Source organism: Dermacentor variabilis, chromosome 4 (genome assembly GCF_050947875.1).
Source record: "Dermacentor variabilis isolate Ectoservices chromosome 4, ASM5094787v1, whole genome shotgun sequence".
In the NCBI taxonomy this organism is placed as follows: Eukaryota; Metazoa; Arthropoda; class Arachnida; order Ixodida; family Ixodidae; genus Dermacentor; species Dermacentor variabilis.
Window position 1 is genome coordinate 191,140,751 of NC_134571.1, and position 72,089 is coordinate 191,212,839.

The following is a 72,089-nucleotide window of genomic DNA, read 5'->3' on the forward strand; positions in this document are numbered from 1 at the left end:
AATTCAAACTGGTAACTTCTGAAAGCACCACAAATCAATTTAGTGTGGGTGTTGTGACAATGGTATAGTTTTTGCAGCCATTATTCAGGCAAAACAACTCTTAGAACATTAGTTACCGGAAAGAGAACATTGTGAATGCGCAGGTTGTCTGTAAAGAATTTGCCTTTACTAAGGACCCGCTGTATTAGTCATAATCATAGCAACTATACTGAATCACACTTCTATTTAAGAAATAAACTGCATTTTTTACTGCTCCTTTAAGCATCGATGAGCCATTATGGAAGGTTGTGTCTGTGTAGAGACAGGAAACAGCCTTTCTGCAAGCTTCTTTATCTTCCTTAAAATGCACTCTCCACACACTTGCACTCAGTTCTGCTGCGATTAGTACTGCACGAAACCGTTTACAGTGAAGTTTACCTGAGGCGATACCGGTATTTATTGTATGTGTTTGGTCGTGGAAATGGTATACGTGCTTTTTGCATATAGATCCATCCATGTTCATACCAGTGCAAGTCTACTGGCACATAATATGCACCTACAGTGAAACCTACTCATGGCCTGTGGAACAAAGGACATAGAATCATACATTTGTGCAATAATTCAGACAGACATGCTCACTAAATGCAGTGCTACAGCCGGCATGCATGGTATAGTATACTAATACTGATCCACTACTATCACAAAACAATGGTCCTTTCTGACTCTGAAAACGTACAACTATCTACAGACACTGTGCTTGAACCTTGAGAATGATTGAGCAAAATGAGTGGATTGCAATGCATTTTGTTCAGTGGGTGCTTAAGCGGAACAGCTACGCTTCTTTAGGCTTTATCGTAAATTCCTAAAAATAAAGGAGCATAAGGAAATGTCGCTTGTTCTACTGCGCATGTGTAGCGGCAGATGTCATACTTTGCATGAGAATCTCTGATAATGTTTCATTACCAACTTTGCTACACTATAAAGTTGATTAGTCCTGACGCCATTTGATCACTTGAAATGCTTATACTTGCACGAGCTCAGGCAAAAACAGTTGTTTTGCAGTTTACAACGAAGGTGTGGCAGAAAAATATACAGAGGACAAATAAATTTCTTTGTGAATCTTGGTATAATTATTTCGATACTGGTGCTATGTATTGACAAAATTATTTTAATTGTTTCACTGTATTTATTACTTCTTTAAATGATTATCACTTTGTTATTTGTGCAATATTAGAGTGGCATGAAATCAAGCGCTTGAGAACAGCTCATCTGGTTGGAAGATGACACAAGAAAGTCACTGACCACAAAGTCAAAATTTTACTGTGGTCGTCGCCTTTCTTGTGCTTTTGTAGTGACATGTAAAATAGGGATTCAACGTTTCAGGATTGCAGACATAGTAAGTAGACTTAACTAAAGCACCTGCGAAGCCGTTAAGAGCTTGGACATTTGATGTCTGCACCTCAGCTACAGCAGTGCTTACCAAGGTGGCTACTAGCCGTAAGTGGAGGCAGCATTAGCAGAGATAACCAGCTGGCTTGTAGAGGTTTAGAGTACAGCTTACAACAGACGGGTACTAGCTGTGGCCTTGGCTAGCCTTAGCTAGGTCAAGCTGGAAAGTAGACGTCTACTAGCTAGGTGCGTGGTTCCTGGAAACAAACAAAACACAAGACAAAAGAAGAATCTACGACTAAATAACAATTAAATTTGCACAGCACCCGTCTAACTGTCGATATTGGGAGAGGATAGCACCGCGGCTCTCTACGCTGTCGTATGCTTCTACGGAGCGCTTCTTGAGGTACTTGTTGCTCGGTGATGCATGTTTAAGAGGATGACTAAGGGGTCGCTGTCGCACTCTCTGTCTGTAAGGAGAAAACCTATCCTCTTGATCTGAGGTGCTCTTTCGTGCGTCGTACATGCCGTCCATTCTCTGCGCGACGACGCAAGAGTGTGGTGTACTTGCAGGGCCTATGACGATTGCTGGTGCCCATGTCCTCTGTGTGGTATCGTAAACGGTCACCGTAGAGCCACTGCAGATATGTGGTAGATTTCGCGTAATTCTGTTGCAGAATACGCGTTGTTTACGTCGTATTTCGTCCAGTCGTTTTCCGGCAATTTCGGCCGGCTCGGTTTGTGGCTTCAGGTGACAATGTAGTACTGGCAGTTTAGTCCTTCTCTGACGGCTCATGAGTCTTTGTGCGGGTGATTTTAGGCGGTAATCCCTTTGTATATTCCTCCATTCTCGCAAGGCACTGTAGAACTCCAGCGTCGCAAATCGTGACTTCTTGAGCAGTTCTTTTGCTTTTGTATGGTCTCTTCAGTTACGCCGTTGCCACGAGGGTAACGCGGACTGGAAGTAACGTGGACGATGCGCAGCTGCAGAAAATACGCTTTAATAACCACGGATCGCGTGCCAATACGCTTCCTCACCTACCATTATCCAGACATATTCGCTTACCAGGGCATTCTTTCGAAAAACTCAGGGCCACTATACTTGAATCAGGCTTTCATTCCCATCACGATCGCGAAGTCCGGGAGCCTTAACTAATCTATAAGTTCAACACCGTGTCATCTGATATTAACGAAAGCGAAAGCACACTAACCAGCGTGCCCACTAAGCATCCTTGACATTAGCCGTGACTCCTTATGTATGCCATGAGACGGAGCTTTCTTTCAAGAACCCTCTATTATTCTTTCCCTCTTTTTTCGCTGTTATATAAATTTTGTTTCACATAATCTCCATAGTCTGCACACGACACTGTATTCCACTGTACGCATGCCAATAAAAGCCTTGATCATTCATCCTGCTCGCTATGACGACTACTGAGCTGTGCGCTTCACCTGCACCCTGAATGTACTGTAGCGCGGTGCCTTATTATATTCATGTTTCTTTCTATTCTAATATTTTTTATTTTTTGTTGATTCCAAGTGGTTTACATTGTAATATTAGAGAGTTTTAGAATAGGGGCCCCAAACGTTTTGGGGCCCCAAAGAAATAGCGTCGACGCCACTGCGCATGCGCAAGACGCAAACTCCGTTTGGGTTTTGCGTTGGGAACGCTATTTCACCGATTTAGCGGGAGCCCAAATAGCGGCCCCAAAAGCTTTGCGTCGGCAAACATGGCGGCACCCATCGAAGCGACGGCTCTAACCGAGCACAAAACTGGGTTCGATTCGCGGTAACGCGTGAAGTTCGCAAGCTAGGAGAAGTGAGTGCGGTTATCGCTTTCTCTCAACTAGCGTGTGTTATTAAGATTGACTCATTAGACGCCGCTGATCTTGAATTCGATTGTGGATTTTATGGCTCGTAGGCCTAACACGGCTAAGCTTGGCTGGTGAAGGCTAGTAAAATTGGTTTGCTCAAAACTAAGCGCAACTAATTGTTTGCTGCTTACAGAGAATAACCTCTCAATTGTACTTAAACGCGAATACACGCAAGTAAAAATTATCATTCCTATCATAAAATGGTATATTTTATTTAATTATTTCTAATAGTTTTTCTTTGACGCCGTAGTGGCGCTGTCAGCGCAAGACGCTATCCGCAAACGTCAAACCCTATTCTAAAACTCTTCACTCCTACGTACCCCAACGCTAACACCCACAAAGCTCTTTGGGGCCCCAAACTATTGGGGCCCCTATTCTAAAACTCCCTATTGAGTAAACGAACGATTCACTTCTGCACTTTGCGCCACGTGTGTGTGGTATTACTATCGCCAGTGGTATCGCTATATTTATGTTGTTTTTCTCGTTATTATTGCGCACAACTTCATCTCGTGTATCGCGGGTTTATAAGAAAGCCCAAAAGCATGTACATGTTACTTTAACAAAGGCTGGTCCACCAGCCAAAACGTCAGTGAAATGTACTGTGCTAATTCAACGTTCGCCGTAGCCTCTTTCTTCAGTATATATATATATATATATATATATATATATATATATATATATATTGACGAACAGAACTGATACCGAATCGCCGTCCAAGACTGGGGGATATAGTAAAAGCAGCGGAAGAATTCTATACTGACCTGTACAGTACCCAGAGGAGTCAGGATACCTCAATTAGAAACAGTAATGAACAGGATACAGGAACTCCAATAACTAGCGACGAGGTTAGAAGGAACCTGCAAGACATGAAACGAGGAAGAGCGGCAGGCGAAGATGGAATAACAGTCGATTCAGTCAAAGATGGAGCAGACATAATGCTTGAAATACTGGAGGCTCTTTATACGAAGTGTCTATCGACTGCAAGGGTCCTAGAGAACTGTAAGAATGCAAACATTCTATTAATCCACAAAAAGGGAGACGTTAAAGAATTCAAAAATTATAGGCCCATTAGCTTACTCCAAGTATTACATAAAATATTTACCAAAATTATCTCCAATAGAATAAGGGCAACAATGGACTTTAGTCAACCAAGGGAACAGGCTGCCTTCAGGAAGGGATACTCTACAATGGATCGCATCCATGTCATTAATCAGGTTATCGAGAAATCCGCAGAGTACAATAAGCCTCTCTATATGGCTTTCATAGATTGCGAAAAGGCATTTGACTCAGTAGAGATACCAGCAGTCATAGAGGCATTACGTAAGCAAGGAGTGCAGAACGGTTACGTAAATACCTTAGAAAATGTCTACACAGGTTCTGCAGCTACCTTAATTCTACACAAGAAAATCAGGAAGATACATATAAAGAAAGGGGTCAGGCGGGGACATACAATCTCTCCAATGCTATTGACTGCGTGCTTAGAAGTATTCAAGCTATTAAACTAGGGAGGCTTAGGAGTAAAGATCGACGGCGAATATCTCAGCAACCTCTGGTTCGCCGATAACATTGTTCTATGCAGCAACAACGGAGACGAGTTACAACAAACGATTGAGGACCTTAAAAGAGAAGGTGTAAGAGTGGGGTTGGAGATTAATATGCAGAAGACAAAGATAATGATAAATAGCCGTGCAAAGGAACAAGAGTTCAGGATCGCTGGTCGGCCTCTAGAGTCTGTGAAGGAGTACGTTTACCTAGGTCAATAATTCACAGGGAACACTGATCATGAGATGGAAATTCACAGAAGAATGAAAATGGGTTGGATCGCATACGGCAGACATTGCCAGCTCCTGACTGTAAGCTCACCATTACCATTGATAAGGAAGGTGAACAATCAGTGCATTTTACCGGTGCTGCCACATGGGGCAGAGACTTGGAGACTGACAAAGAAGCTTGGGAACAAGTTAAGGACCGCGCAAAGAGCGATGGAACCAAGAATGCTAGGCATAACTTCAAGAGACAGAAAGAGAGCGGTTTGGAATAGAGAGCAAACGGGTATAGACGATATTCTAATTTGCATTAATAGAAAAACATGGAGCTTGGCAGGTCATGTAATGCGCCGAGTATGATAACCGTTGGATCGTTAGGGTTACAGAATGGATACCAAAAGAAAGGACACGCAGTCGAGGACGGCAGAAGACTAGGTGGAGCGATGAAATTAGGAAATTCACGGGCCCTAGTTGGAATTGGTTGGCGCAGGACAGGGGTAATTGGAGATCGCAGGGAGAGGCCTTCGTCCTGCAGTGGACATATAAAATAGGCTGCTGCTGATGGTGATGATGATACACTAACCATAACATTAAAATCATAAAGAGAATTCATACAAAGCCTGTTCGTTTCATTTATTCTAAGTTTAAGCGCACCGATTCAGTGCTGACATATGGGGCAGAGACTTGGAGACTCACAAAGCTCGAGAACAAATCAAGGACTGCACAAAGAGCGATGGAAGGGAGATTGCTAGGAATATAGTTAAGAGACAAAAAGACAGTCGTTTGGATCAGAGAGCAAATGGGTATAGACGATATTCTAATTGACATCAAGAAAAAAATGGAGCTGGGCAGGCCATGTAACGCACAGGCTAAATAACCGTTGGACCATTATGGTTACAGAATGGGTACCAAGAGAAGGGAAACGCAATCGTAGATGACAGAAGAATAGGTGGAGCGATGAAGTTAGGAAATTCGCGGGCGCTAGTTGGAATCGGTTGGCGCAGGACAGGGCTAATTGGAGATCACAGGGAGAGGCATTCGTCCTGCAGTGGACATAAAACTGGCTGATGATGATGATGACGATGACGACGACGATGAAGAAAGAGAGTAGGACGTACGTTGGAATTAGCACTGTATATTTCACTGACGTTTCGGCTGGTGGACCAGCCTTTGTCAAAGCCTACAGGGACGAATGCCCGTAGTGTGGGGCCTCACCAACCCGAGCCACATTACGTTGGAGTTCACACTACACAACATAGAACACCCCGACACGAACACCACGAGGGAGCAATGGGAGGCACTGCTGTCCAGCTCGGCCCTCGACGGCCAGCTCAAGCTGATACAGAGAGCTGAGAAGGTGGCAAGAGCCAGCGAAGCCCTGGACTAGGGGCCCCGACCATTAGCGGTTTTTCTGATTATTCTTTTCATAAAGTTTATCTATCTATCTGTGGGCGCGTCGCAGGGTGTACCATGGCGTGGCACTGCTCGGTACGCGCATCTACGTGGTGGGCGGCTGCACGACGGGTGACACCTACTTGCGCACCGTAGACGGCTTCGACACTGTGACTGGCGATTGGGAGCACTGCGACTCAATGCATGTGGCGCGCGCCTTCCTCTCCGTCGCTGTGCTTGACGGCCACCTGTACGCCATCGGTGGACACACCGGTACGAAGCCAGTGGAATGACATCAGATAAAAAAAACATACGTATTACAAAGTTATTTTCAGGAAGACCATTTCATTGTCGCTTAGTGAAAGAGAATGCGCGCTTGTGCACTTGTCAATATGACAAGCTTCAATTCTTTGTCTTGATGTTCTTTCTCGAGAACTTAGCAAGTTGGCTACCTGGGCTTGTCGACGATTCATAATGGCAGTAAATAGCACGAGAAAACACGCTACTTGCGCCAGACGGGCAGATGCCTCAATGGGAACTTGCGGGAGCACGCTGATGATGTACGAAATGGAAACGAAGACTTCCTTGCTCTGCAGGCTGGCACGTGTGTGTGTGTACTGCACAATTTCAGCGATCCAGAGTGATTCGTGATTGTCAGGATCAGCAAACGCGTGTAATGAGCGAGGCAGCCCAGATGGCTACAGAGAACGATGCATCTGCGTGAGCAAACCATAGGTTGCGTTATCCAGTAAAGAACTCAGATGCTTGGAATGTTGAAGCATGCGCAGCGGGCGTCTGTGATTGTCCAAACTTTCACTCTTTCGTGTTTTGGTTTTCGTTGGTTCTTTTTCTTTCTCGCAGCTAATTGGCTTCGTGTAACTAGTTCCGCGTATGTGTATACTTCCAACTATCATACACCAAGATTTAAAATGTGCACATGCCACGTAGCTGGACGGAACCAACGTAATGTTGTTTCTCGTCGCTTGGACATACTCAGAGTATGTTCACAACTAGTCTGTATTATATAATGAACTTTTCAGTTATTATAATAAGATGAAAAGCGTCAACGAGAAATTTGTAGAGCAACATGAAAAACTTCCCATACAGCTTTCTGTTACTCAATACGTGCTACATAAAAGTGTTTTTCCGAGCGTGAAAAAAAAACCCGCGAATATATGAAAAATTGTCGCGCGACTTGCCGCTCCAGGCTCTTGACATTGTTGCGGCACGACAATATTAATCCAGAGCAGTGAACAGGCAATTACTGGCAATCCCCTTGTTCACGTGAATACGTTCATTATACAGGGATTTGGTGTATCCAGGGACAAAATGAAGCAACGAGGCAATCGAGCAAGCTCACTTAAGTAAAAAGCACCGACGAAATGGATAATACGCTTTGCGAGCGCACTAAAGTGCACCTCAGCACCCCCAAGAAGAGCGCTTCCGATGCGCGAGGTTCTATCAACCTCATGCGGTCCACTTCCCTCAATGTCGGCACAGTGCTGACCCAGCGCATCCACAGCAGATAGTGCGTCCTGTAATGTATAAGGCGTCGGGCGAGGCGGCTCCTCGTCGCAGCAGAAGGTGCTTGTCGTCTCGATAGCGTTTCTCTTGGACACGCTTCTAGCGGGGAATTGTCGCAGGTGACACTTTAAGGCGCTGGCTGCGGAAACCCTGAGTTCCATATATGTCCAAAGTCGAGTTCGTTATGAGGGCGCTGTTTTACATGGGTATCAGTCAGTGAGCAGTGTGCGCTCGATATGGAGCGATATATGATTCGCTTTGTCCGTGTTCTTTGTGTGTGAGTTCGACTGTAGTGTGCCAGTTTTAGGAATGAGATCCCCTTACTTGTTATGATGTCACGCTCATCTCGCTTATGTCACGCTCATCTCGGCACAGGCTACGTGCGCACAGCCAGCGTGGAACGCTACATACCGCATCGAAACCACTGGACGATGGTTGCACCACTGAGGAGAAGGCGAAGTGCTGCGGCGGCTTGTGCTTTCAGGGGCAAGTACCTCGCGGTTACTGATTTCTAACTTCTTGTCAACTGAAATTGAAGTCCCGCACAGCAAACGCTAGCATGTCGCTTACGTTCAGTGAACTTCTGCTTGTTCTAATAGAGGGATGTGATGGACTTCCATTACCTCTATAGCGTATCTTTAGTTCGGAAAAGTAAAGACAGTGAGCTCTCATTAACACGAACTTGGTTAAGCCGAATTCTCTCATATGACGAACAACATAGGAACGTTTGGTTTTTTATAGACTCAATGCAAAAGAATCCGCTTAAGACGAACGGTATCAGAAGTACTCCGGTTAAGACGAACATTCGGAGTGACCACCACCGCTACCGGTCCTGGAGGCTGCAGGGCCTGTGGTGCACGTAACCCATCGACAGAGGCGAAAACAAGAGAAGGAAACAAAAGAAAGTTGCGGTGACGTTTCACTTCGTAAACGTGGGTGACGCACAAGGGTATGGGTGCTACAGCGCACACGAAGCTATCGGACTTCTGTGCGCATCGCAGATCGCATTCACGACAGGGCTCGCGCGGCTGCGGCATATGCAGCATCAGCCGCAGTAGTACGGCCCCTTGTAAACATTCGCTTACTAATTCAACAAACATGGTGTCAGTGCGCACAGGCAAACATGAGCACATGACACTCTATGACTGCGGATCGCTGTCAAAACAATGGCGAGAGAACTCGCGGCAGCAGCAGCGAGCGAACTGACCTTCGTGCTGTCTATCACTTCAGCGCAAACTGAGTGCCGAGAACACAGCGCAAGCAAAGCTGTGAGCCATCACCCCACCTAAACTGTGGCCCCAAAGCAGATCACTTTCAAGATAAACCAGGAGACACACGGATACGGTGCGATTCGGCGTCCGATCCGACGTGCGGCGCTGAATGCTCGAGCATGCCATGCGGCATACGACGATTTGGGCCACACGGTGCGTGCATCCGAACGATCGAGCGGCGCGTAAGTTCCGCCCAGATCCAGCCTCCAGCTGGTACGCTTCGATGACTTGATATCTACATCGAGAAACGCAATATAAACAACTCTGCACAAGACTGCTTCGCTTTACGCGAACACTGTGAATAAAAACTTGGAGGACGCCTAAGCTTCGCCTTCAAGAGTGGAACGCGATAGCGTTATCGCACCCCGTTCGCACCGCACACTCATTCCCTCGGCATGCTCTTGAGTCACACAAAGACGAAACGTGCGCCTGAGCAAGCGGAACGAACCAGAGAACTCGGTGTCTCGGAGAGAGAAACGATCTACGCGAGCCAAACGTCGTGATCGGCACGGACAGCCGGGCCGCGACGCGCCATGAAGGCGGACGCGATCATGGGGCTGACGCCTCGATGGGATCGTCCTCTATCTCGCTTGGGAGCACCACGTAGGCGCACGACTCCTCGCCAGCATCACGCCACACATCGCAGGGGACGCTTTCCCACTAGACGCGCTACGGTGCCGCGACCACGTCATAGGCGTCCCACATCGGACGCTGCACCTAGGTATCGCGCTGTGAAAGGAAAGAGGGGCCGCGTCGCCTAAACACGAGGGTTCCAGTGACGCACGCTGGAAGTTGGAAAAGCAGAGAGCGAGAAAACTTATTAAACGCAAGGGTGTTGGGGCATCCTCGCACCGGTCCCCGCACGGCCCGAATGCGCTCAAACGAGACGAATGGCAGAAGCGGGCGAGTGGCGCGCCGCCTGTCGAGGCAGTGCCGTACATTGCGAGGACGGGGTCTTCTGTGTTTGCCGCAAGATGGCTCTGCGTGTGCGCCAAGCGCAAAATGTAGCGGAAACGTGCTTCTCTACGCGTTTAACTGCGACTTCTGTAATTTACATGCTCATAATTACCGATATACACCGCAGTATAACTTTCTGCGGCAAGTTTCTAAGGCAACACCGCATTCACTAGAGGCGCTTTTGTACCGCTTTGAAACATCGAACTCATGGCTGAGTGGTAGCGTCTCCGTCTTACACTCCGTAGACCCTGGTTCTATTCCGACCTAGCCCATCTTGCAAGGTGTTTTTGTTTATGAATTCCCTTTCGCCATTTTCCGCTCACCGCCGACGACACCGGCTTTTCTGCGACACGAGCTCCTTAGCGCCGTCGCGTTGAAATTACGCCCCAGAACACGTCACGACGGCGAGTTCTCCGCTGACGGCTCCACTAACAGCCAGCGAGAGGGCCGGTAGGCCTAGGTAGGCGGACGCTGTGGCCGACGGCGCTTGCGATCCAGCCCGAGCTCGTCGAAGAGCGCTTATTTTTGCCAGAATGATTAACACTTTCCTCTTAGATCGCCTATAATGAAATACATTTGGTTTACTCGACGTAGTCGTTGCGAAGGGCAAACGTGCAAGCGAAGCGAGCAGCCGCGCTCAGATGGTCGGTGTGTGCTGTCTGCCACCGAAATGCCCTCGTATCGGAGCTCTCTTTCTCGCCACTAGCTTAATATTAGTGCACTAGGCGATGCTTTGCAGTACAGGCACATGTTCGAGATAATTTTACTGAACTGGTAATTATCTCATGTCGGAAACAAACTGCAGCATTCAAAGAAAAAGAAAACACGGCGAGAAACCGCCCGCCGGCGTCGGCTCTGTGGAGAAACGTCGTCACATGCTAGCCGCGCCCTCATTGGCTGCGGCCAAACGACGGTGCGGTTGTTGGACGCGTCGGACGATGAAAATCTGCCCGGTTTGTCGCCCCAATCCGGCTCTTCGGCACGGCAAAACACCTCGATTCCGGCGCGTCGGACGCCAGATCGGACCGTGTGTCTCCCGCTTAAAGCCCACGCGTCCGCGCGCGGCCGAAGTACGACGGCCCCTCTCTCCCTTCCCCCGCGCGAAGGAAGACGGCACGATTCCTCCCCTCCTTCCCCCCTTGCGCACGCGAGATTCAGCCGCCATCGTTGGCTCACCGCAGGTGCAGCGGTGGCGTAGAGGTAGAGTATCCGCATCGCGTGCAAGGGACCGTGGTTTGAATCCGGGTGCCGCGCAATTTTCCACCGGTTAAAAAAAAATTCGCGTGTTGATAAAATAGCACAAACAGGCCTGGAGTGCGGCCTGATATCGGTGGCCAGAACCGGTAACGCACTCCCTCCACCAGAGGATTGGCTACCCTGGAGCAGTACTTGGCCACAACCTCCCATATGAATACAACAATCAAACCCCGGCCCTCAGTCCCCAGCAGCTGTGAAGAAACTGACCACGGCGGCGGTCAGACCTGTGATGCGGCAGAGGGTGCTAAGAATACCTGTGTCCGAACAGGCCGCCATTGGAATCTGAACCTGGCAACGTTTAACGCTAGAACGTTATCTAGTGAGGCGAGTCAAGCAGTGCTAATCGAGGAATTAGAAGGCAGTCATGGGATATAGTAGGGCTCAGTGAAGCTATGAGGAGAAAAAATCACATACAGTGCTAAAAAGCCGACAGCTCCTGTGCTACCGGGGCTTAGGAGTCGAATTCCTGATTAATAAGTATACAGCTGGTAACATTCAGGAATTCTACGACATTAACTAGAGGGTGGCAGGTCTGGTCGTGAAACTTAATAACAGGTAAAAATTGAAGGTCGTAAAGGTCTACGCCACTACATTCACTCACGATGCCCAGGAAGTCGAAAGCTTCTATGAAGGCGTGAAATCGGCGATGGGTAAATTCAAAACAAAATACGCTGTACTGATGGCCGACATCAATGCCAGCGCAGTCAAGAAGCAGGCTGGAGACAAGTCAGTTGAGGAGTATGGCATAGGCTCTAGGAATAACAGGGGAGAGTTATTAGTAGAGTTTGCAGAACAGAATAATATGCAAATAATGAATACCTTCTTCCGCAAGCTGGATAGTCGAAAGTGGACGTGGAGGAGCCCGAACGGCGAGACTACAAATGAAATAGGCTTTATACTCTGAGCTAACCCTGGCATGATATAAGATGTGGACGTGCTCGGCAAGGTGCGCTGCAGAGACCATAGGATGGTAAGACCTCAAATTAGCCTAGACTTCAGGAGGGTACTGAAGAAACTGGTACATAAGAAGCCGATCAGTGAGTTAGCGGTAAGAGGGAAAATGGAGGAATTCCGCATCAAGCTACAGAACAGGTCATTATCATCACCATCAGCCTGGCTACGCCCACCGCAGGGCAAAGGCCTCTCCCATACTCCTCCAACTACTCCGGTCATGTACTAATTGTGGTCATGTCGTCACTGCAAACTTCTTAGTCTCATCTGCCCCTAACCTTCAGCCGCCCCCTGCTACGCTTCCCCTCCCTTGGAATCCAGTCCGTAACCCTTAAGAGGAAACTTTAGCTCGGGCCCAACTCCGACGCGGCCTATTCAAATACATGTAAAACGCAAAAACGTTTTTATGAGATAACCCCTGGACCGATTTTGATGAAATTTGTCGCATTTGAAAGAGAAAGTTAAATTCTAGTGACTGTTGGAAGCGGAATTTAGATTTAGGGCTTGAAATTTCTTAAAACGATTTTCAAATATTTGACCGTTAGAAAAAAATAGAATCGCGAAGTTTACAAATTCATAGCTTTACATCAAGAACTGATATCGCGGTTCTGTAAACGACATTCATTAGATCATTCAAAGCGGACAAATTCAATATGTCGTTTTACATCCTACGTGAATTTGTTACGTTGGTTACAACGGTTTCGCAAAAGCTGTATTTCCCTATGATTAAATTTTTTTATATTCATGTGTAACATATCAATTTTGTCCGCTTTAGATGTACTATTAGATGCAATTCACAGAATTGTATCATCATTTTTAGTGGTTAAGTTACAGAGTTGTAAACATTATAGTTTCGTTTTGTGAAAATTTCCGATTTTCGCCAATTTTCAATAAAAAATTGACAATCTAACTCAAAAATTCGAAACCAACCGTCACTAGATTTTAAGTTTGTCTTTTAAATGCAACAAACCTCGTCAAATTTGGTGCAGTGGTTGCCGAGAAAAACGAATTCTCCTTTTACATGTATTTAGATAGGAGCACTCGAGCTAAAGCTTCCTCTTAATGACCATCGGTTATCATCTCTACTCATTACATGCCCTGCCCCCCCCACCATTTCTTTTTCTTGATTTCAACTAAGATGTCATTAACTTGCGTTTGTTCCCTGACCCCAATCTGCTCTTTTCTTATACCTTAACAGAACAGGTATTCGACCTTAACTCAGGAAGAGGACCTTAATGTTGAAGCAATGAACGACAATCTTATGGGTACCATTAAGGAGCGTGCAATAGAATTCGGTGGTAACTCCTTTAGACAGGATACCAGTAAGCTATGGCAGGAGACGAAAGATCTGATCAAGAAACGCCAATGTATGAAAGCCTCTAACCCTACAGCTAGAACAGAACGGGCAGAACTTTCCAAGTTAATTAACAAGCGTAAGACGACTGACATAAGGAGAATATGGATAGAATTGAACATGTTTTCAGGAACGGAGGAAGCCTGAAAGATGTGAAGAAACTAGTAATAGGCAAGAATCAGATGTATACATTAAGAGACAAAGCCGGCAATATTATTACTAATATGGATGAGATAGCTAAAGTGGCTGAGGAGTTCTATAGAGATTTATACAGTACCAGTGGCACCCACGACGATAATGGAAGAGATAATAGTGTAGTGGAATTTGAAATCCCAGAAGTAACGCCGGAAGAAGTAAAGCCTTGGGAGCTATGCAAAGGGGGAAGACAGCTGAGGAGGATCAGGTAACAGCAGATTTGTTGAAGGATGGTGGGCAGATTGTTCTAGAAAAACTGGCCACCCTTTATACGCAATGTCTCATGACCTCGAGCGTGCCGGAATCTTGCAAGAACGCTAACATAATCCTAATCCATAAAAAAAGGGACGCCAAAGACTTCAAAAATTATAGACCGATCAGCTTACTGTCCTTTGCCTACAAAGTATTCACTAAGGTAATCGTAAATAGAATAAGGAACACCTTAGACTTCTGTCAACCAAAGGACCAGCCAGGATTCCGTAAAGGCTACTCAACAATAGACAATATTCACACTATCAACCAGGTGATAGAGAAATGTGCGGAATATAACCGACCCTTATATATAGCTTTCATTGATTACGAGAAAGCGTTTGATCGAGTCGAAACCTCAGCAGTCAGGGAGGCATTACGGAATCAGGGTGTAGAAGAACCATATGTAAAAATACTGAAAGATATCTATAGCGGCTCCACATCCACCGTAGTCCTCCATAAAGGAACTAACAAAATCATAATAAAGAAAGGCGTCAAGCAGGGAGATACGACCTCTCCAATGCTATTCACAGCGTGTTTACAGGAGGTATTCAAAGAGCTGGATTGGGAAGGATTGGGGATAAGAGTTAATGGAGAATACCTTAGTAACTTGCGATTCGCTGATAATATTGCCTTGCTTAGTAACTCAGGGGACCAATTGCAATGCATACTCACTGACCTAGAGAGGCAAAGCAGAAGGGTGGGTCTAAATAGTAGTCTGCAGAAAACTAAAGTAATGTTTAACAGTCTCGGAAGAAAACAGCAGTTTACGTTAGGTAGCGAGGCCCTGGAAGTGGTAAGGCAATACATGTACTTAGGGCAGGTAGTGACAGCGGATCCGGATAATGAGACTGAAATAATCAGAAGAATAAGAACGGGCGGGGGTGCGTTTGGCAGGCATTCTCAGATCATGAACAGCTGGTTTCCATTATCCCTCATGAGAAAAGTGTATAACCAGCTGTGTCTTACTAGTACTCACGTACGGGCAGAAACCTGGAGGCTTAGGAAAGCGGTTCTACCTAAATTGAGGACGACGCAACGAGCTATGGAAAGAGGAATGATGGGTGTAACGTTAAGGGATAAGAAAAGAGCAAATTGGTCTGAGGGAACAAACTCGAGTTAATGACAGGTTAGTTGAAATCAAGAAAAAGGAATGGGGGGGGGGGCAGGGCATGTAATGAGGAGGGAAGATGGTTATTAAGGGTTACAGACTGGATTCCAAGAGAAGGGAAGCGTAGCAGGGAGCGGCAGAAAATTAGGTGGGTGGATGAGATTAAGAAGTTTGCAGGGACAAAATGGCCACAATTAGTACAGGACCAGGGTAGTTGGAGAAGTATGGGAGAGGCCTTTGCCCTGCAGTGGGCGTAACCAGGCTGACGATGATGATGGCTCACCGTCGCACGCTTTCTCTCACACACATAGCTTTCGGCGCGCAAGGACAATGGTATCACGCGACCAACCCGGTACCTTCCGTATCGCAAACATAATCTCTATCAATTGCTAGAGGAGGCCAACCCAGCGCACCTCTGCCGACCTTCCTTCTCCACGACGCTTTGCCTCATTTCTGATTCCCCACCTCACTCAACGTCACCAAGACTTTCCTGTAGGTGGCATTGCTTTGCCGCGCGCTCCTTCGTACTTTGGCTAGCTCGGAGCCTGCACCGATGACCGGTGACGCAGCAGATGCCTGCTTGAACTCCCTAGTAAACTTTTTCCAGAAGCACGAAGGCACAGAAGGATCTTTAAGGTCAGCAGGTGAGATGACGTCGTTAGTGGCAGCTCACCACTTTGCGCAGAAGCGACACCACTTTGCACAAAATCGACAAACATCCACCACGGACTGGATGAAACCTGTCAAGAGTATCCCCCACTGGAGTACAGTTTTCTATAAAGTTCAGCTAAGAAATGCTTTTATGTCATTTTACCCCCGTGGTAAGTCTACTTCATTGACCGTTTTGAAATAAGATATTTTGATATACCTGGTCATGCTCCCAATTATTCGTCCTAAAGGTAGTCTACGATCCAAAAGGGAAATGTAAGTGCATCAAATAATCGTCTCTCTATCATATTGCGTCGCCTGTTGCATATGGCATAGCAGCAATGAAATTAACTTAAGTCGACGTCATTGTCAGATGCATAATGCATAGTGGTTGAGATTGACGCAAGACTTATCTCCTTACTTTGTGCTTGCGTTTCTGCAAAATACACGCAAGAAATTGAAGCAGTTACAGGACTGTTGTCTGCTTATTTAATGCAATTTGCTTCAAAAGAGGCGTTCAACATTGCGACTGGATACACATACGCTGTTGTGTTAATTGGAAGACAGAAGGGAGCATAGGCCGTGATTGAGAAAAACAGCTTGATTTTCTCAGCCGCCTAATAAATTTAGGCTGAGGGCCATCTATGTCTTCCAACGATGACATTAGCTTATGATACTGCCTTCGTACTTGGAGTGGTTATCTTAAAAAAAATCGGGAATGCTGTTTCGCTGCTTACCCGTTTTGAGAGAGCCTGTGTATTCTCGTGTACCGACATGTAATAATAAAATAAATACATATGAAGTGTTTAATGTCGCCAAGAATGGTGAAGAAATTAGGCTATTTTTCTTTGCGGCAAATTTCCTCGATATGTGCACTTACAGTGGCTATTATGAATTTGTGAGTTACGGGGTCCCTCGTTTCTTCTTTCTGCTGTTTCTTGTGTTGAATGTATTTTTCAGTGTTAACGAACGCGCATGGACACGTGAGTTGGAGCTAAAGTAACCACCAAGAACGAAATTGTTGATATAAGCCCAAGTGAGAAGACACCGTCCCTTATAACGAAATCCTATGTTTCCTGGGCACAAGTCCTTCCTGAAAATCTTTCATTTACTGCTTCGGACACTTCGTAGGAGAATAACGAAATTTTTGGCTGCTTGCGCAGGTTACACCGGTGCAATCTTGATAAGATCGCGTCTGTACTAATTAAAGCGACTTCAATGACTCCTATGCGCTAGTATGTGCTTGATTTTGGCCTGTATCAAGGTGACCGCGCATGCGCTCGTGCAGGAAAGCTTTACGTTAGTGGCGGAAACTCTGGCGGGGACGTGCTCTCCAGCGTGGAGGAGTACACCGCTGAACTTGACTCGTGGGTCCTCGTGATGTCCATGCCTAGTCCACGATCGAACCATCGTATGGTGGTGCATGACGACAGCATCTACGTCATCGGAGGGTACAACGGGCGCCGCCGCCTCGATTTAGGTGCGTCCAGTGTCACAATGCCTGATTTCACTGAGCTATCACGGCCGCAGCGTGATATGAAGCATCCAAGCCAATTTGGAAATGGCCCTCTCGATTCGATTCCAGAAAAGTGGCATGAACCACATATATTATAATCAGAGAGATCTGATGTTGGAATATGCATGGTGCTTCACGTATATAAAACCGAGCACGAAGGTTTTTCGGAGCTGGGAATTCACGATAAGTTCCTCGACACTTCACCACTCAGCCCGATATTTAGCTAAACAATGCGGTGGTCGTATTGGAGTGAATATCTCGATTCGAGGTAGCATGTATTGGCTGCTAAGAAGTTTTGTTACTTCTTTGAAAGTATGCCCTGGAAGTTATTCAGATGGTCATGCCTGTATAGACCTTTTCATCGGGCGAGGAGGATAGGGCGCGCGGAAAGCCCTTCCTCCTCTTTGGCTTGGGCGATCCGGCGCGGCGCTGCCTCAAAGTATTGCTGCCGCCTGCTGCGGAACGATTTCGAGATGTTTTAAATCGTACTTTGTGAAATTTACGCCATGTTCGTTCATATAAGATCGTCAGGGAAGTCTTTCGGTGTATCGGTAACTACAGTAGGCGGAAATATGTCTTGGGGGCGCAAGAATGTGACGTGCTTTATCAGCCGCGGTGTACGCACATTATCAGTCGCGGTGTGTGTACCTGCTGTGAACTATTTTGCTTATATCGCTTTTAATTCAACAAAGAAAACAGGTCTCTTTGTATTACCAGCATTAAATGATAAATTGGCTCACTGTCTGATCGCTTGGCGTAGGGAGTAAAACAAAACATTAGAGCGCATTGTTGCGTTTCGCCTGCGACACGTGGTTTTGCCGGCGCGACGGCGGCGGGGCGGCGGACATTTTGGCCCGATCGTCGTCACCGCAACACTCATCGCCAGGTGTTTCCAGGCGCGTCTGCGGCGATGCGACCGCCTAGGGATTTCGTTCCAGTCATTGTGCCCGAAACAGGCGATGCCAAAGCAGGGATCTCATTCCAGTTATTGGGCCCGAAACAGGCGATGCCAAAGCAGGGATCTCGTTCCAGTCATTGTGCCCGAAACAGGCGATGCCAAAGCAGGGACCATCTTCTCGTTACAGTCATTGTGTCCGACCGGCAGCGCCACGACAGTGTGCTGCGCAGCGCCACGACCAGGTGCTACGAGATCGTGCGCAGCGCCACGACATGGTGCTACGGCATCGCTACGACAGTGTGCGTCACCATTAGCCCATTGTACATTCACGTGCTCGTCTTTTGAGGGGTTCCTTCTTGCCCTCAACTGCGAGAGTATAAAAACAGCTGCCCCCGGACGCCAGGGAGGGCTCCGATTTCTTCAGTTGAGTGAAGTGCTCTCCCGTCTCTCTACTTCGGTCAAACCTGACCACCAACTCTTTGCGATGTTAAAATAAACAAGTTGTTTCGTTGTTACCTGTCGACTCATGCTTTGCCGGGACCTTCGGATGCTTGCAGTTGTACCCCAGGCCGCCAGGCCAACGCTACCCTTGGGGCTTGCGACCCAGGTACAACCACGGGCGTCAGCGCCGAGTTCCCAACAGATCGTACCAGCGGTCCGATCAAAACATCTGGTTGCCAGCGGTGAGATCACCTCCGACTTCAAACAACTGTCTGCCTGCGGTGAGATCGCGACAACGGAGGCCAGCAGCGAAGAGATGCAGTTGACTGTATGCTGAGCAGCTCAACGACGATCCGGGAGCAGTGCAACGAGCCCTGTGTGACGACTGGTTGCCTGCAGCGGAACGACTGCGTGGAATTCCTGCCTGCGAGGTTTGGTGAGTGCGGGACTTTCTTCTTCTGAGCTTTGCCAGGCTTTTTGTTAGTGTTAGAAACAGAGCTGGTAATTGTGGTTGTCGTTGCTGCCGGGTTAGTTGCGGCAAGACAATAGTAAGCAGTAGAGAAAGCAGCATTCAGAGCAGCCATGGATTTGAAGTCGTTGCGCAAACCGAAATTGTTGGAGCTTGCAAGAGAGTTGGGTCTGGATGTCTCAGACAAACTAAGAAAACCTGAACTGCTAAAGGCTATTCTTGAGTTAGAGGCTGAGGATGACGAGCTGTCGGAATGCCTTGAGACTATTGAGGAGAGGTCAAAAAGACAGGAGCGCGAACTTAAAGAGCAAAAAGAGAAACATGAGCGCGAACTTAAAGAGCAAAAAGAGAAATATGAGCGCGAACTTAAAGAGCAAAAAGAGAAACAGGAGCGCGAACTTAAAGAGCAGAAAGAAAAAGAAGAGCGCGAACACGCTTTGGAAATGAAGCGTCTTGAGGTAGAGATGGAACGCGCTCGTAATGGAAGTCAGGCACACGGTGCAGGAGAACGCGTATTGTTCAAAATGACTGACCTGATGCGGCCGTTTAAGCTTGGAGAGGACATTGGTTTGTTCCTGGTTAACTTTGAGCGAACGTGCGAGAAGCAGGGGTTCTCTCGGGAAACGTGGCCACAGCGCTTGCTCACTTTGTTACCCGGCGAGGCGGCCGACGTAGTCGCTCGCTTGGATAGAGAGGAGGCAGAGGATTTCGACAAAGTAAAATCGAGTCTGCTAAAAAAGTACCGGCTGTCTGCGGAGGCGTTCCGTCGGAAGTTTCGGGAGAGTGAGAAAGGCAAGAGTGAGTCATATACAGAGTTTGCCTACAAGCTTATGTCGAACATGCAGGAGTGGCTCAAAGAAGAGAAAGCGTTTGGTGACCACGATAAAGTTCTGCAGTGCTTCGGGCTAGAACAGTTTTATAGTCGGTTACCGGAGAACGTGCGATACTGGGTCTTGGATAGGCCAGACGTGAGTACGGTGGCTAGAGCCGCTGAGCTAGCCGAGGAGTTTGTGACGCGTCGAGCTCGCGGAGCTAAGGACGGTCAAAAGGGTGAATTTGGCTCCAAGTCTGAGAGGCCAAGGTTCACGCCCATGAGATTTAAGGGGGACACGCGTAGTGAGGATGCGAGTGAAAGCAATCCGACCAAACGTAAAGAGACGGCAGCCGAAGCCGAACGCAGAAAGCGGTTCGAGATGAGGCGAGCGGGCGTTTGTTATACGTGCCAGAAGCCGGGTCACTTTTCGGCGCAGTGTCCGGAAACAACACCAAAAGTTGTGTTTTTTTCAATAGGCAGCACGGACGAGAACATGAAGCTTCTCGAGCCTTACATGCGAGACCTCCTCGTGAACGGGAAAGAGTGCCGAGTGCTTCGCGATTCCGCAGCTACGATGGATGTAGTTCACCCATCTTACGTAGAACCCCATATGTTCACGGGCGAGTGCGCGTGGATCAAGCAAGCCGTGGAAGCTCATAGCGTGTGTCTGCCAGTAGCCAAGGTGCTTATTGAAGGACCTTTCGGAGCGCTTGAGACAGAGGCGGCAGTGTCATCTATGCTGCCACCCCAGTACCCGTACCTATTTTCAAACAGGTCCGATCACCTCCTGCGCGAGAAGGGGCTTTTGTTTGGTGAAGCTAGTGTTCAGGCCTTAACCAGATCGAAGGTTCGGGAGCTCGCTGCAAAGGCGGTAGTTGCGGGGCCGACGTTATCAACCAACGAAAAAGGGTCAGAGGCGCAGCAAGCTGATATTCAGAGCACGCCCGAACAGAATAAAATTGAGTCTGTAGCGTTGAAGGCGCCAGATACTGGAGAGCAAAATCCCGATTCGGGAAAGTTAGAAGAGCTATCTACTGATTTGCTCATCGCGCCTACGTCAGACGGACTTGATAGGTTGCTAAAAGTCAGCCGGTCGGCTTTGATAGCCGAGCAAAAGAAGGATGGCAGCCTAGAAAACATTCGCTGCAATGTCAACGAAGGTATCGCCAGGAAAACTGCGCGTTTTGTGGAAAGAGGTGGAGTCCTGTACCGGAAGTATCTAGACCGCCGAGGAGTGGAGTTCGATCAGCTGGTCGTGCCTCAATGCTATCGTCAGGATCTGTTGCGCTTGTCACATGGGGGTTCGTGGTCCGGACACCTAGGAGTTAAGAAAACTAAGGACCGTCTCTTGCAAGAGTACTATTGGCCAGGGTGTTTTCGGGACGCAGACCATTTCGTGAGGACATGTGACACTTGTCAGCGGGTGGGCAAACCAGGGGACAAATCAAGGGCGCCGTTGAAATTGGTACCTATCATAACGGAGCCTTTTAGACGGCTCGTTATTGATACTGTGGGACCTCTGCCGGTAACAGCCACGGGGTACAGACACATTTTGACTGTGATCTGCCCAGCGACAAAGTTCCCTGAAGCAGTGCCGCTTAAAGAACTCAGCTCAGTTGAGATAGTTAATGCACTACTGTCCATATTTGCGCGAGTTGGTTTCCCTGCGGAAATCCAATCAGATCAGGGCACAGTGTTTACTAGCGCTTTGACGACAACTTTTCTCGAAAGGTGTGGGGTAAAGCTGTTACACAGCTCAGTGTACCACCCACAGTCGAATTCCGTTGAGAAGCTCCACTCCGTCATGAAGCGCGTGTTGAGAGCGTTGTGTTTTGAACATCGAACTGACTGGGAGCTGTGTCTGCCTGGGGTGATGTTTGCTTTAAGGACCGCGCCGCATGCGGCTACGGGGTTTTCGCCAGCTGAACTGGTGTACGGTCGCTCGCTTCGATCTCCGCTTCGCATGCTTCGAGAATCATGGGAAGGTAGGGGCGACGACCCAGTCGTGGTGGAGTACGTGCTTAAGCTCCTCGAACGCTTAAGAAGGGCACAGGAGTTGTCAGGTGAAGCAATGACAAAGGCCCAGCAGAGGGCCAAGGTTTATTATGATCGGACAGCCAGGGCCCGTCGTTTTGAGGTTGGCGATGAGGTCATGATATTGCGCACATCGCTAAACAACAAACTAGACGTGCAGTGGGAGGGCCCAGCGCGAATTGTTCAGAAACTGTCGGACGTTAACTACGTGGTAAGTCTGCCAGGAAAGCGGAAAGCACAGCAAGTTTACCACTGTAATCTGCTCAAACCTTATAGACAAAGGGAAGCAGTGGTGTGCATGATGGTAAACGTTCCTGAAGAGCTTCCGGTCGAGCTTCCGGGACTAGGCTCAGTGACGAACAGGGAAGACACCGGTCAAGTCATTAGTGACCTTATCAGTAAAGCACCGCTGTCGCCTGAGCAGAAAACCGAACTACACCAGCTATTACAAGAGTTTCAAGGTCTGTTCTCTGAGAGGCCTGGTAGGACTTCTGTACTTACTCATGATATAGAACTTACCTCCACAGAGCCAGTACGATCCAAGGCGTATCGGGTGTCACCCCGCCAGAGCGATATTATGGAGGCTGAGGTAAAGAAAATGCTACAGCTCGGTGTTATTGAGGCAGGTGAGAGTGATTATACCTCCCCTTTGATTTTAGTTGAGGTACCGGGCAAGGAACCTCGTCCTTGCGTCGACTACCGCAGGCTTAATTCCATCACTAAGGATCAAATTTATCCGATCCCTAACATCGAGGAGCGCCTTGAGAAAGTTAGTAGCGCTCAGTTTATTTCCACCCTAGATCTTGTCAGGGGTTATTGGCAGGTTCCACTTACAGAAGAGGCTAGTAGGTATGCGGCGTTCATTTCACCAATGGGAACATTCCGTCCTAAAGTGTTGAGTTTTGGTTTGAAGAACGCGCCATACTGTTTTTCAAGTCTCATGGATAAAGTGTTGCGGGGACAGCAAGAATTCGCTTTACCGTATCTAGACGACGTAGCGATATTCTCCGCATCCTGGTCTGAGCATATGACACACTTGCGGGCAGTGCTAACCCGCCTGCGCGAAGCAGGCTTGACAGTAAAGGCTCCTAAGTGCCAGTTAGCACAGGCCGAGGTTGTCTACCTCGGTCACGTGATGGGTCAGGGTCGTCGCCGCCCCTCTGAAATAAAAGTGGCCGCTGTGCGAGACTTTCCGCAACCGCGCACAAAGACCGATATTCGGTCGTTCTTAGGTGTCGCCGGCTACTATCAGAGGTACATCCCTAGGTACTCTGATATCGCGGCTCCCCTGACGGATGCTCTAAGAAAGACAGAGCCTCAAACAGTCGTCTGGGACGAGACAAAGGAAAGAGCTTTTAGCGCCCTAAAGAGTGCCCTAACAAGCCAGCCTGTGCTACGATCACCAGACTATACAAAAGGGTTCATTGTTCAGTGCGATGCTAGTGAGCGAGGCATGGGCGTTGTACTGTGCCAACGGGAAAATGGAGAAGTAGAACACCCCGTCCTGTATGCTAGTCGTAAGCTGACCAGTCGTGAGCAGGCGTATAGCGCCACCGAGAAAGAGTGTGCATGTCTCGTGTGGGCCGTTCAGAAATTGTCATGCTATCTAGCCGGCTCGAGGTTTATCATTGAGACAGATCACTGCCCTCTCCAATGGCTGCAGACCATCTCTCCCAAAAATGGCCGCCTCCTGCGCTGGAGCCTCGCTTTACAACAATATTCCTTTGAGGTGCGTTACAAAAAGGGGAGTCTCAACGGTAACGCCGATGGCTTAAGTCGAAGCCCCTAACGTAGGAATCAGCCTCAAAATTGTTTGTTACTGATGTTTTTCTTCCTGAGGCAGGATTTTTTTTAACATATTGCTTTTGTTTAGTGTTTCAAAGTGATGATATGCTTTCTAGTGCAATTTTTCAATTTGTGGACGCGTTCTGAGTGATGCTAGACTACTGTAAGGAACTAGGCAGTGGTATAAAAAGGGGAAAGAGCCTGGCAGGGCTTAGTGAGGGTTGTGCCGTGCTTGCTGACTGAGCGGTTGAGTTTTCAGCGTAGTTCTAACGCTTGCCGGGAACGAGAACAAAAATGTGAACTCTCCCGAAGTCACTTTGCAGTGTCCCGTGCGAACCTGAACGAGAGAACGAGGCCTTCTCTGTGCGCTGCGCTCAAGAAACGTCAAGGGACGCCCGACTTCGGTTATGAGCATCATCGAGCGACATCCCTCCGGACAGCGGATGCAGTCCCCTGTCCATCGGGATCTCCTTTCCCCGGCGGGGCGGTCTGTTGCGTTTCGCCTGCGACACGTGGTTTTGCCGGCGCGACGGCGGCGGGGCGGCGGACATTTTGGCCCGATCGTCGTCACCGCAACACTCATCGCCAGGTGTTTCCAGGCGCGTCTGCGGCGATGCGACCGCCTAGGGATTTCGTTCCAGTCATTGTGCCCGAAACAGGCGATGCCAAAGCAGGGATCTCATTCCAGTTATTGGGCCCGAAACAGGCGATGCCAAAGCAGGGATCTCGTTCCAGTCATTGTGCCCGAAACAGGCGATGCCAAAGCAGGGACCATCTTCTCGTTACAGTCATTGTGTCCGACCGGCAGCGCCACGACAGTGTGCTGCGCAGCGCCACGACAGTGTGCTGCGCAGCGCCACGACAGTGTGCTGCGCAGCGCCACGACCAGGTGCTACGAGATCGTGCGCAGCGCCACGACATGGTGCTACGGCATCGCTACGACAGTGTGCGTCACCATTAGCCCATTGTACATTCACGTGCTCGTCTTTTGAGGGGTTCCTTCTTGCCCTCAACTGCGAGAGTATAAAAACAGCTGCCCCCGGACGCCAGGGAGGGCTCCGATTTCTTCAGTTGAGTGAAGTGCTCTCCCGTCTCTCTACTTCGGTCAAACCTGACCACCAACTCTTTGCGATGTTAAAATAAACAAGTTGTTTCGTTGTTACCTGTCGACTCATGCTTTGCCGGGACCTTCGGATGCTTGCAGTTGTACCCCAGGCCGCCAGGCCAACGCTACCCTTGGGGCTTGCGACCCAGGTACAACCACGGGCGTCAGCGCCGAGTTCCCAACAGATCGTACCAGCGGTCCGATCAAAACAGCATGCTCGTGACCGGCCAACCTACGGCAACCACGAAACATCTAAGCGGTAGGCGCTATCAAATGTTTGTGATGCACCGGCATCGTTCTCGCGCATTTCAAGTCTAGTAGGCTTGAAATTACTATATGCCTACGCTAGCATTCCTGCATGAGGCCGATGGCGCTGCTCAGCACAGCGATCACTGCGGTTGGTGAACCAGCACGATACAAATGTAAGCTGTGCGCTTCGGCATTCGCTTCGGCATTGCCTTTTTGGCCTGCATAAAGCCATAATATATGAGAGGGATCGCATAAAAAGAATGCGATGGCTATTTTTGAAGACAAAATTTCCGTAATACGTGTGAGTGCGTCGTAGAGAACGGAACGAAGACAACCGAAAAAAAAATTCGGTTATGATCCTCTTTCTCGAAAAAGCAAGAGAAAACGGGTTAACGCCGCAATACGACCTCGCATAGTGACGCCGCACAACGTCTGTAGATTCATAACCGCTGATGCCGTGTGCTCGGACCATGTGGTGTATAGAAAAAAAAGATATCTGTAATCCAGCACCTACCACTGCTTAGGACGTTCACGCAGTTCGTAAACAGTCCCTTTGCTGGACAAGCTTAATTCAGACTGTAAGGTATGCTGCCATTCTTGCCAAAACTATTTTATTCACGGGCGGAAACCTCATCCATCGAACCATGTAGTCACGCAATGTAACCTGCATTGAACAGTTGGAACGCTTGTCAAAGTATAACATCACAGCTCCTATCGTAGTAGAACGGTACCCACGCTGTTATGATCATCGGGTATGTTTAATGGCTCCTAAACCGCAGCTTAGAAACAGAGGATAATACTGCAATAAGGTCACATTAGCGAATGGAACATTCTGAAATACACAGTTGATCTCCGAGTCTGATTGTAGGCTCAAATATGCGTGCACACATCGCGCTGCGTGTTCCGTCCAGCTCATGGAGGATGGTCCACCTCAACGCCAGCAGAAACTCCGGCCATGACGCCTTAAACTACTCCAGCAGGTCTCACAGGACCGTTTACCACGTAGAAGGCGCACGTCATACTAAACAGACCGCACGACCGCAAAAACAAACGCTAGAACCTACCGCCGAGCGTATACCTGCCATGCAAAACACCGCTTTCACGCAAGCCAGTTTGGCGCTGCTCATAGGCGGCACCACTGCGTTCACAATATGGCGGCGCCTACGAAAAAACGGTGTATTAGCGGATGTAACCGCCGGTATATTCGTTACAGTGATATTAAATGACGCATAACATTTCCTTAGTGTGCTTATAGTTAGCTAATTAGTTATTAAGCGTTTTTAAAGCGTGTACTGAAATGCCCAACATAATTGTTACTGAGGTCAATTTTACGTAATTTTCCGTTCCTGGCTGTAAATAACGACCATGGACCATGAAATACCGACGTCATTACGTGCTTGATGGCTTCGACTGCTGCCCACTCGTGTTTCCAATGAGCTACGCCTGCATCCAGCTAGAAACAAGCTTTGCGGCCAAATAGGCTTCTACACAACTTCACCATCCTTGCTTAAAATTATAAGCTGCCGCAGACGCCAAGAGTTAGCGATAAGCTGTTCTGCAAAATCAAGACGCCCTGGTGTCCTTGTTCAGCGATCAATATGAAACATGAAGTTGAAAACAGAACTGAGAGCGGTGCAATCGTGTTGTGAAAAGAAAGATGTGAGGTCCGGTTTTCCTACTTAACGTATCAAATAAGAAAGCTTCTCGTCGGACATTGTCGTAATCGAAAAATGCTAGGTAATATCAACTGGTCACTGGGCCCATGGACTTCGCGACATGAGAGAATATCCGCTTAAGAGGAAGACTTTAACTCGGTTGCTCCTATCTAAATACATGTAAAATGAGAATTCGTTTTTCTCGTCAATCACTGCACCAAGTTTGACGACGTTTGTTGCATTCAAAAGAAAGAGGTAAAATCTAGTGACAGTTTGTTTAGAATTCTTTATTTATATTGTTACGTGTAGAAAGATACAGACGGAAGAGGCTATTTACAAGCTATTTACACTGGACTGGAGCCAGAGCGCCAGGCCGACATTTTCTCGCGCCAAGGGCACAGACCCACTTCGTCGTCGTCCTCGCGGCGGCTCGTCTCTCGGGTATCTACCGATAATATCGTAATACTACCCCCCGGCGGCACAAGCGCCGTCACGGTGCTTTTAAATATTCAAGGCACGTGGAGAGTTGTAAGGCTTGAGTCGGGTGACGTGGACAATGTGACTGGTTGTCACACCGGAGGACGTAGTGGGCGTGGCTAGAACAGTTTCATAAGTGACATCGGTCACTTGGCGGAGCACGCGATATGGGCCGGTATAACAGGAAAGCAGTTTCTCACAAAGGCCAACTTTACGCGATGGTGACCAAAGCAACACGAGGGTGCCGGGCGCAAAATGGACATCACGGTGACGGAGGTCGTAGCGTCGCTTCTGTTTGTCTTGAGAGACTTGTAGACGAACGCGCGCAAGTTGACGAGCATGGTCAGCACGGGCGATTGTGTCACGGGCATAAGCGCTAGTTGAAGCTGTGGTGGACGGAAGCACGGTGTCTAGTAGTAGCGTCGGTTCGCGGCCATACAAGAGGTAGAACGGGGAAAAGCCGGCAGTTTCGAGACGGGAAGAGTTGTATGCAAAGGTAATGTAGGGTAGAGCCAGGTCCCAGTCACGGTGGTCGTCTGAAACGTATTTGGATAGCATGTCTGTAAGGGTGCGGTTCAAACGCTCAGTGAGGCCGTTCGTTTGAGGGTGGTAGGAGGTAGTAAATTTATGCTGAATGGAGCAGGCCCGCATGATGTCGTCAAAGACTTTCGCCAAAAACGTACGGCCACGGTCTGTTAGCAATTGACGAGGCGCACCATGCATCAAAATGATATCATGTAGAAGGAAGACCGCAACGTCAGTTGCGCAACTGGTCGGAAGAGCGCGGGTTACGGCGTAGCGGGTCGCGTAGTCAGCCGCGACTGCAACCCACTTGTTTCCTGATGTAGATTCCGGAAATGGGCTGAGAAGGTCTAACAATTGCCGCAAAATCTTGAACAATACGACGAAAGTACGAGCATAGCCCGACAAAACTTTGAACGTCTGCAGCTGTATTCGGAACCGGAAAGTCTCGGAGAGCGCGACTTTTGTCGGGATCAGGCTGTACTGCCGAAGCATCAACGAGGTGGCCCAGAACAGTAATTTGGCGGTGGCCTAAACGACATTTCGACGAGTTAAGTTGCAGCTTCGCCTTTCGAAATACATCAAGTAAAGCTGTTAGACGCTCAAGGTGAGTGTCGAACGTAGGCGAGAAGACGATGACGTCGTCGAGGTAGCAGAGAAACGTGGACCATTTGAAACCACGGAGCAAGGAGTCCATCATACGCTCAAAGGTGGCAGGGGCGTTGCATAATCCAAACGGCATTACTTTAAAATTGGTATAGGCCATCAGGTGTGATGAACGCGGTTTTTTTCTCTGTCCATATCGTCAACAGCAATCTGCCAGTATCCAGAACGAAGATCGGCAGAAGAGAAATAGCTGGAACCGTGGAGGCAGTCAAGGGCCTCGTCTATACGTGGGAGCGGGTAGGCGTCCTTCTTTGTAATGTTGGTCAGACGGCGGTAGTCTACACATAAGCGCCACGTGCCATCCTTCTTCTTAACCAACTCTACAGGTGACGCCCAGGGACTCGAAGAAGGCTCAATGATGTTTTTGTCTAGCATTTTGTTGACTTCGCTTTGAATTACTCGGCGTTCCGACGCAAAAACTCGATACGGTCGTCGGTGAATAGGAGTAGCATCGCCAGTAACAATCCGATGCTTGACCGCGAGCGTCTGGCCTAAAGGGCGATCGCTGAAGTCGAAAATATCTCTGTAGGACGATAATACTTGGTAAAGGTCTTCAGCCTGCGCAGAAGACAGGTCCGTCGCAACCATTTTCTGTATCTTGGGATTGGCGGCCGAGGCTGGCACGATCGGCCTGCTAAGGTCGCAAGAAGCATCGGTTGATAACGCTGCCACGTGATGGTCGCCGAGACAATCAACGTTGGCAAAGCAAATACCTTGCGGTAGAATTTGCTTTGCTAATCCAAAGTTAAAGATAGGTATGCGAGTGCAGTTCGCAGTAATAGTAAGTATACTGTAAGGCACGGTAACGTCATACTGTAGTGGAATGTCGGGCAGAGGAGTGACGAGGTACTCGCCGTCAGGGCCTGGTGGGGAAGACAAGAGTTTAATATAGGCTATTGATTTTGGCGGCAGTCGAATAAAGCCGGTGGGGAGTAGGCGGCACTGGGGTGCGTCAGAAGGTTCTGCGATTATCGGCAACTCAAGGCGAAGGGTACTGGCAGAGCAGTCAATAAGGGCAGAGTGCGCGGAGAGAAAGTCGAGGCCGAGAATTAGGTCGTGGGGGCAATGAGCAATCACGGTGAAGAGGACAGGGGTGTGGCGGCCGGCAATGCTGACTCGTGCCGTACACATGCCGATGATCGGCACAATATCGTCAACTTCTTATTAAAAATTGGAAAAAATCGCAAATTTTCAGGAAACTATACTATCAAGTTTACAACTCTAAATTAGTAACGAAAAATGATATGACAATTACGTCAATTGAATATAATAGTACATCTAAAGCGGACAAAATTAATATGTTGCACTTGAATGTCAGAAAATTTAGTAATACGGAAACACAGCCTTGTACAGAACGTAACGAATTCACATAAGGTACAAATTGACATATTGAATTTGTCCGCTTTGAATGACTTAATGAATGCCGTTTACAGAACCGCGATATCTTTTCTTGCTGCAGAGCTATTAATTTTAAACTTCGTGCATCTATTTTTATTCAAACTTCCGAATTTTTGAAATGTTTTATGCATAATTCAGGCCCTAAATCTAAATTCCGCTCCCAACTGTCACTACAATTTAGCTTTCGCTCTCAAATGCAACACATTTCATTGAAATCGGTCCAGGGGTTATCTAAAAAAAAACTTTGTTTTGCTTTTTCCATGTATTTGAATAGGCTATGTCAGAGTTGGGCTCGAGCTAAAGCTAATGCCGACGATTGCATCCCTCCATACGTTCCACGAGGAGGCATGCAGGAACATAAGAGTACAGTTGTTTGCCCCGAAACGAACTTACTGGATCGCTGAATACAGCTTTGCAAAAAACATGCTCACCAAAGAACGTTTCTAACACGATGAGATGCTAATACTTCGCTTTCGTTCGCGTCGAAAGTACTGCTTGCTACCAGCATCTTTTGCTTCTTGGAGAGGCCGGCTACGTATACATGTAGGCAGCAACGCCAAGCTCTCGAAATTTACCCTTACCGTCTCACCAAACCACAGCGCCAAACCACCTTGCACCGTGCTTCATGTATGGCGGCAGCGGCCGGTCCGGACGAACACCAATGTTGACATCACGAGGCGCCCAACCAATCACAGGCGGAAACGAGGCGTGCGAGCTGCCCGAGTCTGCTGCTGCACTTCTCGTCGAAATAAAACCTGTTTGCGCTTTCTTTCGCTCAATTTCCATGCGATATTCGGATTCGGTGGGTTGAAAACCATTACGTACAGCTCTTCACTGATTTTTTCTGGAAAATTCTTCAGCTTCCCTTTAAAGGGGCACTAAAGGTTAATATTAAGACAGCGTGGACTGTTGAAATACCATCAGAGGAACCTCGAAACGCTTGTTTCTTGCGAAGAAGAGACTTATTTTAAGAGAAAATGCGTTCTGAAGCTTCCGCGTACCTCTAGCTCAGTTCAAATAGCCCGCCCTCCGATCGAGGAGTGGTGACGTCATGGTCTCATAGTGACGTTGCGCCGTTGGTCAGTAAAACGGCGCCCGCAAACAGCACTACGGCTTTTCTGCGCAAAACGCAAACGCGCGGCCAGAAACAGAGCCAAGACCGAGCCGACAGCAGCGCGAAAGCAGAACTATGGTGGCTACCCAGGTAGCACACAAAGTCTTGAAAACGTCGTATTAAGGGATTCAACGTCTGAAAAGGATTTTTGACCAAAATCGACGCATCAAAGACGTTCCAAACAAGATAGCTTAAAAACGAGGGGTGAATACGTTTTGATAACGTTGGAAGCCAGACAGCTTAAAAACGAGGGGTGAATACGTTTTGCAAACGAGTCAAAACGCCACCGCCACGCCACGGCGCGTCAGCCTCTTTAGCGGCTTCTACAATATTCAACAACCTATCAACGCGATCCAACCTTGCGCAAGGTGGCGATACCGTCGTCAAATCATGTGACCAAGGTGGCCACGTGATTCGTGATGCCGGGCAGCCGGGCGAGCCGGGGCATAGTCGCGTCGTCATGGCGTCGTCACGTCACCGCACTCGCATTGCGCTGTGGTGTGTTTGCGGCTGTTCTGAACGTGCTGCCGCTGCCCTTTGCTATGTAAGTGTTGCAGTGTTTTGCTGTCAAGAAAACGATATTCTGTGATCAGTTTGGGTTGTGCGATATGTTTGTGTGGTTTTAATTTGGAAATCAGTAGTGTTTTCAATTGTTATTTGATCAAGGCGACCACGTTATTCGTGAAGCCGGGCATAGTTACGTTATCGCACTCGCATGGCACTATGGTCTGTTTGCGACTGTTCTGAATGTGCTGCCGCTGCCCTTTGTCATGTAAGTGTTGCAGTGCTTTGCTGTCAAGAAGACGACATTCTGTGATTAGTTTGGGTTGTGCGATCTGTTTGAGCCGGGCATAATAACGTTATCGCACTTGCATTGCGCTGTGGTATGATAGCGGCTGTTCTGAATGTGCTGCCGCTGCCCTTTGTCATGTAAGTGTTGCAGGGTTTTGCCGTCAAGAAAACGACGTTCTGTGATTAGTTTGGGCTTGTGCGATCTGTTTGTGTAGATTAATTTGGAAATCAGTAGTGTTTTCAATTGGAGGGCGCGGAGTGGAGGGCACTAATCAGCTCTTCAAGTTCACTGTCATGTTATGTGAGGCGCCTTTTCACTGACGCTGTAATTAAGGCGTTAAGGGCAGTATAAGGACGAAAGTTAGAGGGACGAAATCGTGCCTGTGTGTCCCTAGCGTCGGGGTCGGCCGCTATGCGTGATCCTAACAAGAAAGCATTTTGCAGAATGCAAAGAAAGGCGGCAAAATTTCTGTCTGTGCGCACCTTGCCGATCTCCGCAATAGAGCCATCATCGTGGTATTTTAGTCTCCCGTTTAGCAAGAGTGTTGCAGACAAGGGAACTGGTTCAAACAGGCTTTTTTTTAATGATTCACTACTAGTGCGGTATACCAAAAGGTGAGGTCAAGTGCTCGCCATATTTTCTTCTCTCGCGCTACAGCGCACTGACAGAATTTTGCGTGCACCATACCGTGCTTTTATCGTTTGCGCTTCAGGTTCTCGATTGTGTTTTCGCCCCCTTTACCCACGTGATGGGTATTTCATGGTATTACCGTGTACCACATGTGTCCATATATTGTGTCCAATATATGAAACGGCCAAATCCGATTTTATTTGACGCCTCAAATGGTAGTAATGTATTGAGTCCCTTGTAGCTTTGTGCTTGTTATCAATTTTACTATTTGGCGAATGGATACAGCATGTACGCTGCATAACTCGCTTGTGCATACTGCATACGTGAGTCGAGTATGCCCTTGGTATAAAATAACTTGTATGCTTTAGGTAGTACGATTGTTTGCAGTTTGGGAAATGTGTCGGAATGTACGCTGTGCGCCCTTCGCGCTTTTCGGCGGCCTGCCGAGTTCGTGCGGGTGCCATGTGTGCGCATGGAGTTCGCGAAGCGCTCTCGCAGTTTTTTTTTAATATATATATAGATGTGTTCTGTTCGCGCGCTTCGCACAACAGGGCATGTCGCAGTTCGTTGTCCTTGTGCAACACATTTTCCTAGCGTACGTCTGTGCATTATTTGGTACCGGTTTCACACGGGGCTCTTTTCGCCGCTATCCAGTCCGTTACAAATCGAATTTCTCGGTCGTGATGGCTCCTCTGCGCAAGCTACGAGAGTGAGCCAGTCGCATCGATAATTTCGATCCGGATCGGGCTTGATCGCGATCGAGAGTGGCCGTGTGACACCGGTTTTACACATGGCTCCCACATAGCGAACACTAAGTTCAATGCTACTGAGTGAAGAGCAAGTGCATATATATGCCAGTGGTGGTATGTGGGCAAGTCTTTCTGGTGAAGCCAATACTTGTGCATTCAAAACATTTCAATTACCAGCGTAGTGCATCAATGTGTCTACTTCGACAAAATAGAGCACCAGTGCAGATATCTGAACATACCTGTCCAGGGCAGCAAGTGTGTCTAGATTGAAACCACTACCAGCATGTGCGGCAGTTCTATTTCCAGCAGCGGGACTGCACAATAATCAGTAGGGTGCTCTCAAGCTGTTTATCTATGAAGCTCTGCCTGGACTGTGTGCCAAATATTTTTGGACGTGAAAGTGGGGGTGAATTGGTAAACATCAGTGGAACTGTGCCTGGACTTTGTGGCAAATGTTTTTGGATGTGAAAGTGTGAGTGAACTGGCAAAGAATTTGCTCTGGGCTACATGTGTTAAACGTTTTTCTCATTCAGAGTGCTTTTTTTTTACTTTAGGAGACTGGAGATGTGCGCAAAGTGGGACATGTCAGTGTGCTAATTATTGTATTTGCTGGCTTGCAAATTATTCGTTGCAACTTTGTTTTTGCCAGAGAGGTACAACTTTGCCTCTTGTAAAGGGCTTTTTAGATAAAACACTTACTATTTATTATGACCATTGCTTCCTTTGTTACACAAATGCAGCTTCCAGTGCATTCCAGTTTATTTCCATGTTTATGTAAGTTTCTAATATGAGGCTTGCATATTCATTTCTCACGTTCTGGAGTGGCAAGATGCAGCATTACTGTCTCATCGTTCGCTGTACTACAGTAGTGTTCACTTAATTGTTACACCGAATCCCCCGTTTAAGTATTCTGTACTAATTTCACTTGATTGCTTTTTTGTTGTATGGTTATTTTTTTCTCGCCATTACGTTCTTTGATATATCCTAAAGGCAATATTTCCAATTTTGCATTGTTCCCATTTTTTTTTTATTTCTGTCACAGGATTGTTTTATGATGGTATGCGGTGGTATTTCTTTTTGTGATCTTTTCAAGCTTCTAGATTATTGGTAACATTGCTTGGAGGCAGTTACCATCCAATTCATACTCTTGCATTTTTCAGTCTACTTCTTCCATTCGCTCCGATGTCACTCCTGCATAACTCTAGTCCATCTAATAGCACGCGCACTTTACTATGATAAATTAGACACTTTAGTACACTCCAGGTTTTTCTGTTCATTTTTGTATGTGTACTTGGAATTTTATGTGCTAGTGAATGTTCACTTTCGAGTTCATTACGAATCCTTTCTGCGACTTTTGTCATTGTTGATGTACTTTTACTTCTATTTGCATTTCTCACACAGTTTGTTCGAACCTTGCATAAGCATTACATTTTAATAAAGTGTTTTTGCTTTATCACAATGTTCTCATTTCATGCACTCTTGCCACCTGCCACTCTGGCCACCTGCCAAGACGTGGTCATTTGTTCTTTGCAGGATGTCATTCCCATAGTGGTTGTAAGCATCGTAGCTAACTAAAGGCGGTATTAAGGATTTATTATTCCTAACAGGCTCATTTTCGTGCGACTTGGTAGACGATGCGCCGGCCATGCGGGGAACAGTGCTTGGCACTGCGCCATGGCTCTTACAGTCAACACGGACGCTTCTACTCATCTGGGGCGCGATTGGAGATCGTTGTTCGAAACACCCGATCAGTTTCACCTAACGCGATTGGCCTAGGCCGTGCCAACGGGTGCGGCTGACGACATCTGCGCGGCATAGGCCAGTCGCGTGAGGCGAAACTAAACGCGTGTTTTGAACAACGATGTCTCATCGCGCCCGTCACCCGCGAAAATTAGCTTCAGATGATCGTAAACCTTTCAAGACCGCTTCTAGACCAGCTTTTTGATAACGTCCTAAAAACGTTTAGGAATTGGTTACGAATAGTTTTGGCAAAGGGATTACTTGTGTCTTTCCCAATCCTATTTCTAGACCAGCTTTTCGAATACGTCTTGCAGACCTGTTCTAGATCGTCTCAAGAAAGCAATTAAGCCGGACATTAGCAGAGATATCCGACGTTTTCCCGCCGAAGTTCTCTCATTCGTGTCTTCTTTAACCCGTTTTTATCGTCTTGGATAAACGCTACGAAAACGTTACGTATCTCTTTTGTGCTACCTGGGTAGCGGAAGGGAAAGCGCGCGACGATAAGCTGGTTCTTTATTTTATGACGCCAACTTTGACGCTCGTTGCAATGTACGACCATGACAACGACACATTGCCTCGCGATGCTGCCCGGGCTCGACTTCAGCGATTTAAGCACTGATGAACTTGACCTGCTGTTGAGGGCTCGCGCTGCCGGCGTCGTTGCCTACTAATACGACGGCAACTGTATGTCATGGCTGTACATATTCGCACATTTGTAGCTTTTCCTTCGTGAAAACCAAATGCCGCACTCACCGCCCTGTCTTCGACCTGGAGTCTTTCTTGCGCTTCGGAGAATGCAGGCAAGACCGACGGAACAGCGCTACGGGAAAGCATTGCTTTGAAAGGTTCTACACACGACTTCAGTAAGTCGGCGTTGAACTCGTAATACTCTGGACGAAAGGGCAGCGAGCACACTATGTGATTTTTCGGCTCTTTGCCAACGCGATGTGACAGAGGTACGGCACTTAAACACTTCGAACGGAGGTTCACTCGTTGGCACACAGTGATAAGTAACGTTGGATTCGCCGCTGCAGCTGGCCTTGGCCAAGTTCCGCGGACCGTTCGCGCATACCACGTTATCATGTGGACGTGGACTTCTCGCTGCTTGTTCCAAATCCAAGTTTGGCGAGCCAGCAGAACCAGTGCAGCACGACGCTATAACGAAACACCTGAAACTCCAAAGCGCGCGCGGTGCAGAGTCGAGCGTGCAGAGTCGAGCGAAAACGAAACCTTTCGACCATCCATACTACTGAAGGGTAGCGTCAAAATGTTATTTTTTTCTTAGAATCGAAGAGAAGTAGATAAGTAGCGTTTTCTTCCGTCTTATAGCCTAATGAAATAGGCTATAGCATTTCTTCCGTCTTATAGCCTAATCACCACATTTGTGTGCGTGCGTGCGTGTGTGTGTGTGTGTGTGTGTGTGTGTGTGTGTGTGTGTGTGTGTGTGTGTGTGTGTGTGTGTGTGTGTGTGTGTGTGTGTGTGTGTGTGTGTGTGTGTGTGTGTGTGTGTGTGTGTGTGTGTGTGTGTGTGTGTGTGTTCGCAATTCATTGCATGGTGATCCACGGGTGCCGCTTCCATCACTGCGCAGTGCTGAAAAACGTGGGGAACGTGGTGCGCGAGTGGGAGGATGTGGCTCCGTTGAGCGTCAGCCGCAGCAGCTTCACTGTTGTCGACTTCAGAGGGGAGATATACGTGATCGGCGGCGTCACCGGTGAGTGTTTATCAGGGCTGTTACCGCCGAAGCGCGCTCTACCAACTAATGGGTTATCTGGGAACGGGAGCGTAGCGTGTGCTCTCAGACAAGTTTACGAGAAGGCGACGCCGACGGAATGACGCGTGCTTACACTCTACACTCTAAAAAAAGTTTGCCCCCTTTGGGGTGTATATCTGCCACACAACCATGATCGTCATCTGCCTTGATGCGTTTCCTTTCTTTAACGCTGCTAGTATGGTACTTTCCAGTAACGAACGGCATGTGCGTTATCAGGATGACACAGCATTCCCGACAGGAAAGTAGCGGGCGCGGCGTATTCAAGAAAGGAAACGCATCAAGGCAGATGACGATTATCGTTGTGTGGCAGATATACACCCCGAAGGTTGCAAACATTTTTTTAGTGTATACTCTTAGAAAAATGTACACCCTTTGGGGTTTATCTTGTCCCACAACAATAATCGTCATCCGTCTTGCCCGCGTTTCCTTTCTCTAACGCGGCGAGCCCGGTACTTCCCAGTCACGAACGGCGCCTCGTTACCAGTGTGACGCAGCATTCTCGACAGGAAAGTAGCGAGCGCCGAGTTTTCAGGAAAGGAAACGCAAGCAAGGCAGATGACGATTATTGTTGTGGGACAAATTTACACCCCAAAGGGTGCAACCGTTTTAAGAGTGTAAGAAAAATGTACACCCTTCGAGCCGTATCTTGCCACACAACGATAAACATCATCTGTCTTGTCCGCATTTCCTTTCTTTAACGCTGCGAGCCCGTTACTTCCCAGTAACGAACGGCATGCGCGTTATCAGCATGACATAGCATTGCCGACAGGAAAGTAGCGGGCGCGGCGTTTTCAAGAAAGGAAACGCAAACAAGGCAGATGACGATTATCGTTGTGTGGCAGATATACACCCCAAAGGTTGTAAACTTTTTTTAGAGTGTACAGAGTATATAGAATGTGTACTACTGACAATCTGTAGAAACGACGCTGACCACAGCAGAAAATAAAAATATGTTTCGGCTCTTCTGACGGCAACCTTCTTCACGACATTGTGAACCGAAAACTCCCGTCAGCCGAAAAACGTCTTTGCTTCATTTTCCTCCATGGCATGCGTGTGGTTTCGATGGTCTGCCGACAACACTTTGCTTTCAATGTCTACTACCCTGCTTGACGTCAAGTTCGCAGTGCTAATACCAAATGCGCGCGCGCGTGGTGAAACTGTTCTTCTTACTGGCTTGATATCGTAAGTATACAGGTCCTATACGTGTTTTTGAAACGTCAGTTCAGCATGATTTGTGAGACTTCCTCGTGCGTTTGACACGTTTCACTGAAGTTCCTCTGGTGACTGGTGTACACGTTTTGATGGAACGGAACAAACTTACACCATCGTTATTTCGTGCTGGCTAAGACAAGTTGCAGCGAACTGTAAGATCTTTGCACGAATCTTCAATCATTCACAGAGAAACGTGTATCGGAAATAGCCGAGCATTAGGCTGGTGAAGCGGTCGCCATGCGCCCATACTCGGCTGAGCTGTTAATAACGCGCGCGAACGTCCCCTGCTACGTGGGAACGACGAGGTCTGCGACGAGTAGTTGGATGTCTGCTTGAATTTGTTGCATTTCTGCCAACTCCTCTTTGAAGATTTCTTGTCGGTCTATCCGTAGAAGCATTAGTGGACAATTTTAGTGGAAAGGAAGAGCAAAAATATAAGTACCCCCACCACACACGCACACACACAAACACACCCACAGCCACTGCGTTTGGCTGCCAAGAACGCAAATGATTATCGACAGTTCCATAGCGAAATGACTTGTACAACTTCATAGTCAGGCACGGAGAGTATCTTAGTATATCATCAGTAATATTGATTTTTGTTCATTAGAGAGATTGCGGCTTGACACCAGAACTGGACTGGCCTTTCGGTTCCGAACAGCGGAGCACTGATTTGAAATATGCACTTCGATAAAGCCTTTTGCACAGACTGGCAGCGCTGGAAGTTATCCGCTTTTCATTACATTTAAAACGTCTTACGACCAAAATGCACAGTTATGCTCGCAGAAGTGGCACACCGGCTGCAAGGAGAAGCAGTTGGCTCGTTCAAAGAAGGTGTAAACTATAAGGAGATATCTTTACATTGACTGCAAAACGCGTTCTGTTTGGCGTTTAAGCGCAAGATTATGGTGCGTGAAGCTGCGTGTGTCATGTGGCGTCCATCACTGCGCGCCTCTGTAAACGCAGACGGTGGTTTGACGGCTGTGGTGGAGCAGTACTCGTCCGTGTCCAATACGTGGCGCTCCCTGGTGGCTCCGCTCGGCCAGCCGCTCGGCGCTATGGACGCGTGCGTGGTGGTGGGACTGGCCGCCGCACGGAGGCTGTCTGGCCGCTAACGAATGCTCTGGTGTGTAGGTCGCCGCGCTGACTTTCCGGCTCCGTTGCGCTTTCTCGCACGCGGCAGTCAGTGCACGAAGGGCAAAGAAAAAAGCAAAGCAAGAAACACCATCCATATTAATAAAGAAAACACTCAAGTTTCTATATGTGTAGGCTACCTATACAGCGTCTCTAAAAATTTGTCCGTGTGTACGTGCGCGGATGACTTGGAAGCTGTAGGCAATGCCTGCTTTTGTTATGTTTAAAGCCTAGATTAGCAGAGGCCTTGGGCATTGATTTTCTTCTATTTACAAAAAGTCCCTGTACGTCTCCGTTGCTTTCGTGTCAGTTTGATGGGGAACACTACAATGATAAAGTCGAGCCTCATTCTTAGTTTTAGAATAAAACAAATTATGCATCACTTGGCATTCACGTTCGGGCCTTACTGATTCTGTGAGAAAGGTCCCTCCAAATGCACTATTATGACTATACGTACATGTGTGTGCTCACGTAGATGTAGTTAGTTGTCGCAAGTTACGTGCTCTTAAATAAAACGCCACGAAAACCTAATCTGCTTTTTTACCGACAAGTCCGTGGATGCATGGCAATATTTTATGACGTCAGCATGTCACCACATATACTCAGGCCAAGAAGCAGGTAGCGCTCTCAAAACAAGTTCGCATTAACAATACGTGTATACTTAACCCAAATTGCCCACGTTTGGCTAATCAATGGTAGTGGTTGCCTTTATTTCGTTGTTCCCATTGGCAATGAGAGCTACAAGTATATAGTCCCAGTATCGCCCGAAAGGCGAAGCATTGGTTCCGATAACAAATTATTAGACAGCTATGCTTAGTTAGTAGCCTTATCAGCTGCATAACCACTGGGAAAAATATGCTTCCTAACTAAATTAATAAGCACGCTGTCACCCGCGCACAGGCAAACACGCATACATCTCACTCGATGGCCGCGGACACTCGCTCAGAAGGCTGGCGTGATGAGCGGCAGCTGCGGCGAGCGAATTCCCTTTTGCGCTTCCTCTCGTTTGAACGCAAACAAGGCGCGCGAGAACACAGCGCACACAAAGCCATCAGGTATCTTAAGTCGGCTATTTTTCGAGCCCATCGCAGATTACTTACAAGATAGGGCGCGCGCGGCCGCGCTCTGCCACCGCTGTCGGAGTAGAAGAGATGCGCACCAACTTGCCCCCTTCTGCACCCCCTCCTAGCGCGCACACATTTCACCGCTGCCCCTCTTTGCGACCGTGAGAAGACGACGCTCACCCTCCCCACCATTCTCCCTTGCGGGCGCGAGAAGTCGCCACCGCATCGTCACCATCCTTCTCGGCTCACCATCGCGAGCTTTACCTCACACCTACAGCATACGGCGCGCAGTCGCGATGTTATCGCACTCGAACATCATACGGGATATCAAGGCGACGGCGGAAATTCACCTGGACTGTCCATATAATTGCTATCGCAATAATAATTTCAGATTAGAGAAAGTAGGTGAGTGCAACCTTACAATTTCGCCTGAAGGCCTGACGATGCGAGGAGGAAAGACATGGTGACGGTGGGCAGCAGCCAGCGAGGCGTACAGCAAGATAGGCCATTACGAGTATTGTATTCTGGTGGTGTTTCTCAAACTGCAAAATACGAACTCAAGGAATTATTTCGAGAGCTCAAGGCAAGCCAGAGAATGTCACTCTGAAGACGTTACATTGAGGATCAGTGTGCGAGGTCTGTGACTGACTTTTGAGACGTCCTCAATGTGCGAAATTGTGCTGCATACATTGATGTTCACCAAATGTAAAACCCATAGTATATTTGGCGTCTAATTGGATGGCCAAGTTTTGCTTCCTTCATATTTAACTGGATCTGCATCCTCCTTTTCGCAATGGACGTAACGCATATTAACTTAGTCCAATAAGTATGTGAACGTTTGTAATCGGACAACACCTTTTCGTGCCAGCAATCTGAAAACACACTTTATTCTTGCAGGCTATCAAGACGTGAGGTGGCGTCAAGATAACCGAGCTTCGCCTACAGCTGGCTTCGGTGGTGCATAGTCAGCAACGCTTCACTTGGTGCCTCTCTAAGTTGAAGAACATAACAAACCTGTAATACAGGAAGAGCGGATAGAAAAATCGTCACCATTCTACGGACTTGCTCAAGCGTATTTTTCGATTAGTTGGAAGCTCCTTTCTTGTTTGTGGGGATGAGCTCACATGCTTCTATAACGTTCTTCCATAATGAACTTCACCCAACAAAAGCCAATCCGTAATCTTGTGAAGCGTTGGCTTCATCGCTGATGCGCGCAGCATACATAGGCGTACTTATCCGGGTGGGTAGGGGTGAGTGCTTGCCTCTCCCCCCCCCCCCCCCCCCCCCACTGTCAGAAGTGGAGCGGCAAAGTGTGCCATTTGCTTCCTCACTTTTGAAGGCGGGCGCTTTTGGCTGCACGCTGGAAAATGTAACAGCAGCTGATGACAAACTGTCTTTTTGAATGCATTAAGCCCGTAAGTAATGCTTTTATTTGTTACGCGTCCAGTGTTTGGGCAGCGAGGATTGTCTTTCGTGCCTCGCCGCGAATAGCTGCAGCGGATGACGAACACAGTCCACCATACACGCTCGCATTGTAGAGAAGGCTGGCGCTGAGCAGTTCCCACCACAACAAATTGCACGGCGTACTTCTTCCAACATGACCGGTTTTTTGGACCGCCTAATCATGTTTGGAAACATAAAGTGAGCGTGCTATGCTATGTTTAACGTAAGGGCGAAGGATTGTAAAGTATCACAATCGGCCGCGCACTGCGACGGCTTGTCTTGAAGGGACACTAAAGCCAAATAATAAGTCATGGTAAAGCGATAGATTAATGCTCGAGAACGTCTAAGGCGTCAATATTGTCGCGAACAGAGATTTAATCGAGAAATCCAGGTAAATGCAGGATACGATTAGCGACTCCCCCGCGACTTCTAGATTTTTCGGATAGCTTCACTCCAATTTCCCTATCTCAGCTAAATGGGACTCCAATATGCTTGCCGAATACAGCACCTGGTTTCCTGACGGAGTCAGAAATGTGATGCTAAAATGATTGTTACAGGAGTCGTTTAACGCTCTTTTAGACCTGGTAAATTATTCAATTAAAGATGCTTGGATTCCGTTGCAATAGAAGCTTGCCAAAGTAGTTATGATGCTTAAGAAACAAGGGGTAGGGTATATACTGGAGAACATTAGGCTCATTCAAACAAACATGGCAAAATTAATCGACAGGCCTCTTTACCTTCGTATCATGAAATTTGTTCATGATAATTCCATTCTTAGTCCCAGTCAGATCGGTTTCAGGGTCAGCTGGTCCATCTGGCATGCCCACGCCGACTTAGAAAGCCGAATACAACTTACTAGACGTCATAAGCAATACGCTGGCTTAGTGACGCTCGATATCGCTAAAGCATGCGATACCGTGGAGCACACAGCACTGATAAATCGGTTAACATCCTGTGATGTTCCTGGGTATATAATAGCATCTATTCACTCATTCTTAGGTGAAAGAGAATTATTTTGTTATAAGAGCGACTTCTATATGTAAACAGAACAAGAGGCGTACCGCAAGCCTCAGACATTTCCCATTTGCTTTTTAATGTTGTCGTGAGCACACTTTACTGTAATCAAGAACTGACTACTTATGTTTGTGCGGACGATATTGCGTTTTTCGCATCTGCGAACGACATCCACACGTTATACGACCGATTGCAAACTTATCTTCGCGCTTTGCGACCAAACAGCGCCGTTGCCGGAAATCATTCCGGATTGAGTCTAGATTGCCTTTTTTATGCTCGAAAAGACATTTCACCGCGAACATTGCGAACTCAGGCTGGATTTCGTGGCAACGCCCATGCACCGGGAGTCGCATAACACAAGGATCCCCATCCGAGCACCAAGTTTCATGGGCGTTTCATTGGCGAGCTGGCTCGCCGCGGCATTTCGCGGAAGTCGAGGAATCTACGGCACGCATGCATTTCAATTCCAAAACATTATGGGTATAAAGTTCTTATAAGTGTTGGGCTGCTGAGCACGAGGTCGCGGGATTGAATCCCGGCCACGGCGGCCGCGTTTCGATGGGGGCGAAATGCGAAAACACCCGTGTGCTTAGATTTAGGTGCACGTTAAAGAACCCCAGGTGGTCAAAATTTCTGGAGTCCTCCACTACGGCGTGCCTCATAATCAGAAAGTGGTTTTGGCACGTAAAACCCCAAATATTATAAAGTTCTTATAAATCCTTGATGCGAAAGGCGCATTCCCATTTCCAAACTCATGCTTTAAATTTTCTATCGCAGAACTTTGTGGGTTTAATGTTAACATTTCACGCGAAAGGTGCATTAGATTTTCTGAAGTCACACATCGGTCCATACAACGAGACAATCCAAATCGACACACTATCGGACAAGTTGACTATAGTAGGACACAACTTAAAAAAAAAAACAGCAGTTGGCAACCAAGCCACACTGACTGCGCGGGATTGTTACTCCGCCAGCCAATCACAAACGCAAACAAAATCATCGTCATGCGACCATTTCAAAATGGCATCGTACTTTATACCTCCTGTGCGTCTGCTGTGCTTGAGCCTCTCCATCGGCGGAAGCGAAGATGTGTGCAACAGACACGGACAAAGTGTATGGAGTCTGAGCTTCTCACACTTCAAAAGTCGGCGGTACAGTTCATTTCACTGCTGACTCCGTTTTACTCATGAAACTCCACTGCCAATTGAAGTGAACTTGACAGTAAATAGTTGCAGCGAAGCATGCGTTTTATTTCAGTTCAATAGAGAAGAAGACATTTTCCGTTCCACTATAATAGGCTAGTGAAAACGTACGAAATTATGCACTTATAATTTTTATCTTTGTGGTTACCGCCTTAGTTAGGTAACGGAAAGTTTGAAGTACGAACTATTTGCAGCCTCGCGGAGGAATAGTGGTTGGCCGTTATGAGGCCGTGGGCGGGGCTTCACTGCAGACTTGAGTTGCGTCCGACTATAGAGTGTACTAAAGCTGGCAAAGCACGTAGCGAGGTCTGATGAGACGAAGCGTTGTGGTGGTTAATTTGAGCCGTCATTTCACAGAAAAAAATATCACCATTTTTTTTTTCACTTGCACCAAAGCATCCATGTGAAGAAACTGAAGTCAGTGAAGGTAACTACGTCTTTATTTATTTTTCTACTTTGGCTGCTATTCGCTAGGACACATTGAATCTCTTCAATTTTCTTGTTCTCGCTACCCGCGGGCTGCCAGAGCCAGCCAGCGCACATGCGTCTTTCTCGTGTTTCCCCGACCACCGCGCGGCGTACTTGGGTGCGCGTTCGTTTTTCTCTGGGTGAGTGGATTTTTACCTGGCAGAGTTTTTGACGTTTTTTGGCTAGCGGACGAGAAAGAGAAACAATGGTCGCTCGCCGCCATCACTCTGGGGACTTGACGGATTGCAACGCGTTTGCTTGAGCGCAACCTCTCGGGAAGGGCTTGTCTCGCCAGTGTATGATATCGAGCAGGATGCGTATGATTCTCTGCGGACCAAACGCCTTACGTTTTCTTTGATATTCCTTCAGTAGGTACCCAAAGTAAGCATTCGATTGTGGTCAACATGCTTTCCTTCGTGTTTATTTCCTATCAGTGCCCGGGCCCCACAAAAAAATATATAAAAAATAAAACGTTGCGGCGCAGCGAATTGTTGCATGGTGAAAATTCTAGTTTGTTACTTCTTTCGCAGAAAGTAATGTGCCACGCAATGCTTCAGTCGCCGGATACTCATATTATTGCAATAGCAATTATGTGGACAGTCCAGGCGCATTCCTGCCGTCGCCGTCTCCCTCATAATCCCTATAAAGTCTAAGGGCGATAACATCGTGACCGCGCGCCGCATGCTGCATGTGCGAGTGAAAGAGTAAGGGTGGGGGGGGGGGGGTTGGCATGCGTGAGCCGACGATGGTGGCTCGGTATTGTGTGCGCAAGAAAGAAAAGCGTGGAAGAAGCGCGCCACTTTCCGTGGCGCGCGATTATCAGGGGCAGTGTAGGGAGGGGGGGGGGGGTTAGTATTCTGTGATCTGTGAATCAGTGATTTCGCAACATGTTTACTTGCATTGTTTGACGCGTTATATTCATTGACTTTGTTTTAGATACCTTGATTTACTGGAGACTTATACGTATATTAAATTTTCTTGTTGCGAGGTTTTGTGTATACGTGCAGTGAGCTTTGTTTCCAGTGACATCTTTTGCCCTTTATCAAGCTGTATCTTCGCATTGGTATATTTCATTTTATCTTCCCATTTCTAATGTACGAGGGCGAGTCAAATGAAAGTGAGCCAATCCACCCCGCGCAATAATGGTTTGGTTTATATTATTAGACAGTTTTAGTATAGCGTAAAGCAGCAAACGCAAAGAGCTAGCGTTAGCGTTAGCGTTGCGTGCGCCACACTGCGCATGCGCTGTACGTAAACGCTGCTGGAGCTCTTACGTACGTACGCTATTTTCAGGATTTAGCGTTGAACGCTAACGCACGCAAGGGGAGCCTTACGTACGGCAAGATGGCGGCGCCAGTCGAAGTGAGAGCAGCCCGCTTCGGATCTATCGAGTCGTCGGCCTGCACTGTTCGGCTCATTCGTTCCCCACTAATGCTCGTGTTTGCTTTAGATTTGTGTGATGATGCTTCGACAGTGGCGCACAGGTGACAAACGGGCGTTGTTTACGATATACGTTCTCGATTAGCGGCGCAGTAGGCTGAACGAGAGGGTTTGCTAATGTTTGCTCATGTTTGTTGTATCCGCCTCGAGATGGCGCCCAAGTGTATTTCGCTCGTTCACTTGTTGTATAGCCGCATGTCAAGCCGATGCATGTCACGTTTTCAGCGGCAAAACACAGTAGTGTGGTCGGTGCTGTGGTCACAATGCGTGTGCGTTTTACCAACGACGACGATATGAACCTCGTGAAGGAGGTTTTCGCCTTGAACCCATTCGGACGGACGTCAAGGTGGGCGTCCGTTGCGAAAAATTGGAAAGAAGTGGGAAATCCGCTTTCTGGAAGGGAAATTGCCGGCGAAACGTCCCCTCCGGAATAGCTTCGATGTTGAGTGGATCTTGAGGACACGTAGAACCTGCGCGGCCGCTCTCGTTCCCGAAGCATGAGGGCGTCTATGCCATCCCAACTTAAAAAGGACACGCAATATGGGTCCCACAGAACACTCTATCGCGGCATGCCAAGAATAATCGGTGTGTTTCGCGACTCTCGACAAAACAACGCTCAAACCAAACACGTACATGCGTAATTAACGCAGTGACTGTGGCTTTAGATAAGCTTGACTTAGGGACACACTTGCGGATTCGGCAATGGATAACCTTGACATTTCGTGTGGACTTTGCTTTCCCGTACTTTGTGTTTTTACGTCTAGATGGCGCTTTATTTGTTTGCGTTAACGTTAACGCTTTTCTCCGTTCCGCTATTCTAAAACACTACCTTGTGCCGCGCAGTGCAGTCTTACTTTGCGTTAGCGTTGCGTCGCACGCTAACGCTAACGCAAGGATTTTACGCTATACTAAAACTCTCTAAAATTATCTGCGAGGCATGTGGGTAGCACACGGACATCTCTCATTTACAAAAGTGACATGCAGATGTGAGAGTAAATGTTCTTGAATACTTTCATACACTGAGTTGAACAGGGTTACGTCGCGTAGTGGACGCTCCAAAAGTTGAACAGCGAGGTGTCGTGAGTTTTCTGACAGCTTAAGGCGTTTCCCAAAAAGAAATGAATGGCTGTATGGCTGCCTTTTACGTTGAACATTGCATTTCATTGGCCACTGTGAAGCGTTGGAGCAAATAGTTCGAAAGAAGACGCGAAAGTTGCAAAGACGATCCAAGACCGGGTCAAAGCCCACCATGCACTCACCCTCAGCATAATTACAAATGTTGAGTTGATTAAACAAGAACGAAGGATAAGCATCGATGAACCGGCAGAGCGTGTTACCATCATTCACAGTTGGGTTCACACCATGATTCATGAACATCTCGGTTATCGCGTCTTGTGTGCGCAATAGATGCCCAACATTTTGAACCACCGCCAGAAGACGGAGAGGTTAGGCGCTGCCTTGACTCATCTGATCCAGTATCACAATGAGGGTAAAGACTTCTCGTCTACAATTGCGACCGGTGACGAATCATGGTGCCACTACTACGAGCCTGAAACGAGAAGGCAAAGCTTACAGTGGAAACACTCGAATTCATCATCCCTGACCAATGCGGCGACAGGTGAAACATTTCGGCTGGTCGTCTGCAGTTCTTCACTCAGTCGGGTTGCAATAACGCGGAGAGAAGCGCCGGGGTGGAGCGAAAATAGTAGAAGGGCGTTCGGTAGCTCTGGGATTGGCGATAGCCCAGACAGAATGTAATCCAATGTTTCAAAGTTCCTGGTGAACGATGGCTTGTACGAAGGGAACAGAAAAAGTGGTAGCATTAGGGCTACGCGAACAGAAAGCTGCGGGCACCATCACATCCAGTTCACGTCAAACAATTCGCACCACATTTTCTGATGGCGACGCATGCTGCTGTGCGGGTTGATCTTCACACGTCGACGTTGCGGCAGTATTGGGAAGTCTGGCGAATGGTTGCAAGACGGGTCGGCGTTTGGCCTGCTCGAATTGTCGGCACTCCTTAATGATAGCGTCAACTACAGAGCAGCTTTCGCACATGAGCAGATTAAAGGCGTCGTCACCAATGTCCTTAAGCACGTGCCCGACGGTCATGTCGTGATCGGCTTTACGACAGGGCCAGCATGTCCTGGATGTACGAGACATAGGACTACATGGGGGATTGGGCACGGGAGGGCAATTCTCGCTTTGCGGCAATTTCACGGCCGGCTGGTTTGCCAAACAACTTTGTCAACTTCTCTTCACATTGGTCCTAGCTGGTTAGCCCCTCTTCGTGGTTTTCGTACCACACATTTGCTGTGCCTCTTAGGCAGAACAACAGGTTAGTAGCATAAGTGTAGGGTCCCATCTGTTGATTCCAATCACGCGCTCGTGCATAGCCACCCACTCTTCAACATCGGCGCCATAGGTCCTGCAGAAAGTTCCAGGACCCTTGGGTTGCAAACCACAACCCGAAGTGACAGCGACGTAGCTGGCGACGGTTACGTTGGAGTCGGCAACGACGTTGATCCCGCGTGCTCACTGTCATTCATGGTGCGGCCGGTGATGCGACGTCCACTACGGAGCTCCGTTTCCAGCTGTGGTACCCCGCACCTCCACCAATATCTCACGCGGATGTTGGGAGTATCGGAAGACTGTATTTACAATATATATACAAGATGACTCAGAGTAGTTAAGATGGCTGACCATCAACAATACGCAGCAGCCAGCGTCTCGCGATTTTCTTCCTCTCCCCTTTCCTCCTTCCGTAACAATATCTATAAAACCCAAGGCCTCCAACTAGGGGACTGTGCTCTCTTTTATCTCTCAATAAATATACTGACATGTTAACAAAATATGCTAATTAGTTTCTATACTAGGGGACGAGTCAGTGTGATGTACACCTCGTGGAAACAAAGTGAGTGACATCATGACTTGGTGGTGATGTATTGCACCCCTGAAATTCACATCAGGGCACCAACCTGAGGAGTCAGTGTGCAAAACAAACAGTTATTCATCCATACTCATTGTCCTTATCCTGACCTCTGGCTGGAGCTCACGCTACAGCTTACAGTTTCTTGCTCATAGAAAACAATTGTAAGATGCCTGTCGCGCCACACACGCGTACACACAGAGAGAAAGAGTATTCAAATGTGGCTTTGGAGAAATGTTAGTCGTTATAGAACAATTTTGCTCAACCTGAGAAGATCAAGTGCATTGGCATGATTATGCAGGAGTGTGTAGGTCTGGAAACAAAAGCGTGATCAGACGGCTCATGCTACCATGTCGCTATGATTCTCGTGTGGATGGCACTGTAATCATCAAAGTTTCCGTTTCACACAGCGACAGCGACAACACGCATATTTAAACAATATGCGAGAGTCAGGCGTGTATTCAAAGGATTTGAATACACAATCTACATGAGCTACGCAAGACGCCCATAGCTTTGTGTAGGCACACAATGACACAATGACACAATAAACCTTTGTACATGCTTATTCTTTTGACAATGCATTGCTGTGCCTATCATTTGCGACGTTTTGCTGCGGAAACATGCCATAGCACGCATGCCAGCGAGCAGGCGATTCTGTCTACTAAAGTGAGATAGCTGTCTTGCCACTTCCCTACCTAACATATACAATAATTTCGTACATGTCATCATCATCATCAGCCTGGTTACACCCATTGCAGGGCAAAGGCCTCTCCCATACTTCTCCGACAACCCCGGTCATGTACTAATTGTGATCATGTTGTCCCTGCAAACTTCTTAATCTCATCCGCCCACCTAACTTTCTGCCGCCCCCTGCTACGCTTCCCTTCCCTTGGAATCCAGTCCGTAACCCTTAATGACCATCGGTTATCTTCCCTCCTCATTACATGCCCTGCCCGTGCCCCCATTTCTTTTTCTTGATTTTAACTAAGACGTCATTAACTCGCGTTTGTTCCCTCACCCAATCTGCTCTTTTGTTATCCCTTAATGTTACACCTATCATTCTTTCCACAGCTCGTTGCGTCGTCCTCAATTTAAGTAGAACCCTTTTCGTAAGCCTCCAGGTTTCTGCCCCGTACTTGAGTACTGGTAAGACACAGCTGTTATACACTTTTATCTTGAGGGATAATGGCAACCTGCTGTTCATGATCTGAGAATGCCTACCAAGCGCACGCCAGCCCATTCTTATTCTGATTATTTCAGTACTATGTAGATGTATTCCCTTACCACTTCCAGTGCCTCGCTACCTATCGTAAACTGCTGTTCGCTTCTGAGACTGTTAAACATTACTTTAGTTTTCTGCAGATTAATTTTTAGACCCACCCTTCTGCTTTGCCTCTCGAGGTCAGTGAGCATGCATTGCAGTTGGTACCACGAGTTACTAAGCAAGGCAAAATCATCAGCGAATCGCAAGTTACTAAGGTATTATCCATTAACTCTCATCCCCAATTCTTCCCCAATTCAGCATCATCATCATCCTGTTTTATATCCACTGCAGGGCGAAGGGCCTCTCCCTGTGTTCTCCAATTGTCCGTGTTCTGCGCCAACCGGTTCCAACTAGCGCCCGCGAATTTCCTAATTTCATCGCTCCATCTAGTGTTCTGCCATCCTCGACAGCGTTTTCCTTCTTTTGCTATCAATTCTGTAACCTTAATGATTCAACGGTTACTTAACCGGCGCATTACATGACCTGCCCAGCTCTTTTTTTTCTCTTGATGTCAATTAGAATATCGTCTGTACCCATTTGCTCTCTGATCCAAACCGTTCTCTTTCGATCTTTTAACGTTATGCCTACCAATCTTCGTTCCATCGCTCTTTGCGCGGTCTTTAACTTGTTCTCAAGCTTCTTTATCAGTCTCCAAGTCTCTGCCCCATATGTCGCCACTGGTAAAATGCACTCATTGCACACCTTCCTTTTCAATGATAATGGTCTGGAGCTGAGAATGTCTGCCGTATGCGATCGAACCCGTTTTTATTCTTCTATGACTTTCCTTCTCATGAGCAGGGTTCCCTGTGATTAATTGACCTGGGTAAACGTACTCATTTACAGACTCTACAGGCTGACTGGCAATCCAGAGCTCTTGTTCCTTTGCCCGGCTATTCATCATTATCTTTGTCTTCTGCATATTAATCTTCAACCCCACTCTTACACTCTCTCTCTTAAGGTCCTCCATCATTTGTTGTAACTCATCCGCATTGTTACTGAACAGAACAATGTCATCGGCAAACCGAAGGCTGCTGAGATATTCGCCGTCGATCCTTACTCTTAAGCCTTCGAAGTTTAATTGCTTGAATACTTCTTCCAATCACGCAGTGAATAGCATAGGAGAGATTGTGCCTCCCTTTCTGACCACTCAGAAATGTGCAAAATATAACCAACCCTTATATATAGCTTTCATTGATTACGAGAAAGCGTTTGATTCAGTCGAAACCTCAGCAGTCATGGAGGCATTACGGAATCAGGGTGTAGATGAGCCATATGTAAAAATACTGGAAGATATCTATAGCAGCTCCACAGCCACCGTAGTCCTCCATAAAGCAAGCAACAAAATCTCAATAAAGAAAGGCGTCAGGCAGGGAGATACGATATCTCCAATGCTATTCACAGCGTGTTTACAGGAGGTATTCAGAGACCTGGATTGGGAAGAATTGGGGATAAAAGTTAATGGAGAATACCTTAGTAACTTGCGATTCGCTGATGATATTGCCTTGCTTAGTAACTCAGGGGACCAATTGCAATGCATGCTCACTGACCTGGAGAGGCAAAGCAGAAGAGTGGGTCTAAAAATTAATCTGCAGAAAACTAAAGTAATGCTTAACAGTCTCGGGAGAGAACAGCAATTTACAATAGGCAGCGAGGCACTGGAAGTCGTAAGGGAATACATCTACTTAGGGCAGGTAGTGACGGCGGATCCGGATCATGAGAGGGAAATAATCAGAAGAATAAAAATGGGCTGGGGTGCGTTTGGCAGGCATTCTCGGATCATGAACAGCAGGTTGCCGTTATCCCTCAAGAGAAAAGTATATAATAGCTGTGTCTTACCAGTACTCACCTACGGGGCAGAAACCTGGAGGCTCACGAAAAGGGTTCTACTCAAATTGAGGACGACACAACGAGCTATGGAAAGAAGAATGATAGGTGTAACGTTAAGGGATAAGAAAAGAGCAGATTGGGTGAGGGAACAAACGCGAGTTAATGACATCTTAGTTGAAATCAAGAAAAAGAAATGGGCATGGGCAGGACATGTAATGAGGAGGGAAGATAACCGATGGTCATTAAGGGTTACGGACTGGATCCCAAGGGAAGGGAAGCGTAGCAGGGGGCGGCAGAAAGTTAGGTGGGCGGATGAGATTAAGAAGTTTTCAGGGACGGCATGGCCACAATTAGTACATGACCGGGGTTGTTGGAGAAGTATGGGAGAGGCCTTTGCCCTGCAGTGGGCGTAACCAGGCTGATGATGATGATGATGATGATGATGATGATGATGATTCTGACCACTTTCTTTATGGGTATCTTCCTACTCTTCTTGTGTAGAATTAAGGTAGCTGTAGAACCTCTGCAGATATTTTCCAAGGTATTTACGTAAGCGTTCTGTACTCCTTCATTACGTAATGCCTCTATGACTACTGCTGGTATCTCTAGCGAATCAAATGCATTTTCGTAATCTATGAAAGCCATACATACCCAGGAATTCTGGACAAGCGTTTGGTTTCCTTTTTCGCCACCACGTGGCGTATCCACCTTAATGATTTGAAATTCGCGCCGTGACGTATGCCATGAGGCACAACAAAAGAAAACATAATAAAAAGAAGCGCACCCTGAGACTGTTGCTTCACCTCGGTACTTGAAAACGAGCGCGCTCAAGTATCGGCCTTATCTGCTACTTGCCCGACTGGCAATGAATCGACGATTTTGTTAGACACCTTGCCAGACAGCTCGTTGGCATTCCGTGTGAGATGTCTGGCCGAGATAATGGCTCCCGCAAAGCTTCCCTTTGGTTTCCTTCGTTGTATTTTCCTATTATTTGTACACCACTGCAGCCGTGGGCTTCCATATAGTCAGCTTTGTGTTTCGTGGGTTTCCGGTAGAACCGGAATGATTGAATAAGAGGAAGCTTTAGCTAGGGCCTATCTTCGATGCCGGCCGCTCAAATACATATAAAAGGCATGATTTTGTGCGAAAACAGCTCAATGACCTGAATGAGAATTGTTGCATTTAAGAGAGAACGTGTAGCATTTAAGAGAGAACGTTAAATCAGTGATTGCAGCAGAAATTTAGGCCATATAGAAGTATTGACAAGACGTCGGAAATCAGTAAATCTGAAAAAAGAATAGAAGTACGAAGTTTACAAATCCGCTTGTTAGCATCAAAAACTGGTATCACATCTCTATATTGGAGCAGCTCAATCGGGCAAGTTTGACGTATGAATTTATGATGTATGTGAGGTTGTTACAATGCTTGTCAAGGTTTTGCGAATGCCACATTCAGGAATTAGTGGTGTACTTAAGGGTGGCATATGTTATATCATTTTCGTCCGCAATAAATGAAATATTAGGTGCAGCTTAGAGAATTGCGAAATTATTTTTTGTTGGTGAGGTGCGGGGTTGTATACTTCAGGTAGCGTTTCTTTAAATTTCGCATATTTTCAGAATTTAAAAAAGTGGAAGTTAAATAAAAATTCGTGGTTTCTGCAATCTCATTTTAACGGTCTCTTGTGAGTTCAACATAACTAATTAATTTCGGTGCAGTGATTGTGAGAAGAAACCATTGTTCATTTCCCATGTAGGAGCTAAAGCTTCCGGTTAGGTTCGATTTAGAATATTATTGCTGAAAGAAGAAGCAAGACGGGTAGCGTATTTACAGTATGGGGGCCGCAATTCGATGGGGGTGAAAATGCGAAAACACCCTTGTACTTAGATTTTGGTGTACGTTGAAGAATCCCAGGTGGTCGAAATTTTCCTGAGTCCTCCACTATGGCGTGCCTCATAATCAGATGGTAGTTTTGGCAGGTAAAGCTCCATAATTTAATTTTTTGTAAGTTACAGAATCAGGAGTAATTTACAGTAATTGGCAAAGACAATTACTGCAGTCTAGTTTCTGAAGCATTGTCTTCTTCAGTCCCAAGCTCCTGCTCATTTTCCTCAGCGTTGTGCAGAACTGTGTAACGTATTTCCACCTGGCATGGAAGTGCCATTCCGCTGATTTTTATGCTGAAACGGACTAGTAGCGTTTTAGGCAGCCGACAAGTACGGCGTCATGGGATGCCTGGATGGAGCGAGTAGTAGGTGCGGTCGGAGAGATCTCATAGGTTACGTCGCTTACATGACAAAGGACTCGGTAAGGCCGGAATAGCGGGACATTAGTTTTTTCGAGCGGCCGAAGCGGCGGCTGGGAGATCGCCGAAGTACAAGATCCCTGGGAACATAATCGGCGTCCCGGTGACTAATGTCACAAATGCTTTTCTGCGTTTTCTAAGAAGCACAAAGGCGACGGTGAGCAACTAGGCATGTTTCTTGGGCTCGAGCAATTACATGGCGGGTATACTGAAACACGGGCTCTTGAGTAGTAGGCAGTATTGTAAAAAGGCAATACTGGATCTCGGCCGTACAAGGAATAAAATGGCGAGTAACCTATAGTGTCGTAGCGTGATTAATTGTAGGCGAATGTGACAAAAGTGAGAGCAATATCTGAATCAAGATGGTTTTCAGAAACACACATGGAGAGCTTGTCCGTTATTGATCGAATAAGCCGCCCCCTAAGATCGTTCGTCTGAGGGTGGGATGCTGTACGAAGTTTATGTTTGGTAGAACAGGAGCGGAGCAAGTAGACCACAACTGTAGAGAGGAAGGAGCGACCCCTGTCGGTAAGAAGTTGACGAGAAGCGCCGTGGTGAACATGATGTTGTGCAAGAGGAAGTAGGCTACGTCTGTTGGAAGGGCTCTGGTGAACCCGAACCAAGTTGTAGAATCAGTTGCGACGGCAGTCCATTTGTTGCATCAGCAAGATGTGGGGAAAGGGGCCAACAGTCGTACACCAACGCGATAAAAGGGTTCGGTAGGATTGCCAAGAGGTAGGAGTAAACAATCAGTGAGAACAGATGGCTTCTTCTGTAGTTGACGCAACTCACAAGAAGCGACGTAGCGGCGGGCCGATCGGTACAGACCAGGCCGTAAGAATCGTTGCCGGACACGGTCGTACGTACTGATTCCCCGAAGTGACGAAAAGTTGGTAGATCGTACAGCTTGGACAGAAGAATCAACAAGAGAAGGATCACATGATCTAGATGTGAGCTTGTACATGATGCCACGTATACCGGATCTCAGCACTCCTCGGTAGCGAGGTCAGCGAAGCACATAGCGAAAATGCAGAAGCAGAAGCATAGCACACAGGAACATCAGGAGCATCGTCTAGGTGGTAGTACTAGCAGTTGGCATGTTGGTGTAAACTCGCACAAGCAACCGTGTACGAGTATTCCTGTAGGCGTAGCGCCCAGTGACCTAGGTGACCGGTAGGGTCTTTGAGGGACGAAAGCCAGCAGAGTGCATGGTGGTCTTTCGTGAATGTAAAGGGCCGACCATACAGGTAAGGGCGAGATTTTGCCACTGCCTAGAGAAGTGCAAAGCACTCACGTTCAGTAATGAACTAATTGCACTCATCTGGAGAAAGCAGACAGCTGGCGCAGGCAATGACGTGGTCGTGGCGTCGTTGACGTTCGCAAAAGCAGGCACCGATTCCATGACCACTGGCATCAGTGCGGACTCCTGTTGGAGCAGTCTGGTCGGAGTGCGCAAGAAGGAATGGAAATGTTAGGAGAGAGATAAACTCCGAGTAGGCAGTTGCTTGTTCAGGACCCCAAGAAAATGAAACGTCTGCCTTCACAAGAGCAGAGGGCGGGTGACCTCCGCAAAATTGTGCATGCGGCGGCGGAAGTACGAGCACAGGCCCACGAAGCTCCGGATATATTTAGCACATTTGGCACGGGAAGCATCCGTACGGCACGAACTTTGCCCGGGTCTGGGCGCGCAACAGATGAATCAACAAGATAACCGAGGATAGTAATTTGACTGCGTCCGAAGTGGCATTTAGAAGAATGAATTTGAAGGCCAGCATTGAGAAAAGCAGAAAGAATGTGCGAGAGGCACCCCAGGTACGTGGCAAATGCAGGAGCAAAAATCAAGGCGTCATCTAAGTAACAAATACAGATGGACCACTTGAGGTCATGAAAGAGTGTGTCCATCATGCGTTAAAAAATAGCTGGAGCATCACATAAGCTGAAAGGCATGACTTTGAAATGATATAAGCCATCAGGTGTTATAAACGCGATGTTCTCTCAATCTATGTTGTCAACAGCAATCTGCCAGTATCCGGAACAAAGATGGATGGAAGAAAAGTACTTTGCACCGTGGAGGCAGTTGGAGGCGTCATCAACGGCTGGTAGAGGATAAACGCCTTTCTTGGTGATTTTGTTGAGGCGCTGGTAATCCACGCAGAAGCGCCAGCTGGCGTCCTTCCTTTTAACTAGAACGACATTGGACGCCCAAGGACTGAATGACAGTTCCACGACTTCTCGAGATCATGTTCCTGACCTCCGTTTGAATTGTTTGTCGTTTGTGCAAGGACCATGACATGGTCGCTTGTGAATAGGGTGTGCGTCACCGGTATCAATACAGTGGGTCGTGAGAGAGGTCTGTCCTAACGGGCGACCCAAGTAAAAAATGTCGCTGAACGAGGAGAGCAGGTGGCATAACTGGTCGGCGTGGTGAGGCGAAAGTTCGGGAGCAACCATGTTTGTTAGGTGAGGAAAGACAGCCGGCAAAGAAGACGTCAATAGGAGATGGCGTAATATCAGAAGTCAAAGTTGAAAATTGCGAAACTTTAGTGAACCGTCTACGAAGCTGGTCGCTCATCGCAGAGATGCACGCGCCTGCATCTAGCAGAGCAGTGAAGGGACACCATCTACGTACACATCAAGTAAATCCGTATCCGTCGGCAAGGTCAGTAGAGCAATTGCAGTCGGGATCGTTCTAGCAGCGTCACTCCAAGGAGCTGCACCCTTCAGTTTCCCGTAGAGCACCGGTACATGGGCGAAGGAGAACTGCAAACAGGGAGTGAGTGAGACAGAGGTCGTCGTGGTGAAGGTGAACGACTCTGCCGTGTAGATGAGGACGCCTTAGTAGAGTTCGATGGCTCTATGGAATCTTCCTGTACTATACGAGTACCTGGTGACCGGTGGTAAGGTTGGAACGCAGATTGATATTGGGATGACGTCCAGGTATTGCGGTAGTGAGGGGAAATGTGGCTGCAGCGCCTCGGCAGTTGCAACAAATCGGCCGATCTATGGAATCTATGGCTCTATGGTTCTCTATGGTATATATATCCATATATATATACCATATAGATGTTCGCTATTCCGCTGGATTGCGAAAAGGTCGAGAGGGGCACTGCCGTCACGAATGAGGGACCGTAGGAAAGGCATAGGTGTCCGATCGGTTGACGGAACAGACAGTTTGAATTCCAAGGTTACTCAACTGGTCGCGACGACAGACTGCACAAGGGAAATCGTCCGTCGAGAACATTACCGACTGTGACAATACTATCACTTTCTGAAAGCGAAACCGACGCAAAAAAGAAAAAAAATATTAGAAGCCATTCCACTCTGTGAAGATGGATGACCAGCTAAGCTCTAGCACATCACACAGGATTACACAAGCGGTCTTGTATTTATTTTCACCACTCTGGAAACGCTGCCAGTCGAAATTACAACACGAGAAGGGCACCCCATTCCGAGGGTGAACCCCATCAAAATTTTAGGACTTCTAATCAACGCCAAAGGCTGTAATGCAGAAGCTCTAAACAAGCTGAGCGCGCAGGCGAAAAACATACCAAGACTCATAACTAGAATCGCAAGCAAAAGGGGGGGACTCAAGGAGGACAACCTACTCAGGGTCTTCCAAGCTTTCTTTATCAGTCACATTACTTACACGGCACCGTACCTCAAGTGGAGCAAAATTGAAAAGAACAAACTCGACACACTCATCAGGTCCGGCGTCAAAAGAATACTCGGTATTCCACAATCCGCTAGCACATTAAAACTACTTGAACTTGGAATTCACAATACCACAGACGAATTAATTGAAGCACAGTTTATTGCACAGATCTCCAGGCTTTCGTCAACTAAGCCGGGAATCAAAATTCTTGATGAAGCTGGTCAACTCCCTATGCAGGCTCCGCTCAACCGACACCCCCTGTCTAAATTAGCCCGTGAAGGTATAAAGGTCGAGCCCGTGTCGAGGAACATCCACCCAATATATAACGAAGGTCGCAGAAGAGCGCGGGCTAGAGCCATCCTTCGACGAATAGATCCTTACGGGGCAGATGCATTCTTCGTTGACGCCGCCAAATATGGCAGCGAAGACAGGTTTGCAATCACGGTCGTTGACGCGCGCGGAACGCTTATCAGCGCCGCATCAATCTACGCCAAACACGCGAACGAGGCGGAGGAAACCGCGATAGCCTTGGCTCTTCAAGCCGCAAAAGGCCCGGCGTCCATTTTCTCTGACTCGCGCACGGCGGTCAGGGCTTTCTCGTCCGCTCTAGTTTGTAAACACGCAGCCAACATCGTTAACAGATGCTTTCGTATTAATACGCGAGAAGAAACTGCAGGTCATATCAACATAGCATGGTTCCCGGCACACATGGACGATGCAACTAACGGAGCGGGTTGCAACCCTAACGACGGGCCACATGCCTGGCGCGTGAATTCACGAACCGCGCCAGAGCTAGCAGTCCGGCTCTCCCGCAGGATTGCCCCTTCAAAGATAAACTTACAACCTTTCACGAAATTACGTCACATTACAGACAAAGCAGGAGAAAATTCCCTCTCCCCAGTCCGAAACTGAACAGGGCTCAGGCTGTTACTTTCAGGCTTTTACAGACGAGATCGTACCTCACCCCGAGAGCGCTTAGTTGGATAGACCCGAACTTTCCGCAATCGTGCTCCAAATGCGGTCACCCGTGCTGCTCCTTCGACCACATGCTCTGGCTGTGCCCGTACAACGCGGGCTCCGACTTTCATAACGAGTCCAAGTGGGACGCCTTGCTGAAGAGCTCGGATTCCACAAGCCAACTACAGGCCGTCCAGAGGGCCCGCGACGTCGCGGAGAGTCACCATCTCCCTGTCCCGTAGTGGGTGGAGCCACCAACTTGATCGGGGAGCCTTCGGGTGCCCCCTAATCAAGTTCCTCAGGACACTCTAATAAAGTTCTTGTCACTGTCACCACTTGGTAATGGTAGTGACGATAGCCTTACTGTGATTACTGTGATATATACGGGTTGGTCCGGTTACAACCTTAGACAGATGTCTTGGCCAAAGTAGAATCTATGCACGACCATTGTTGGTTAATTGAGTTACTTCGAGTGGTGTAGCACTCCAAACCAAATTCTTCATGCACAAACTCAGTGAACCATTTATTTTCTGGTTTTCAAATGCCCACATTGAAGTCTTCAATGATGATCACAAAGGTAGTGTCATCGCAGCTAACCAATGCAAAGTGCGTGGTAATGAACTTCTCAGTACCACACTCAGGTGTGCCTGAATATACATATATAGACAGTGGATATCATAATATCGTCTTTCGTTTGTACGGCAGACACTGCACTCCACAGTCGGTGCCTCTCTCCTCTTACGAGTCATGTTGTATGGTTGTACATACATTTCCGCCTATGCATATGCGGCAATGCCTTCTGCGCGTGAGACCATGTGCGGTTCACAAATGATTCCAGCATGCCCATCGACGGGAAACAATGCATCTTTATTATTATTATTATTATTATTATTATTATTATTAGTAGTAGTAGTAGTAGTAGTAGTAGTAGTAGTAGTAGTAGTAGTAGTATTGGCGGAGCACTTGAAGCCTGCTTCACCTCCGCCGCGTGACAGCCCGATACTTCGCAACCTCCAGGATCGGCCAAAATTCTTGCTCCCTGACACGACAAATGCATTTCGGGGCAGAGGTACACAGCTTCGCTGTGAAAGCGCCTGTACAGTCAGTATTGCCACCCTGTATTTTGTCTCGATGGCACCATCACCATCGGCACGGTCCCGCTAGGAGCTACTAGCGGTTCGCGTTCGTTATCTTCCTTGCGTCTTGACGGCGATGACGCGCTAAATCTGCACTATCATTGCGTCGTGCACCCCTACTTCGCCCAAGCCAGCTTTCGGCGGCATACGTTCGCTTTTGTATTGACATCAAAGGTGTAAACTGCTTGATTTAGAAAAAAAAAACAAATGTACATCAAAAGTGCACTGGCCGCAGGGAACGTACTCACGGAGTGATGCTATTGATCACATCACAAAAGGCTGGGCTCTGTCAGGTCGCCCTTAAAGACGGTCTTTTTCAGCGTCCGTTATGCTTTCAGAGTTTATCTGTAAAGGATTTGTAAAATAGAAGCATGTTTATTAATTATTCGCTCAGCTAGGTAGTCTCGCGGACTGGCTCCAAGCTACACATGTCCGTTACCCACCTAAGATCAATTATTCACAATTTAATTATCGTACCTTCGTTTATTACGAAAACAACTGCTCAGCTTACTCCGTATGTAGAGGCTACCAATTTCAACACTGGAATGATAGCAATAATGTCAGCAAGATTTACATTGCTCTATTAAAATTTGGCGCCGTTAAAAAGTAACTGCCTGGATATTCATGGTGCAGTACGCTTCTGTTAAAGCAGGTGCAAATGCTCCAACGGGTTTTCTTGTCGCAATTCAAGTTCATCAACTTAAGCACATGCGCTCAACAGTACACTTCTGCTTTTACTACGGACTCTCCTACGTTATACAAGAAGCACCTCAGCTCTACGGTATATCACACAAGGTGTGCGAGAACATTGTGCGCGCTCCCGATTACACAAATGAGCTTGGTGACATCAGGCTCGGTTTCCTGGCGTCATTAAGAATAAGAACAGCTGCCTGGCGGAAATCAATGCAAAATTATTATGGTGCATTGTATCAAATACAGTAGCGCGCACGTGTGTGTTAGAACAAAAAGTACTGAAGTATTGGAATGAGTGCTTTGCGGAATATATTTTAACTGGCTATTGTTAACACATACATAAAAAAATACCACTATTTTTTTTCTAGAAATATTGCTGATATACGTATGCAGTCAATGGAAACATGAGTTCCGACCTAGTGCCCGTGGTGGAAGCAGCCCCAAACCGCACGGCTACATTGGCAGACGAAATATTGGTTGATTAGGGTGAAAGTCTAAAGTGGCTCGTTGCAATGGATCATACCGGAAAGAAGAACGACACAATCAGGAATGGCTCATACCCTCGTAAGCAAGCAAATATGCAATGGCTGAATATGAATGAAGAAACAAGAGGAAAAAAGAACGAAGGAAAGAAAGAAGGAACAAAAGAACGAAAGAGAAAACAAACAAAGACAGAAAGAAAGAAAGAAGAAAGAAAGGAAGAAACGAAGAAAGAAAGAGAGAAATCTTATTTTGTTGTAGCGCGAGCTGAACAAGGTCAACAGAAAGGCACATCTGACACACACAACGCTAACTTTCAACAACAGATTTATTTCCCATTCTCGTCGCAATATATACACCCTCGAAACGTCATGCAGCGCGTGTGTTGTCCTTGTTCAGCTTGCGCTACAACAAAATAAGATAAGCCGTACCAACAAGCCGCTATAGCGATCCTCATCGACAGAGAGAAAGTAAAAAAAAAATCATGAGCCAATCCACTCCGTGAAGGTGGTTGACCAGCGAAGCTGTTTGGCACAGGAGACCGAGGTGACATAATTTTGAACAAAAGGAACAAACTCACTTATTGTCCTAATGGGTCGTCATTATTTCCCTCGCAACTGCAGTCACATTCTTTGATACTGTCAAATAGATGCACGTACGCCGCTGGGTTGTCGGTTGGGCCGGACCAGTGTGGCATCGCAAGGGATATATCTGCAACACGGAACGCGTAACCGCTCCCTTTTCGGTACCCACACATACGCAATGAAATCACCGATGACAACAGAGGCAGTGTCATCGCAGCTAATTCACGCAAAGTGAGTAGCCATGAACCTTACGGGACTATGAGTCGTTACATTTTTTATTGCTTACTGGGGTATGAACCATTGCTCACGGGGGTATGAGCCATTGATGATGGCATTTTTCGACATGCTGTTTTTTATGTCGTATGCGTGATTAGAAAGAATTTAGGCACTGTTCGCTTCACTTTGCTGAGTGTATGTAGCCTCTGCCTTACGGGGCTATGAGGCATTGCATTTTTTGCTTGATCGGGAGTTTTCATATTGCTATACAATTTTGTCACTGACAGTTTTCACCTAATTATAATATTTTAGAATTTGATTCATTAATTAAGGCTAATTATCTAATTATGCCGAAATAAAAATAAATATCTGAGTATCTTCAAGCGATGGCAAACATTACGTTGAGTCTGTACAGGTACGTTGCATTTGCATGTATTTAATGTTTGGCTCAAGTTACGTGGGACACCCTGTATATACGCATAGGTATATGCGAGAACATTGTGCGCGCTGCCGATTACATATATGAGCGTTGCTGACATCAGGCTGGGTTTCCTGGCGTCATTAAAAATAAAAACAGCTGCCTGGTGGAAATCAATGCAAAATTATTATGGTCATCATCATCATCATCAGCCTAGTTAAGCCCACTGCAGGGCAAAGGCCTCTCCCATACTTCTCCAACTACCCCGGTCATGTACTAATTGTGGCCATGTTGTCCCTGCAAACATCTTAATTTCATCTGCCCACCTAACTTTCTGCCGCCCCCTGCTACGCTTCCCTTCCCTTGGAATCCAGTCCGTAACCCTTAATGACCATCGGTTATCTTCCCTCCTCATTACATGTCCTGCCCATGCCCATTTCTTTTTCTTGATTTCAACTAAGATGTCGTTTACCCGCGTTTGTTGCCTCACTCAATCTGCTCTTTTCTTATCCCTTAACGTTACACCCATCATTCTTCTTTCCATAGCTCGTTGCGTCGTCCTCAATTTCAGCAGAACCCTTTTCGTAAGCCTCCAGGTTTCTGCCCCATATGTGAGTACTGGTAACACACAGCTGTTATACACTTTCCTTTTGAGGGATAGTGGCAACCTGCTGTTCATGATTTGAGAATGCCTGCCAAACGCTCCCCAGCCCATTCTTATTCTTCTGGTTATTTCAGTCTCATGATCCGGATCCGTGGTCACTACCTGTCCTAAGTAGATGTATTCCCTTACCACTTCCAGTGCTTCGCTACCTATCGTAAACTGCTGTTCTCTTCCGAGACTGTTAAACAATACTTTAGTTTTCTGCAAATAATTTTCAGACCCACCCTTCTGCTTTGCCTCTCCAGGTCAGTAAGCATGCATTGCAATTGGTCTCCTGAGTTACTAAGCAAGGCAATATCATCAGCGAATCGCAAGTTGCTAAGGTATTCTCCATCAACTTTTATCCCCAATTCTTCCCACTCCAGGCCTCTGAATACCTCCTGTAAACATGCTGTGAATAGTATTGGAGATATCGTATCTCCCTGTCTGACGCCTTTCTTTATAGGAATTTTGTTACTTTCTTTGTGGAGGACTACGGTGGCTGTGGAGCCGCTATAGATATCTTCCAGTATTTTTACATATGGCTCATCTACACCCTGATTCCGTAATGCCTCCATGACTGCTGAGGTTTCGACTGAATCAAACGCTTTCTCGTAATCAATGAAAGCTATATATAAGGGTTGGTTATATTCTGCACATTTCTCTATCACTTGATTGACAGTGTGAATATGGTCTATTGTTGAGTAGCCTTTACGGAATCCTGCCTGGTCCTTTGGTTGACAGAAGTCTAAGGTGTTCCTGATTCTATTTGCGATTACCTTAGTAAATACTTTGTAGGCAACGGACAGTAAGCTGATCGGTCTATAATTTTTCAAGTCTTTGGCGTCCCCTTTCTTATGGATTAGGATTATGTTAGCGTTCTTCCAAGATTCCGGTACGCTCGAGGTTATGAGGCATTGCGTATACAGGGTGGCCAGTTTCTCTAGAACAATCTGACCACCATCCTTCAACAAATCTGCTGTTACCTGATCCTCCCCAGCTGCCTTCCCCCTTTGCATAGCTCCTAAGGCTTTCTTTACTTCTTCTGGCGTTACCTGTGGGATTTCGAATTCCTCTAGGCTATTCTCTCTTCCACTATCGTCGTGGGTACCACTGGTACTGTATAAATCTCTATAGAACTCCTCAGTCACTTGAACTATCTCACCCATATTGGTAACGATATTGCCGGCTTTGTCTCTTAACGCACACGTCTGATTCTTGCCTATTCCTAGTTTCTTCTTCACTGTTTTTAGGCTTCCTCCGTTCCTGAGAGCCTGTTCAATTCTATCCATATTATAGTTTCTGATGTCCGCTGTCTTACGCTTGTTGATGAACTTACAAAGTTCTGCCAGTTCTATTCTAGCTGTAGGGTTAGAGGCTTTCATACATTGGCGTTTCTTGATCAGATCTTTCGTCTCCTGCGATAGCTTACTGGTTTCCTGTATAACGGCGTTACCACCGACTTCTATTGCGCATTCCTTAATGATGCCTATGAGATTGTCGTGCATTGCTGCAACACTAAGGTCCTCTTCCTGAGTTAAAGCCGAGTACCTGTTCTGTAGCTTGATCCGGAATTCCTCTAGTTTCCCTCTTACCGCTAACTCATTGATTGGCTTCTTGTGTACCAGTTTCTTCCGTTCCCTCCTCAACTCTAGGCTAATTCGAGTTCTTAGCATTCTATGGTCACTGCAGCGTACCTTGCCGAGCACGTCTACATCTTGTATGATGCCAGGGTGGCATCTTGTATGATGCATACATCTTGTATGATGCCAGGATGCCAAATTATTATAGTACATTATATCAAATACAGTAGCGCGCACGTGTGTGTTAGAACAAAAAGTACTGAAGTATTGGGATGAGTGCTTTGCGGAATATATTTTACCTGGCTATTGTTAACACATAAAGAAAAAAATACCGCTTTTTTTCTAGAATTATTGCTGATATACGTATGCAGTCAATGGAAACATGAGTTCCGACCTAGTGCCCGTGGTGGAGGCAGCCCCAAACCGCACGGCTACATTGGCAAACGATATATTGGTTGATTAGGGCGAAAAAATCTAAAGTGGCTCGTTGCAATGGGGGCTCATACCCGAAACAAGAACGACATAATCAGGAATGGCCCATACCCTCGTAAGCAAGCAAATATGCAATGGCTGAATATGCTTATACATTGTTTGACTATGCGTATGACTTGCTGTTGAATTGACACCATGTAATTATTCGTCTTTTCATTAAACATCATAATTCCCGATTTCTCTCTGCTAAACTTAAGGCCTAGGCTTTTCGCTGCGTAGCCACAAACATTCGCTCGTGTATAAATCACATTCATTCTCGATAGTGGCAGAATGTCGTCATCACACATCATTCCGGGAACCTTCTGTTGCGCGATTTGTCAATTACTCATGCAAGATAAATCAGACCCTAATTCACTGTTCTGATTCCTGATGACGCCAGAAAACCAAGCCTGATGCCTCGAACGCTCAGAAATCTATTAGGGAGAGCAAATAATGCTACCACACACCTTTTGTGATGTACCGTGGCACTGAGGCATTTCTTGAACAATGTAGGAGAATACATTGTAAAGACAGAGGTGCATCCTTGGATGCGTGTGTTCTAAGTTCAACTTGAATTGCACCAAGAAAACCTGTCCGAGCATTCGCACCTGCTTTATTAGATGCCTACTGCACTATCATTATACAGGTGGTCTTTTTTAACGGCACCAAATTTTAAGAAATAGATCAATGTAAATCTTCCTGACATTATTATCATTAGAGTGTTCAGACGGTAACCTCCGGATACGGAGCAAGTTGAACAGTTGTGTGCGTAATTCACGAATGTATGTTGATTATCTTTTAAATAATTGATCTTGGGTGGCTAAAGCGAATGAGTAGTTTGGAGCCTGCCTTCGACATTGTATAGTTGAGCGAATATATGCTTATGAAACATAATCCTGTAAGAGTAAGAACAAATATCTTGCAATTAAGCGCTCTCTGAAAGCCTCGCTGACGCGGAAAAAGGTCGAGGGTAACGTCGACCTGACCGCTTCCAGCCTTTTGAGATATTGTCATGAATGACACGGCTCCGTGAGCATGTTTCTTGCGGCCAGACGACTGTCGATTTTTATTCACACTGTTTTTTCCGAACGCAAGCCGTTTAAAGTTGAAATGTCAATACAGCAACAAACGTGCGCTGCCGAAAGCTCGCTAGGTCACCGAAACGATACACGATCGAATGATAGTGCAGATTTTGCGCGTCATTGCCTTCAAGACATTGCGCTGCCACCGACGGAAGCAAGATAACGAAGTTGAACTGCTTGGCAGCCTCTTACGGGCCGTGGTAGGCAAGGGCGGCATTACTGACATCGCAGGCGCTTTCTTTTTGCAGTGTCATTCGTAGTTGTCTCGTGCATTTAAACACGGGCTTTAATGGTCTCCACATCGCGTTTGTTTCCAAGAGTAGGTGTAAGCAGGAAAATGTTCGCTCACACCCGCAAACACGCAAATACCCTCGCACACACACACACGCACTCTCTCTCCCTGGCACGAGCACACACTCTCTTCCTCAAACGCATTCACACGCCCTCTTCATCGTGCCCATCGTACGCACAGATATCCATGCGCACACAAACACGCACAGTTATGTCCGCAGGCATGCATGCTGAAACACGAACAAGCACGGTCGCACATGTGTACATTCACGCGCCGCCATGCATGCGCCGAAAGCACGCAAGCGCACACACACATGCACTAACACGCAGATGCAGGCATGCACACACGCCGCGAACGCTCACACACACATACGCGCACTCGCGTGCAAGCATATGTACATACGGAGGCACTAGCACGCGCACACACTCTCCGCTGGCACGCACACTCACGCACACTCTCTCCCTCGCGTATACACACGCTCTCTTTCCCTCGCGCGCGCACACATGCTGGAAACAGTGATAGGTGAGCGCGACAGTGATTATATGCCGGCTGTGCGAGATTGATAACACAGAACTTAGTTTAAAGGAAAAAAAAACTTTAAAAGAACTTATATTCTGGTCATGCAGTACAGTTTAACAAAGGAAAACATCGCAGCGTAGTACGCAACGTCCGCTTTGTCTTGTCTCTAAACAGCGTCTCTCTCTTTCTTCTCACACAAACACAAACACACACACACGCACACACACACACGCACACACACACGCGCGCGCACACACACACACTCTGTATCCCTCGCACGCAAACGCACTCTCCCTCACCCGCACGTACTCTCTCTCCATCCGTCATACGCATACACACACACACACGCGCGCACACACACACACACGCGCGCACACACACACACACAATATGCACGCACAGATAGCCATGCGCACACAAACACGCACACATTTTTTCGCAATCCTGCACAAAAAAGCACACGTTGGCACGCGTACACGTACACACACGCCCACGCATGCACCGCAAGGGCGCGCACAAGCGCGCACACACGCAGGCACCCACATACGCTGCGAACGCTCACACACGTCGCGAACGCTGACACACGCATACACGCACTCGCGCGCATGCAAACGCAAATACGGAGGCACACGCTCGCACACTCATACACAGAGCGAACATGCGCATAGAACCATACCCAGGCACGCTCAAGACATGCACATGCATAACCACTCTGTACCATCTCGGCTGCTTCTCAAAAGCCTGCACGTGCAAACAGGCTGCATAACACTCCCTCTACCAATACCTTTTCAATGTCAGCTGTAATAAATCGCTTTAAGGTTTAAATTTGGCGCTTTTTTAAGCCAATGTGCCCTCTGGCGGGAGGGTGCAAAACGATTTTCTCCTGTCGTTGGACTTCACCGCCCCTGTCTGACTTTCTTTAACTGCTTTAACGTACCACCAATGTTCCGACTAAGTGCCAAAATGCATATGTTGCCAGAAGGGACTACCCTCTTGTTGTCGTCGTTTGAAACTTTTTGACCCTCGCCCTATATTCTGAAATATAAATTAGAAAAAAAAATTCCCATTGAGTCACACTTGTGCGTTGCTGTGAAGTTCCGAAGGAGAATGTCCAGAATTCCTGGACATGTAGAAAGAATTATTGAACTCTGCGGATTTCTCGATAACCTGATTAATGGCTTGGATGTAATCCATTGCAGAGTACCCTTCCTGAAGCCAGCCTGATCCCTTGGTTGACTAAAGTTCAGTGCTGCCTTTATTCTACGGGAGATAATTTTGGTAAATATTTTACTTAATACTGGGAGTAAGCTAATGGGCCTATATTTTTCAATTCTTTAATGTTTCCCTTTTTGTGGATTAGTGTAATGTTTGCATTCTTCCAGTTTTCTGGGACATTTGCAGTCGGTAGACACTTGGTATAAAGAGCCTCCAGTTTTCCAAGCAAGATGTCTCCTCCATCTTTGATGAAATCGACTATTATTCTATCTTCTGATGCCACTCTTCCTCGTTTCATGTCTTGCAAAGCCCTTCTCACCTCATCGATAGTTATAGGAGGTCTTTATGTATCCTGTTCATTACTGTTTCTAGTGGAGGTATCCTGGCTTCTCTGGGTATGGCACAGGTCAGTGTAAAATTCTTCCGTTTCTTTCCCTATATCTTCGAGATTGCTGATGATATTGCTGCATCACGTTCGTCCTGTCCAAATCATCCGTTGACGCTCCTCACCAACATGAACCTAATTGAAGTAGACGCTGATAGTGTTCCGTTGACGGCATTAATTGATACTGGAGCCCAAGTGTCCATAATGAGCACTAACCTATGTCGTCGCCTCAAATAAATTCATAGGCCTGCCATCACTCGAGCCGCATGCGTCGCCAATGGCGCTACTGTTGTCGTCAGGGGTATGTGCACTGCTCGCATAGGAATTGCTGGCCGCCGAATTCCAATCCTATTAACCGTGCTGGCCAGTTGCCCTCATGACGATAATCTTCGGGCTCGACATTCTGACGACTCATTCTGGCCTCATTGACTGTTCCACTGGTACGCTGTGCCTCGAGCCTCCTCTTCTTTCAGACGTTCGCCCCGAACAACCGAGCATTCTCTGCACTACAGCGTTTCTTCGCTTACCTCCACAAGCCCTAACCTTCGTCAAATTGGCCTCAACGGCAACCGTGCCTCATGGCGACTATGTCGTCGCACCTATTCGTGATGTCCTCCTGGCGAACATCTCTATGCCACACTCCGTCGCAACCCTTGCCGCTAATCGGATATGTCTCCCCGTTATCAATTTTGGCTTGACGAAGCAAGTGTTACGTGAAGGCATAGCGGTGGCCAAGCTCCGGTCAGTGCTAGACGACCACGTCACTGCTTTTGCAGCCGACGCGTCTCCGGATCATCCTGATTACCCGCAGGATGCCTTGAACCTCGACGGCCCATTACGTCCCATGGTCGCTCCGGACCTCACACCTGACCAAGCAGCCGTCCTATGACACCTTTTGCTTTACTACTGCGACATTTTTGACACTGACAATCGACCACTTGGTCAGACGTCCATTGTTAAGCATCGGATATACACTGGCGATGCTGTTCCCATTTACCGCCGATCGTATCTAGTGTCCACGGCAGAGCGGCAACTTATTCAGCAGGAAGTAAACAAAATGCTCGCCGGGGGCATTGTTGAGCCCTTGTCGAGCCCTTGCGCGTTGCCGGTCGTGTTCGTCAAAAAAGAAACATGGCACGTGGCGTTTCTGCGTTGATTACCGCCACCTAAACCGAATTACTAAACAGGACGTTTACTCTTTACCACAAATCGACGACGCTCTTGATTGTCTTCACGGTTCCAAATACTTTTCGTCCATCAACCTTCGATCTGGTTATTGGCAGATTTCCGTCGATGAGCAAGGCCAAGAAAAGACCGCTGTCGTCACTCCATGTGGCCTCTACCAATTCAAGGTTGTGCCGTTCGGTTTATGCAATGCCCCCGCCACGTTGGAACGGATAATCGACTCTCTGCTTCAGGGTTTCAAATGGTCAACTTGCCTTTTTTACCTCGACGACGTCCTTGTGTTTTCTCCTACATTTGAGACGCACCTTGAGCGCGTCGCAGCTATCCTTGAAGTCTTCCGCAAGGCTGGGCTCCAATTAAACTCATCCAAGTGCCACTTCGGGCGCCGGTAGATTACAGTGCTAGGCCATCTCGTCGACGCTTCCGGTGTACAACCCGACTCGGCGAAGGTTCGAGCAGTAACGGCTTTTCCTGTACTTCAGTCTGTCAAATACGTGTGGAGTTTTGTGGGGCTCTGTTCTTATTTCCGAAGGTTCGTGGAAGATTTCGCAGCAATCGCTCTACCACTCACTGAACGTCTGAAGAAAGACGTGCCTTTTACGTGGGGTTCCCCTCAGGCTGCCGCATTTTCACACCTTATCACGATTCTCATCAATCCACCGGTCTTGGCGCACTTTGACCCGTCCGCACCTACAGAGGTCCGAACCAATGCCAATGGTTATGGGATCGGCGCCGTCTTATCGTAACGCCAACAAAGACACGACCGCGTTATAGCCTGCTAGCGGGCGTCTGACAACTGCAGAGTGCAACTATTCGATTACCAAGCGCGAATGTCTTGCTCTCGTCTGGGCTGTTTAAAAGTTCTGCCCATATTTATATGGCAAGCTCTTCTCAGTAATCACAGACCATCATGCGCTCTGTTGGCTTTCGTTGCTCAAAGATGATACTGGCCGGCTCGGTCGTTGGACCCTTCGACCACAAGAATATCCCTACAGAGTGACTTACAAGTTGGGACGCCAACACAAGGACGCAGATTGCCTCTCTCGCTAACCAGTCGAAGATGTGACCTCTATGTCTTATACTAACACCGACGCCTGTGTTCTCTCCGTTTTTTCACTGCTCCATGTCGCCGACGAGCAGCGCCGTGACCAGTCCTTGCGTATCATCATTGACCGCCTGGAATCGTCATTCGCCGACAGTTCCCTTCGCTTATTCCCACTTCAAGATGGCGTACTCTACCGCGACAACGCTCACCCCGACGGCCCTGCAATACTCCTTGTATTACTCCTTGCATTACTCCTTGGCTCGCGCGCGACCCCGTCAGCGGAGGTGCACCGCGCAGCAGAAAAGCTAGGAAAAAGAAAGGCGGGGCCCGTGACGTATGCATCACGCGATCTTCGAGCTCTGGTATGCGAGAATACCGGGAACGAATTTCGCTTGTGGAGGCTAGCGAGGGCAAGTGGCGAGAGTGTCTCTCTTGGAAGTGGCCCTCGCCTCCTGAAATCATGGGTTTAAGGCACTGAAATATTTCTATCTCGGCTATTAATGAAAAAAAATTTGAAAAATTCTTGCGTCAGAACGCTCCCTAGAGGGCACGTAACAACTTCCAGCGTATAACCTAAATCCGCTGTGTGGCCTGGTGAGGAGCCCTTTAAAGGCACACTAACGGTTAATATTAAGCCAACGTGGACTGTTGAAATACCATCCCAGAAACCTCGAAACGCTTGTTTCATGCGAAGAAGAGACTAATTTTAAGAGAAAATGCATTATGAAGCGTCCGCGTACCTCTAGCGCACTTCAATTCACCCGCCCTCAGATCGAGGAGTGGTGACGCCATGGTCTCATAGTAACGGTGCCCCGTCGGTGAGTAAAACGGCGCCCACAGATGGCGCTACGGCTTTTCTGTACAAAACGGAAACGCGCGTCCAGAAACAGAGCCAAGACAGAGCCGACAGCCCCGCGAAAGTCAAACTATGGTGGCTAGCGGAAGGGAAAGCGCGCGACGTTAAGCTGGTTCTTTATTTTATGGCACCAACTTCAACGCTCGTTGCAATGGACAACCCTGACAACGACACATTGGCTCGCGATGCTGGGCTCGACTTGAGCGATTTAAGCGCTGATGAACGCGACCTGTTGCTGAGGGCTCGCGCTGCGGGCGTAGTTGCGTACTACTGCGACGGCAACTGTATGTCATGGCTGTACATATTCGCACATTTGTAGCTTTTCCTTCGTGAAAACCAAATGCCGCACTCACCGCCCTGTCTTCGACCTGGAGTCTTTCTTGCGCTTCGGAGAATGCAGGCAAGACCAACGGCACAGCGCTACGAAAAAGCATTGCTTTTAAAGCCACTCCACACAACTTCAGTAAGTCGGCGTTGAACTCGTAATCCTCTGGACGAAAGTGCAGCGAGCATTTTTGGGCTCTTTGCCAACGCGCTGTGGCAGAGGTACGGTACTTTAACCCTTCGAACGGAGGTTCACTCGTTGGCACACAGTGATAAGTAACGTTGGATTCGCCGCTGCAGCTGCCCTTGGCCA

At 47.5% G+C, this 72,089-nt stretch overlaps 1 protein-coding gene across 1 annotated transcript; it reads left to right on the top strand.

Annotated features, from left to right (window-relative positions):
- The first annotated feature begins 6,087 nt into the window (after window positions 1–6,087).
- LOC142578484 (kelch-like protein 40) lies at window positions 6,088–39,068 on the top strand. The gene is made up of 5 exons (XM_075687866.1): window positions 6,088–6,119; window positions 6,468–6,670; window positions 17,203–17,394; window positions 36,559–36,681; window positions 38,920–39,068. The coding sequence occupies exons 1-5, from the start codon at window positions 6,088–6,090 to the stop codon at window positions 39,066–39,068; spliced, it is 699 nt and encodes a 232-aa protein (XP_075543981.1).
- Window positions 39,069–72,089: the final 33,021 nt, after the last annotated feature.

Coding starts and splice junctions, on each gene's coding strand:
- LOC142578484 (XM_075687866.1), top strand. CDS start 6,088: ATGACGACGACGATGAAGAAAGAGAGTAGGAC. Junction 6,120..6,467: donor ATGAAGAAAGAGAGTAGGAC/GTACGTTGGAAT, acceptor GGCGCGTCGCAG/GGTGTACCATGGCGTGGCAC. Junction 6,671..17,202: donor CGCCATCGGTGGACACACCG/GTACGAAGCCAG, acceptor GCGCTCGTGCAG/GAAAGCTTTACGTTAGTGGC.